The 72,089-nt window shown below is 40.9% G+C and overlaps 2 protein-coding genes across 5 annotated transcripts in view; one reads left to right on the top strand and one right to left on the bottom strand.

Annotated features, from left to right (window-relative positions):
- Positions 1-13,137: 13,137 nt before the first annotated feature.
- Positions 13,138-49,331, bottom strand: SH3BGRL2 (SH3 domain binding glutamate rich protein like 2). The gene is made up of 4 exons (XM_056486924.1): positions 49,052-49,331; positions 29,405-29,590; positions 18,481-18,561; positions 13,138-17,370 (listed from the first exon to the last, which is right to left on the bottom strand). Exons 1-4 carry the CDS (start codon positions 49,094-49,096, stop codon positions 17,356-17,358), a joined length of 327 nt encoding a protein of 108 aa, XP_056342899.1. The 5' UTR covers positions 49,097-49,331; the 3' UTR covers positions 13,138-17,355.
- Positions 49,332-71,368: 22,037 nt separating this feature from the next.
- Positions 71,369-72,089, top strand: part of LCA5 (lebercilin LCA5) — a 17,542-nt gene continuing 16,821 nt past the window's right edge. Inside the window, exons 1-3 of one of the 4 annotated variants that reach the window (XM_056486921.1) lie at positions 71,373-71,469; positions 71,754-71,831; positions 71,933-72,054. The gene's annotated coding sequence lies outside the window, so the exon portion shown is untranslated. Of the gene's footprint in view, positions 71,670-71,753; positions 71,832-71,932; positions 72,055-72,089 lie in introns of all 4 variants that reach the window. The other 3 variants (XM_056486922.1, XM_056486920.1, XM_056486923.1) reach the window with 3 other exon arrangements.

Genomic DNA, 72,089 nt, shown 5'->3' with positions numbered 1-72,089 from the left:
CATCTCTGGAAGGTGATGAAAAAAAGCCAGTGTCCTTAATACCTTCTTTGCCTTTATCTTTTCCAGTAAAACCAGACCTTAGAAATACCTGGGATTGGATGTGGCTTCCTCCTTGAAGGGAAAAGGAACTATAAAAAGCCTAATATTACACCAAGAAAATGGTCACCATTAATGTTCTTGTCTGAAGTAGAGATAAATATTTAAATTGAGGAAACAAAATATTGTATAATGAATTTTTTTAAAGATAACTTGAACAAGTATGAAAATGCATCGTATCACACTGAATTTTCAAGATAGAGACAAAGTTCTACTCCACTCTACCCAGTCAGTCCCTTAGAATTACACTCAGAGATGCATATTTATTTATTTATTTATTATTATAATTACTATTTTTTAAAATCTAAATGTAATATAGCATACAGAAAACTTTGTGCTTTAGGTAATTTCAATGAGCATCATGGAAAAGAAATCCCTGGCCTTTACCTGAATTTAGTGTTATTAGCTCTGCTGAAAAATGGACTCTTGATTTTTCATGAAACTATTTCTCATCCTTTGTCAAGTTTGTCAAACTCTCCCAATTACAGTAGATTACCATCACTATCACACCCATATTCCTTCTGAATGCTCATGCAGACAAGGCAACCACACATCTGTGATGCAGTAACAATAATCCTGAGCACTGCCTTTGCAGTCTGAGACCCTTTGTGTGGACTGAGATGACCCCCTGGGCAAGGTCAGCAGAACCTCAGCCCCTTGCTTCCCAACCAGCTTAGCCAGTAAGCAGATTATGGATGCACTTGGAGAGTTTCTGAGTGCTTAACCCAATGAGAACCTTTCTGTGTTTTGCACTCCCAGGCCCTTGAAGTTGTGCAAGGCTGCAGAGGCTGTTCCTTTCTTGATATGACAGTGCTTGGTGCTGAAATACTATCTGACAGAACAGCTGGTTAATAGGGAACAGTCCAGCATTGTTTGTGCATAAACCAGCTCATAAATGATGAGCACTGCTCTGTCACTTTCTAAATCCATACATGTTTCATCATCATTCATTGTAAAGAGGAAAAGCCAAGTTAACAATGTATGGGTCAGCAAATGTTTCACCTTACCTGCCCCTGCATTAAGAAACTCCTATTGAATGTAAAGATGTTTTTTCACAGACAAAAACAATGTTCAAAGCCTCATGCAATACCTATTTTCTTTATTTTTAGAGTAGGCAATATTAATTTTTATTATATTTATTTTTTGGATGGGTGATAACACTGTGATTTTTTCCATTGGATGACTGCAGTTTCATCTACCTGTTTATGAGGCTGACAGATGAAATGCAGAACTCTAACAGATTGACAGATCACACCTGGGTAATTTCCAAGGTGTTCCAGCTCTGCCACTCCTCCCTGTGCCCTCCCACTCCATGTGCCACTGTAGTACACTTCCACCCTGCTCTAACCTCCCACACAAACCCTTTGGACTGATGGGAAGTCCAGTGGATCATCCAAGGTGTTTCCTTCAGCAACCTGGTGGGTTTCAGGTGTGCCCACCCACCTGCCTGTGGGTGTCCATGCTCCTGCCAGTGAATATCCCACCTCCTGATGTTCACAGAACAATTTATTGCCACCTTCTCCCTTTTTTCACCCCCATTTCTTCTCTTCTTTTCACCACCCCTGCCTACCTTTCTCCACCCAGTCTCCTCCCAAACAAACCACCTGGTTATCCCTGTTTTGCTGCATTTATTTCTAAGTGACTGACACCACTACATGTGCAATCTCAGCATTAAAAGTCATTAATGATATGGTTTCCTAGGCACAGCTGCCCTTACAAGGCTCAATTTCCCAAAAGGTCTTGAATTCCCCTTGAATTACCTGGTTTATACTCGTTTCAGCTGGTTTATCTTGTATGCTTTCTGAGACACTGTTTCACCTATGTCTTCATTCCCCTATTCAGTTTCAAGTAACTCAAGCACTGTCTTGTCCCATATAAAGCTACTCCTGTTACATGTTTTTCTCACCCTATTTTTGAGGGGGTTAACAGCACATCCTGATCTCCCTTCCCAGTCACAAGTCATTAGCCTGAACATGTGCTTGGGACACCATCCTGCTTCATGCAAAGGCCCCATCCCAGCTCCATCCTTATCCTCTGCCCCCCAAAAGGCTTCCCTGGTGTTGGAGGGACAGCCAGCCTGAGCACACCACCAGTCTGGGCACCACAGCAGGGGCAGGAAGATACAACCTCCTATTGACTGGAGCCTGCACAAAATCTCTCTGGGGCTCAGGTCTGCCTGGATCTGTCACTGCTGGAGGTGGGTTTATCTATGTCAAGGTTTGTGCTAGAACAGATGTGCATGCTGCTCCTTTGTTTCAGGGAGGAAACAAATTTTCTGGGTGATACAGCTTTGATGAGAATTGGACCTGGGCTTATCTAAAAAGAGGAGGAAGAAAACCAAAGCATTTTGCCACTTTACTTGACACTTGATGAGGAAAATGCAATTTTCCTTTCTAAGTATCTGGGAAAAGTATTTTCTATTGGCAGATATTTTGCTCAGAGGTGATAAATAATTTATTGTAATAATTTTAGTAGGAATACAAGTTTTGGGAAACCTCTCTTATCCCTGCAGCTGGTTAGCTCCCCTCTCAGGCACTGGCTGCAAATTCAAGACAAGTAATCTTGTGAACACAAAAATAGGGTGTTATAACCAGGACACCTGATGAAAAGGTAAAGGAAAACACAGAAGAAATCTGAACTTCCTTTGGAACAGAACAATTGAAAACAAGGTTGATGTTTTACTACAAAAGTACAGATGAACAGGACTTTATTTTTATTCCTATAATTTTAAAAACATTTTATGAAGACAGCTGGCCAGTGTGAAAGGAGTCACTTGCTCCATTGATTGATCTTCCTTCTCAACACCTAAACTAGATGAAATGCCAGTTAAGCAGAAAAGCCTGAGTAAGCATTTTCCATGTAAGAGAGTTTTTTATTATCTGCTATCAATAAATACCTGATTATGTTCTTACCTGATATCAGTAAAGATCTCATTATATTCTTTTCTGATCTCTACTTCATTTTTAAAGGTTATCATTGCTCATGTCAGTGACATTTCTGCTAAGTTCTGTGCCACTCCTGCTCCTTCCTTTGCTCCACAGTTGCATTCCCTGTAATCTTATCTAAAAGATCCTTCTGTGTTGTTTCTAGTTCAGCAATCTACTGTGATAACAAACCATAGACAATGGTATATTTATAGAGGTAGTTGAAAGAAGGAGATTAATTAAAGGCCATTTTGAAAGGAAGATGGTCCCATTGCTTTAAAAAAAAGATATCAAGACCATGCAGCTGTAACTGCTTTGGAAGATTTACTTCTGCTTTTAAAGCAGATGTCTCTGTTGTGATTTAATTATGAATAAACTGGAAGAGCTGGATGCTATGGGAAATCTGCTGCAAAAGCAGATGTCAGCCAAACTGTTTTAGTTCATACAAAGCACTTGTAAACTCCAGAGGGTTATGGCCTCTTTTAGTTAAACCACAGAGCCTGAAACACATAGTGCTTATTGTTTATTTAATGCAATTTGCAAAAACCAGCTTATTAGGGAATGTCGAGATTGTCCCATTCTCTGACTTTTCTTGTCCTTCCCTGAAGAGCAATTCAAGGATGTTCTGCTCTTTTTTGATATGTAAAATCAGGCACAATCAGGTAATTTTCAGTCAAAAGAAATATAATGCAAACCTACAGGTTTGGAGAAAATCTTTAGCACAGCTGAGACCTTCAAAGTTCTTGTAAGACCAAATTGCTTCATCTGGCCTTTCATTTTACTCTGAAATGAGGTTTTTTTTCACTAAAAGATGGAACTTCTCAAATTACTCTAAGCAGACTTTTTCTAATTTCCCTCCATCCCCAGAATCTTTCCTCACAGTGACAACAGCAAAGTTTTGGGCAATTGTAGTAGAACAAGCAGGAAGAAAGTGTGTCCCTGGAGGTTTGGGGGTGTGACACTGGTGAACTGGAGAGGGTTATGGGATAAAATATAGAGATCTCTTATCTTTTCCACAGAAGACAGGATTGGGGTCCAGGATTAGATAGCCAAATTCTAACAGCCTTCCATAGATGTCAATTTGTAGTAATGAGAACTTTGATGCCTTGTTCACATAAGAACATTCATTTACTTATCTTAAATTGAGCTAAGCTACATACCACCATCAGTATGTTTTCTAAACTGAAGAAAAGGCTGAAGGATGAATTTTGTTTTTGGACTGCAATTAATGTCCACAGAATGATGATGCATTTATCCAGTGGTAACAGCAGCTGATGAGCTGAGGGCATCTATAGAGTTGTTGTGATCATGATGGAATCCTTAACACTGAAGGGTTGTAACCAATATTTAAACAATTGAGAACAATTAAAATAATATTAAATAATATTAAAATTCTATTTAAATAACATTTTAATAATATTTAAATAAGGTTTAAACCAATTTATAACTGTTTATGTCTTGTGGCCATAGCTTGCTTTAACAGAGCTTGTGCTTAAGGTGGTTTGGGTTGTGAGAAGGCACATTGCTGTTTCCAAGATGTACCTGTCCATCTCTTGGTCCTTCTGCCCCACAGCCAAGGAAGCATGCAGGAGTTCCATTGATGGCAAGCTTCTGCTTCCTGCAAGTGCATCTTTGAATCCAGCAATGAGGAGGGTTAACTCTACTCCAGGAATTTTGGTGAATTTGTGTCATTCTACAGAATTTCAGTCTGGCTGCTGAGCAATGGGTGTAGGAGAAGCAATAGGGGCCTGTCCAGTTGCAGCCTAATTTTCTGACTTCACAGCAGCAGCACTGAAATTCTCTGAGGGACTTTTCCCATTTCTGTGTGCCTGTGTAAGGAGATGCACTTCACTCTGCCTCTCCCCCAGCAGTGCAGAGCTCCTGTCAGCCTCAGCAAAACAGCTTCTTCCCTGGAGAAGCCACTCCTAGGCAAGCACTCCTGTGAAGCAGTAAGGCAATTGGCTTAAAATTGCACTTTTTTACTTGAAAAATGTATGTGGTTAATATTTTGCTCTGCATATAATTATTAATCTGTATTTCAGCTTTTCTTTAATCTATTTCTAGGCAAAGTAGGGATGAAAACAGGACTTTATATAACCCTGATGAAAGCATCTGTCATGTAACAGGGAAGAAATAAGTACAAGAGACTTGTTAATAAAACAGTGAAACTATCTGGAGACAGCATTACAAGGAGGGAGCTTAGAGCTCTAATTAAACCATCTGCTTTTAAAATTGATTTCCTTTAGCAACCAGCTTGAATGCTGGGGCATCCTGTGTGGCACTGAGCCTCCAGACCTGCCCCAATCAGCCTGCCCTGGCCATGGAGGCAGTGTCCTCCCCTCCAGAGTCTCACATTGCAAAACAGCCCCCAGAGCCATCATTCTCATGCAGGAGTGCTCCAGAGAGGTGGCTGCTGTCCCAGGGAGTGGTGTTACCTAAGCTAGGGCCATCTCTACCTCATCCATACACCTCCTCCACTAGGGTCTCTGTTGAAACCCCACTGCTTAGGGGAACAGGGAGGAGGAATAAAGTAACCTTTCTCCATCCACTGAAGAAATTTCCTTGGTTTAAGTATAGTGACTAGTGACTGGTTTATAACATGGAACAATAAATACTTGGAAGTTTTGATCCAGGGCATAGCTGGAACAAATTTCCAATTTTAAAGCTTTGTGAAGAAGTCAGTCCCCATGCTATTCAGCTCTACTGAAGCACCATCAGGTGTCCACTGCCCAATTTATTTTCCACACCATAATATGCTTTCACTGCAGATGAGCAGGTTTTACTAGTTTCTTGTTGTTGTGTTTGTGTGCTTTTCCTGACATGGTGTGCAGGAGAAGCAGAAATGCAATTTCTATCACCACAGGCATGAGGACCATGCTCACTGCTGACTTATTTTTACTGAAGATCTTTCATCAATCTAATAAAATAAAATAAGTACCTGCAAATGTCAACCACTGGGACCCAAGGCTTGCAAAAGCAAATGTGCAGGAGCCTCCCCAGCAGGAAAGCAGGCAACAATGGGGGTGGCTGACCAGAGCCAATGCACAGAGCTGCTGGGAAGCAGTGGCACAGGTTACACATACTGCCTTACCTGCCCTCACTCCACTCAGCCTTGTAAATCCAGAAAGCAAAGCTGAAAGCATGGGAAAAGCTAATTAAATGCAGCACTCAATTAAAATCCCTCTAAAATTTTTTATTACTTTGTGCAAAACAGTTTACTCATCCTTTTACTATTCTTCTCAGTTTCTTTATGAGGACAGACTGTTCAGGGGAGCTGAAAATCCAAGGTGCAGCATAATCTGTGAGCCTGGGAAATTGACCCTTTATTTGCCAGTTTGATGTGGTCTAAACAGAGTGCTGAGGTGCTGCCTGCATGCTCAGCTACCCTGAGAGGAATCATAGAGCCATAGAATATTGGGTTGGAAGGGACCCCATGGATAATCTGGTTCAACCTTTCTTGACAAAAGCATGGTCTGGGCAAGATGGTCCAGGACACTGTCCAGCCAAATCTTTAAACAGTCTAATGCTGAGCAATCCACCATTACCCTGGGGAGATTATTCCAATGGCTGATTGTTCTCACTGTGAAAAATTTTCCTCATGTCTCTGGTCAGAATCTCCCCAGAAGTAACTTTTACTCCTAACCCTTACTGGAGCATGGTAATAGTGTGTCCCTTTTCCCCATGTAGAGTCTTTCTAGTCCTTAAATTATCTTTGTGGCTCTTCTCTGGACCTTCTCCAGCCTGTCCACATCTTTTTGCCTGGTGGGGGACCAAAACTGAACACAGCATTCCAAGTGTGGCCTCACAAATGGGATAATGATTCATTTATCATTGCTGATGCTGCCCTTGTTGATGCAGAAGCAGCTCCTTGGCTTGAAGTGATTACTGACCACCTCTGGGGGCAAAAGAATCAAGCCTAGCCCAAAGAGCAGCAAACAGTTAAAAATAATCCCTCTAAAGCTTCCTGGAAATGGTAGGAATTGCTGTTTGAGTTGAGCCTTTTCTGTTGTTTTCTACATCTGCAAAAGCTTGGTGTTGGCAGAAAGACACAGAGAAGGTGGTCAGTCTGCAATAACTTTTACTTTCTTCCTCTTCAGCTGTGCCAAAAAGAGGAACCTACTGTGAAAATGTGTCTCTGAAATTAAAGCTGATTTATCAGGAGCACCCTACTTATTTGCTTCCATTTTAACAGCTGCCTTATCTTGCATTAACAGAGACTTGAACAACATGTTCTTTATAGGCAGGCATAAAGTGCTTATAATGGAAATGTATGAGAACAGGATCACACAATGCTCCTGGATGCTCCTCCAAGCAGATGCATCCCATCCAACCTCCAGCCAGAGCCCAGTGGGGCAGGATGTGGTAGGGCTTGTACCCCACAGCCCCCCTAGAGAAAGTGCAGTCAGCACAGGGGGCCAAGCAGGTGCCCATGGACCCTGGCATTAGTGACAGAGGGCTCTGCCAACCCCTGACCCCCTCCCCTGCCTTCACAGCCACAGTGGGTGATGGCTCTGATGAAACTATTCTTGCTGTGACTTGGTTTGGTCAGTCTCAAATTTTGTGTTTGCTGGGGAGAGGAAGAAGGTGGCTCCCACAGAAGACAGCTGGTGCCTCACAGACAACAAAAAATGTCATGTCAGTGTTCAAACTGGGTAAAATGCATAAAGGTGGCCCAAGTATGGAAAGCCAGGGAGTTTCCCTGCCAGCTGCAAGGATCTCTGTGCCTGTGAGTGGTGCTGGGACAGGGAAGGCTCACCAGGCTCGGGGTTTGGTTAGCTCATGTGTCACGATGTACAGACTGTCTGTGCTGTCCTCTAGATGTCAGTGACAGCACATCCCAGCTCCCTGCTTCCATCCACACCCTGCCATGGCCAGGCCAGGCTCTTCCCTCCTTGCCTTTCCCTGGCTTCATTGTCACTGATACACGACTGACACTTTCTGGCAAAGAAAGTCCTCCTCCAAAGCGAGCCAAGATGCAAATGCATGACTTCCATTTTTTGAAAAGGCTGGTTTCCATTTTTCCCATGGGTTCCTGCTCCTTGGTGACACAGTGTCTCACTATGCACTGATGGACCATCTGTGATAACGTGGCTGTGCTGTCCCAAACCAGGTGATCCCTGATGGAGATGGGGAGCACCACACCTGGGTGTGCTGATGGTGTTACAGCAGGACCTTCCAGCAACAGATATCTAAGGAGGTGCAGGAGAAAAAGAAAGCTATCAACAACTTCCTGTGCCAATTTATATGAAGTGAACTTACTATTAATGGAACTGCTGGTAAAATTTTCCATCAAAAATGAGAAAAATGAAAAATGAGGTGATTGAAAGTGCACATTAAAAAAAAAAAAAAAAAAGTACCTGCTCTCTTTGGGGCTTCTATCTTTCAAGAAAAATGCAAAAAAATAATTACTGCATTGGCTTGTTTTTCCATCTCTTTATTCTAAACGGAAAGTGATGTTTTTCTAAACATCCCTAATGTAAATATCTTCAATCAGCACCATGTGAAGGCCATATTCACTAGAGACCTCATTCTCTAGCTTTTTTTTTTCAGCCCTCCACCTCCCTTTTTATTCCCCAGGATGTGAAAAAGGTCTTCAGAAAGGCACAACAATTACATACTTTGCTTTTATTGATCCCCTATAGTGCTAAGTCTCTAAGAGCATCTTTTACAAGCACTGCTGTTGATTGTTTGAAGATATTGCTAAGATACTGTAATGTAGTTGGGTGGGATAGAGGAATATAAGAAAACCTGAAATGTTTTTCTAGTTTCAACTATTACCATCTCTGAAGACAGTTTAATATAAATTTTAGGTCATACCCACCCTGAGCAGGTCTTCATGGTAAAGAAAGTCCTGTAAAGTTATAGTGATCAAAACTCTCTCCAGTCTGTAGGTGGGAAAAGCTGCTGAAGCAGCCACCATTCCATGCTTCATTCTCCATGGTTTTAGGACATATGCAACAGTGTTTTTCTTATTATTGTCATTATTAAACATAAGAGCATATGTCCCATTGGGGTTTGGAGAGCATGAACTCCACAGCACCATCTTGATGTATGCACTCTGGGGGCTTTTGGCTGCCACAGCGAGAGGTGTTTTCTGGTGAGTGGTACATTGCAGTGGCAACTGATTACCCTGGGAAGAGGATCATTAGGATGTTTGTTACATTTCCCCTTATAAGATAGCCCAAACCTTCTCATTCATTTTCATAACCTCTCCACTGGTGACACAAGGCAGGGAGGCTGATGTGAAGCTGGGGGAGCTGGCAAAGAGAAGGCACAATGGGACAGAGACTGCATTTAAAAGTACAAAAAGGTGTAAAGCAAGGAGAGAAGACTGAAAATTACTCTGATAAAAGTGCTGGAAGTCTTGGTAGGATGGTACAACAAGGGGTGGGGGATTCAGTTGTAGGAGCCTGCTGAGAGATGCAGGAAGAGGTTGGAAAAAACACAAGGTGATTTTGTTGGGGCAAATGCAGTGGATTAGGAAATCCAGACAGCAGCACTGTGCTGGGGGTGAATGAGAAGCAGCAGCAAGAACTGCCAGAGAAGGGGAAAGGGGGAGAGCCTGAGCCCTGTGCAGGAACAGCAGGCAGGATTCAGCTGCTGAAAGGAAGGATTGTGTTGGGGAAAAGTGGCCATTGCCCTTGTCTTGCTCACCACAGCCCACAAACAGAGCCATGACCACAACAGATCTCAGGTCCCTCACATACAGAATCTTATGCTGAAATTGCTGCTGTCTGCCAAGGATAGTCATGATCCTTGTTAGAATTAGTAGGGAATTGGGATCTACCTTTACAAACATTTTTTTTAATATGTATGTCTATCTATTAAACTGAAATAAAATCTTAAAAGTTTTAAAAGATGGCTGGCTACCCATGGTCTTTTCCAGATCTGTATTTCACTCTTGCAGCTGCTGTAAGTTCAAGGAGCGCGTCCCCAGCTATTGATTTTTCTGACACCTTTGAATTAACTGAAGGTTAAAGTCTGTCAAGAGAATGTTTAATTCATGTATTTAGCAAGCACAGTTCTTTCATCTGCCCACACAATATGCCAGGAAATATGCTGAATTGGAGCAATAGCTCAATCAGGGCTAAAATGAGAAACTGTTAAACAGTAACACTTCTGCCAAGACACTGAGAGCAAGTATCAGGATCATCTCTAATTAGGAATTCTGCTAGCTGAAGTAATTAAAGAGCTCACTCTGGACTTGCTTCATGAAGTTACTCCATGCTATTGACTAGTGGGAATGTCCTCATTCTGGGGATCTCAATTGGCCCTGGATGTCAGTGGTACCATCAGGAGAACTGGACTTTGCACTGGCTCATTCTACCTGACACTTCTACCTGACAAAAGCACAGCTAAGACAGAAGAAATCAAATCATATGACAGGTAATTCCTACAAGGGAGATTTATTCAAAGGAAAGGACAACCAGGATGATGAAAACGAGCTGGCCATGAATAAGTTCAGCTGGAATTTGGAAGAATGTTTCTTTTTTGCTGTAAGAGAAGTAGGATTTTGAGACAACCTTCCAACTAGTACAGAAGAGCAAAAACAAAACCACAGGAAATAATATCAGCCCAGACCCAATGTTGTGCTTTCAGCTGGAGTTGTATAGTTTTGTGAAATAGACTGTGTGGCAACAGAAGCAGCAGAGGACTTGTCTCTGTAACCCAAGAATCTCCTCTAGGCTGATTAATGCAGACCATGAAATTTCTTGCATTGAAATGCCATCTCCTCTGCAGGTTTCAGTGGATTTGATGGATACTCACACTTTTCTCAAAGCAAGAATGTTCCAAAAGACATGAAATGGCCACTTAGGGCTTAAGTATTATAGTCCAGCTGGAGCAGCAGTGATGCTACAGCAATTTACCTTAATGACTTAAGAGCATATTTCACAGCAACGCTGTGAAATAGCTCTTCTAACCTAAAAGTCCTTTCATGGCTTAAACTCAAATTTATGCCACTCACAGAATACATTTTAAAGAAAAAAAAAAAAAAAGTATATTCACCAAAACTGGGGAAAAAAACAGAGGATTTGAAGCTATGAAAACCCAGAGATTAAAATGTGCTGAAGGAAAATTATACCAAGAGTGCTGATGATTATAGAAGTCTCATAGCAGGAAGACCATTACCTTGGGGGTCAGCAGTGACAGCCATTAAACAGACATTACCAGGTGTAGTGTGGTAGGGCAGTAGCAGGATGGCCAGGCTCTGCAGCACCAGTGGGACCAGTGCTTGTGGGATCACACCTTCTCAGCAAGCAGCATCCCTGTCTTTTGGAGCTGGCACATGGCTGTGCCACTGCTCCAAGCAGGTGATATCACCAAAGGACTCTACAGCAGACAGCCATCAGGAAATAGCTGAAAAAGGACAATACAGGTGTGTGGGCAAAGGCAGATGAAGAAGAGAAGTTGGAGCCCTGTCCAGGTACAGCTTTAATTAGAAAATCCACAATTAAATTATAAATGTGCTGCTCATATCATGTTCAAGAGTGATTCAGCTTTCTTAATTCTCACACCTGGAAGGCTGACCTCTTCACACCCACATTCTTCCAGCCTCCCTCCATTAAGCATACAAAACTGTGAAATTCAGAGAATCTAAAGAAGAAAGAAGGGAAGAGCTGTTAGCCTTAACATCAGGCTTCATGGGATGGATTTTGCAAATGAAGGCTCTAGCTGACTTTTTCTTTAGCGTGATAATTCCTTAAATCTGTAACTTTCTGTTTCCCAAATTTTCCAGGGGATTGAATCACAAGCAATGGTCACCTTTAAGGAAATCATATAGGGTAGCTTGCATCCAAACTGTTTGCTTGTGCTGCACCATGCAGCCTGAGAAGGCTACTTCAGATGAGACCGTCAAGGCACCTTCAGGGACAGCTTGGTTGAAGTCTAGGGAACAAACTAGGCAAGTCCTTCTGGCACCTTAAAAGCAAATCAAGCAAATGTGACCTTGTCACAGCCCAGACTGGCTGCCCTGGGGTAGGAATGAGATGCAGACAGACTGGCACACACATGCTTGAATGTGTACAGAGTGATGACTTTCTAGCACTGATGCTGCCCTGGCCCAGGGAGCAGATGCAGAGCTGGGATGCAGGGAAGGATGACAGCCAGTGGCAAGGCATGCCACACCAGGTGACCTTTGCCTGCTCTCTGCTCTCAGCATGGTCTCCAGCAGCCAGGAAGGACGAATGGCAATGCCACTGGTTTTCACACAGAGTGCAGGCTGTGATGCTACACGAGCAAAGTGACACAGAACATCACTTCCTCTGCAAATCAAGAAGATCCATGCAGGAAAATCTGTCCACTTCTACCCACCATGACATAAGAGCTGAGCTACTACAGCTCCTCTCACTTCACAGCAGAGCTACTGATCCTACAGCAGCTGAGGATCCCACTGCAGGCATTTCAGGCTTGCCTATTCCATCTGTACCTCCTTTATGCATCCTGCCTAAAGCACACGGCACAGAACCTTGCTCCAGGGTGCAGCAAAAGTCACAAATGGAGTTTTTATGGTAGCAAGCACAATAGACAGTGGGCCACTTTTAGACAGGAATGATAAGGTATTAAAAACTATTTACTAGACTGAGAATCAAGGGAAGACTCTAATTATGCAACCTATACCTTTGGTTAGCCACTTAACTGGTAAAATGCATTTAACTACCTTCTGTGGATTGGCCAAGTGGATAGGCAAACAAGGAACTCACATTCCTTTCAGATGTAAAAAGCAGTGAAGGTTTTAGCCCTAGGAACAAAACTTAAGTGTGAAAACTTCCTGTCCCCAATGACCAAGCCACCCTAGAGGATCTGCCCTTTATTTCCAGGTAACACAAGTAAAAAAAATGTAAGACAATACATCATCCTTTTTTCTTTCTTTTCTTTACTACAATTTACCTGGGGAGACCCCAAATGAGCAGGTATTCTGGACACACTGCAAATCCCATGCAGCTACTAGGGTTCAAAGCCAATTAACATCTTACAGAATCAGGCTCACCCATCCCAGGTGAAAAATTCTGCAGTGCTTCTACCTGCAGAAGCTGCCCAAATCAAAGCACCAGAGCAAGCCACAGTAAAAATAAACTATTTTTCATTGTTTCTTTTAGCACATACAACACAGTACAAATTTACTTTTTGAATTGTAGTTTTTATTAGATGAACACAGTTTAATACATAACATGTACACAACCTAGGATGCAACATGCTCCCTCCCCTACCGAGTTACAGAACACTGAGGCCGTGAAGGGGAACACCAGCTCTGCATTTGGGACCCCACAGGGATGTTACAGATGGCTGGGAGTGGAAGCTTTGCACACAGAGAGGTCTACACAGGACAGGGTGACACACATGAGGAAGAGGTAAAGATCAGGAAGAAGGGAGTAAGCTGGATCTGCCCTGGCTGAATGACTGCTCTCAAGAAGCTGTTCTCTGTTTTCTCTCCCAAATTCCTTAGGGAGCAGGAGGGTGAAGCATAGGCCATGATGCAGCTGTGGAAAGCAGTGGTCTGTGGTGTCACACGTGGCACTGCCAGCCAAGGGTCCCTGAGAGAACCACTCAGGGTGCCAGAGCAAGCTGTGGGCCATTCTGCACTGGGTCTGCACTCGGGCTCTCTGTGATGGGTGAACATATGGGGCTCCAGCCTCCTCCCACTGTACACACCCAGGTGCAGGGAAATCAGTGAATAAGCTGCTGGAAACTAATGAGATCTGGCATTTTCCTGCTGATCACCCCACTCCTGCACTCCTGTGAAGGGCCACAAGGCAATTTCAGGGTCCTGCTTCTGAACCATGGTATTGTCTGTATAGGACATCTCAAATAAATGGCCTGATGGTGGAAAAGGACAGGGAGGGACAACCGAGAAATCCACTGAGAGTTGGCAGCTACTCTTCATTTCAGTGATAGCACTTGGGCTGCTCAACATTAGAATCAGACACTATTTTAAAGAAAGTGTAAACATGAATTTATGGGCTTTACTCCAGATTCACTTCCCTTGGAAGATTTGATTCAAGACAGTCAACAAAAAGGAAAAGAAAATTAAAAAACAAAGTTACCTAGGAAAAATCAAGAAATCAGAAGACTCATCAAAAATTGTTTCAATCTTACAAAGCATGTGCCTTTTGACTCAGGCCTCAAAATAAATTTACTGTATTATTAAAAAAATAGCAATATACAAACTATGCCTTTCTCAGTTCAAAGTTTAAGCACATCTAAGAAGACCCCACAGAAACAGTCCTCTTTCTGGCAAGGCACTATCCAGTAGTGTGTGGCACAAACAAAAACACCTCTATCAAACCACTGATACAGTGAATGTGCACGTCAGCCCACACAGCAACTTTAGCTAGGTACAAAGATTCAGTTTCATTCACACTGCTCTCCATTTTAAAAAGTGGGGTAGTTGTAAGTATTAGCCAGAAATTGGGATCATTTGGTTCTAAAGCATAACTTTATACGCCAAAATTTTAAACAGAGTTAAGAATTTCCTATTTCTTTCAATAAATGTCTCCAGTTTCCCCAGATCTTTTCAGTTCACTCATAGATACATTTCATCACTACAAAACTGATTAAAAAAATTCCAGATCATCTTGTGTAACAAACTAGAAGTCTACTTGCTTTAATTACAAAAATAAGGCTGTTGTACAACAGACAAAATTCACATCCAAACATATATACCTTTTTTTTTAAACTAGCTATTTATAATTCAAAAGCACACATTCTACGGGACTTACACTGCCAATCCATGCAAGCAAGCAGGATATCTTTGGAGCTAGTGTTGTCCTCCATAAACTGACTGTGCCTACACATGTGCTCTGAAATAAGCCAGGTTTACTTAACAGCTGAAACAAGGCTAACACTCACTAAACGAGAGCCTTCTACTCTACAGTTATCAAAATTCAAAAGGAGATCTGTGAAACTAATTTCACCCCTGGAGAAATCAGTGTGGTAGGATTACTCATGTGTATATGCTTACACACTTAGGTAAATTTTTTAAACCTGGGACTTCAGGCAGTTCTCAAAGTTTACGACGTATCAAGTACATGATAAATCCAGGATGGCTTCTCTGTAATCAGCTGCACAATTACTTACATTTATATCTCTATTCATTTACAAAGTTAAATATTTAACTTATTTTTAGGAATAGGTATATTGAATGTGGTGAAGTTAACAATGTACAGCTCCACCTCATGTTATATTCCCTTCCTGCAATGAGGTTCAAGTCTCATGAATGTATGGGATTGGTTACAAGAATGTCACAGTACCTTAATATAAGCAACATAACTCTTAAAAATGCACGTACATACATCAATGCCTGTTCAGGATTCCTCTGGAGAAGGTGCTCTGGCAAAGGTTTTGACCAGTATATACAATCATTGACTTCAAATCTGTGTGTGCTCTTACTCCATCTAGCTCTTTAGCAGAGCTGAGCAGCCAGGTTTGTTCAGTCTGGTAAGAAGAAGGCTAAGAGGTGACCAAATGGTAGCCTACAACTATCTTGAGGGCCATTAAAAAAAGAATGGTGCCAATCTCTTCTTGTGAGTGCCACAAAAACACAGCAAAGGTAGCAGTCTCAAATTAAAGCCTAGGAGTCAAAGCTGGACTTTAAAAGCTAAAGTTTTCACTAGGAAAGCACTGCAGCAATGTCACAGGTTACCTTGAGAGTTATGAGATCTTCACCTCTGGATATTCTTAATGCTCTGCCAGACTAGCCCATATCTGATCCAGGCTAGTGTGGTTCTTTGGCCTGATTTTCACAGTGCTGGACCAGAAGCCCTTCAGTTGTCCTTTCCAGCTGACATTTCTGGTATGCCACAATTACTGATATCAACAGAACATGTGATTTGTTCCACAGTGTAGCTGTTGTTGTGAAAGTGTTGCTTTCTGACACTTTTTACAAGTCTGGCTTCCTTCAAACCACACAGCCTGAGAGATGCTGTGATTGCAGAGTAGCTTTTCTATATAGTAATTGTCTTTCATTTACCCAATGACATAAACATGTCCAGCCTGATGGCACTACCTTGCCAGTATGAAATCACTTGAGTAAAAACTACACTACAGCATATCTGTTATTTCTATAGCCAGACTTCATTCATAATGCATGATGCAATTTTACTTCTGTCTAGAATGCATTTTGTAATGGTTTTTGGCAAGTCATGGGCCTAAGTTCTGCTATATGCATCAGTGAAGTCCCACTGGAAAGATCTTCACTTCCTTTACTCGGCTCCTGTTCCAGCCTGAGCTGAGCAACCTCTCTGGCCTCATTTGGCAAAGCACACACTCAGCTTTCTCACTGCCTTTGAGGCACCTCCACATGACCACGTTGGGGATATAACCAGGACGACAGCAAGGCAAGTTAGGCATGCTCTTGGGCCATGGTGGAGTGGTTAACCATCATGGGACTGAAACCTGGCTCTCAAAGTATCCCCCTGACTCTCACGTGGCTTGTGGTGGAGCTGGGTGTTACTGAAGGTAAACTGAAGTTTTGGCAAAATTACATTTTAAGACAGTCCAACTATAGAGCTCCAACCCTGGGTGTTAAGACTTTCTCAGTTAAGAGAGAACTTCATATTATCATTAGCTGTGAGACCCCCCTTTAGCTCTTCTGAACTCCCCAGTATTTCCACCGAGTGTTTTACTGAACACTTCACCTGCACATGGAAACATGTCAAAATATTTCACTTTGGCACCTCCTTCATGATAGGAACTTGTTTTAAACAGTCAGTTGCAGTGTGCATCATTAGACAAATCAAGTCTTCATTAACAAGATTAGCAGCCCATGTCTCTTAAAATAACCATGATCTAGAATAAACATCACAATAAATAAATGTAGAGTAAAAATATGGCAGCTATTGGCTTAGACTGAGATCTCAAGATTGATGCTTTTTACTTTCTGGATCATAGCCAGCACAAATATCATAATAACCACCAGCATTTTAACTATCATGATGAGCTAATTTGAACTACAGTAGTGGGAAGAATTAAAAAAGGTAAGGAATATGACAACATAAGTAAACTCATGAATGATACAAGCCCTACACTTCCTCTCCTTATTCTCAATCACATGTGCCTGTTAGAGTATCAGGGCCAGTTGCAAAAGCATTCCAAAGACAAAAGTGAAACATCAACAGTGAGCATTTTTACAACAGAAGATGAGTAGCCCAGCTTTAATCCTATTTCCTATGCGTGTTATTAGCCCCACATTATTGGAGAGCACCATCTCATGGCAAGCAGACTACCACTAGTGACACATGTTTGCTCTATCACAGTTATCCATTAGGGAAGCTGTTATGTGCTGAAGAATAGAGTCACTCATTCAGGAATGTGCTTGTTGATACTTCACATGGGCCTTCTAGGGCTCTGACTCCTATTAAAAAGAGAAAAAATAAAGAGAGTTATTAATTATTATTAACATAATATTAATGTTATGAATAAATTCTCATCTCCCATGCCCATGACCTTTGCATATAAGGTGACCTAACCCTGGACCCTTAGGAGCTGAGGATGCATCTCTGAAGAACCACCAGACTGAAGCAGGAAGTTTATGGAGACACAGCTCCAGGCCTCCAACACTATTTTCTAGGATCAGAGCTGCATAGAAGCTGCTATTTCAGATTGTGCCAGAACAACATCTTTCTCCTAGGACAAATTCTTCAAGCTACAAAGTGAGGCAGGCTGCCAAAATAACCTGCTTCTGTGGTTCTCAGCTGAGGCTCCTTCCTACTCCTGTCCCTCAAGGGTCCAGAAATAAATGAATTCCTGGCAGAAAAAGAACTCTATAGATACCCATGAGCTGCCACCCAGGCCTGAAACAGTACTAGTACCAAATATATCTATATCTACAGTACCCAAGGAAATAAAAATCCTCCCCTCTGTCTGATGTACTGCTAAAAGGTGCACCACACAGTCTGTTTGAACAAGTATCCAGACTTACAGCAATAAAATTTCCTCCATTATACTGCCCTCAACAGAAAGATGCTACCTGGCTTTGTGTTTTAACCTGTAAATATGTGTTTGCTAAAACTGAGTTCAAAAAACTTAATATAAGTTCTGACAGTTCCAGCATTTCAGCATTAAAAAAAAAAATAAATAAATTAATGCCTAATGAATAAATGCTGAACCATTATGCTAGACTTCAGAAAGTCCAGTGATTAGGATCCTAGTTCTGCCTCCTGTTATAATTAAGCCAGTTGCTTACAATTTAGATTGATAATGTGAAGGAAAATGTAATCTTTAAACTTAATTTATCTGCTGTCCCAAATTTCTCCCACGTATATGCTTGTTTTTATTTAAAATGCTTTATTTTTCCTTACAACCATTTTGATTACTTCATTAGCATTAAGGTGATACGAACAAGGTATGGATCATGGCATGGATGCATCCAAACACACAGGGTTCCACCCTGCACAGGGGTTAAAAAAAATTCAAATCTCAACATCTCAATAATTCCATGAAAAGTCTGCAATACTACACTGACCTTTGATGCCAAAGTAGGTTTCAGTCCAAGAAAGGAGAATACAGTGTTGCTCTCCTTTGATTCAAAAAAGCCATCATAATCCTAAAGAATGAAAAGAAAAAAAGATGAGATAACATTTGTATTCATGTTTTCCTGATTGATATTACCACACCTTGTATTAGACTGAAGAGTTACATGTAATAAGGCTCAGAAAAATATTGATACTTACCCCTATTCTCCTACCCAAAACTAAAACCTAAACTGCAATGATATCACAAACTACAATAGCAAGGAAAAACCATAAATTCTCTAGCTTCAACATCTCTCACTACTTTGACAGGCAAGTATAGGCATGTAGTATCATCAAAAGAAATTACAGTGGGTATATTCTAAAGGTATTTAAGTGCAGAATTTCTCCTAAAACCTTTATGGTACACTAAATGAAGATGCTTTATCAGCATTTCAGTAACGATATACTGCTATGTCAGTGTGAACTGGGATACTTTGCAGTTGTATAATTATTTAAATAGCCTCAGCCTCCCCAAAAACACAACCACAGCAGCACAAGGGCAGTTTCTCAGCCTGACCCCCTATTCTAAAAGCACCTGTGAAAGACACCAAGAAGCCAACAGGAGTGTATAATGGTCCTCAGGCCACATGTATATTAGCTGACATAAACAGAAAGAGTAAACCTTTTTGTTGTTTTCTTCTAAAAACATGGCATAAGCTAACTTAGGAATTAACAAAAATTTACAATTAATTGCCAGAAAGTAAATCCAAGTAAAACAGGCAAATCAACTAAGCCATGGTGTAAGCTGAAAGATTACTGAAAGGATTCCCAGCAGTGCCATGGATTAAAAAGGGACAATGTAATCACTGAATACCTAGAGAAGTAATAAGTAATACTGAAGTTCTGCAGAAGGATGTTTGATTAAGCCCTTGACCTCTAAGAATGAGACTTCAAAAGCTGCATGGACACTATTAAACCTTAAAAAGCTCTGTTCTGACTCTTCTAAAGCACATGAAAACCCATGAGGGACACAGGCTATATAAGATACACATGAGAAGACAGCTTGTGTTCTACCTGAGAAATAACCTTCATTTGCTCCACAGTGAGTCACACTGTCCCTGGAGCTGAAGGTAGGGCAGCAGTGGATGAGTACAGCCCACAGTGAGAAGAACCCTTTCTTTAACATCAGGACAGGTCTAAATTGCCTGAAGATGCCCCTTACAGCCCTATAACTACCAGGAGCCAACCTGCAGGCAGCTGCTGTGGCAGACACCTTTCTGGGTCCCTGCCAGGCATACCCTCCCTCCCAAGCACCATGGGCAGTTTTCACCAACCCCCAGACACTGCTTTGTCTCAACAGTTTGTCCAAGGAAGGTTCTGTGTTTGTTTGGGTGAGCCATCATCTCTCAGCACTGTTTTCAAATTCTGGCATTCTCCTGAAGATTCTTAATCCCAGTACTTCAATTAGCTCTATAAGTATCACTAAGACCATGGTTTTTTCAACCTTTGTCAATAAACTGGTAAGAAAAGAAAGCAAGGAAGGACTAAGAGACTAAAAATAATGTCATAAGAAAAAAAGGCTGCACTCCTGGCTCTCACAATGATTGACACTCAGCCAATCCACCAACACCTGTGAACATCTGTTTAACCTAACCTCTGTAAAGTAACTTAATACTTAATAATAAAAAGCTCTCTTCAGCTACTAGTTATCATTTTACTTTCATAATTATCAAGCCCTGACTTAGTCCACATTTTTACTGACTAACAAACCTGAATTTATTTACTGAAAAAAACTGTGAAGGTTAAAGGGTGAGCTAAACTAAGTCTATGTTTGAAAAAGTACAAAACCCAGTGGATTGATTAATTTTAAAAGGACCTGAATATTTAAGAACCACAAGAGATTATCCACCAGAAGCAATCTCCCTGATGTTTTGAAATATCTGCATTGCAAAACATATTTAAATCCTATTGACACTTACTTTCATGGGTGGTGGGAGAGAAAAAGCATCATGCTTTTAGATAAAGTCGATTTTAAATAAGAAAAATTTCCTAGTGATGTCCGCAATTACAATCTATGATCTCAAAATATTCAAACGTGAAACAAAAAAAATGTTACAAAAATGCATAATAGTTCTGTAAAAATTTTAAGAAATCATTTTAGCAGAGTAGTTTCTTAAGAGATTATTGAGAAGTATGATCTCAGTGACTCAATGGCTGTGTCATGAGTGGTAGGAGTTCAAAGTGGGCATCCCTGGCTTTTCCTGCAGCACAAGTGAGATAAAAGATTCTCCAAAAACACCCTGCCTTTGATCTTACCATTAGAAGGAGAAGTAGTCTGTGCTGAATTGGGTCACATGTAAAGACATTAAATCCATGAAAATTCTTATCTCAATAAAGAACATCACACTGCTATCAGCAGTAGATACAGCACAAGCTCAGTGAAAATGAGAATTTCATATACAGACAGGAGCCCAACTCACTGGTGACCCAATGGGATCCATGTGGAAAAACTCTATGGGACATTCTTTTGGCAAGGCATTGGTTCCCTCTTTCTGCACCAGCAGCAAGTTACTACAAGCCTCTTGTCACTTGTCACTGTCCCAGGCAGCTCCACCCAGGGAGCTCTGTGGCTTTGCTGGGATCTGTGGAGCTGTGCTGTCCTGCCCTGTGCACAGAAGTGGCTCCCACTGTCAATGGGAGGCACTCAGAGGGCAGCTGCTTACCTAAAAATATATTAGTATGGCAAACTGCTACCCACTGCCCCACTTCAAAAGGCAGCTACATGTAAAAATAAATTTTTACTTAGCATTTTAAGTTATGAAACCTGGTGCTTTACAGATCTGCTAATCACACTTCATTAATGTATAGAATTCTGGCAACATTAGTAGCTGATTAAAACTGACTCAAAATTAAAACTAGTAGGACATGAAGACAGTGGACATGAATCATCAGCAGTGCAGAGATGCTCAATCCCTTTGGAGAAGTTGAAAAGCCAAAAATACAGATGATGAATCCCATGACTGTGGAAGAAAGACAGATGCCATTTAGGAGGGAAAAATATATCTCAGGATGGTTTAGAGGGGGATAAAGAAGGTAAGTAAAAAGTTATTTCAAGGCAGAAAGAGCTTTTTAACAGGGTAACAACTAGCTGACTGCTTCAGGCATGGTTCCTCACCATTGAAGTTGGTGGCAGGTCCATCACCCACCATGTAACCTGAGCAGGACACAACCTCTCTGCTTTAACACCACAATTACAGCATTCAGTATGCCCAGTGAGCTGCTAGGGAGTGGATCAGCTGACCTAATAAGCTCTTGCTTTGTTGAAAATAAACTGAAGCCACTATAGGTGAGCTACTTGCCTGTAGAAAGTAGCAACTTTAAACTGGGATAGAGAGACAAGCTGTGGCTGCAAAAGTCTTCAGGACCAAAGTTACCCCAGAGGGTAACTGGGAAGAAGGCTGTGAAGCTCACTGTGGTGGCAGGATGCTTGGTACTAGATGTGTTAGTGGACACAGGGAATGCATTTCCAGAGCATACTGAAGATGCTAAAGGTTTCCAGAAGGTTCAAGTTCATAAAGAAAAAATGTAGTAAGAATTACTACATATGTTAAAGTGACATTTATTTCAGAAAAATATCTAGAGACAAGGAAAATACTAAACCATTTTATATCTTGACTTGTTTGGGATCTTTCCCAGGCTTATAGCCACTAGGCTTAATGGACCTTCAGTCTCACAAATACAAGGCCATTCATCCTAATCTTAAGGTGTATCATACACTAAGTTTTAAAATTATCATAGAATCAGAGAATGACTTGGGCTAGAGGAGACCTCAAAGATAATCTAGTTCCAACCCCCAATAATCAGGAAAGCCATGTGATGTGGTCCATTAAGTATGAAGGTAAAGAGAAAAAAAAGAAACCAAAACACCAAACAACACAAGCCTCCAAGCCTCACAATTCCAAAGCTTTTTTTTAAAAATTTGAATCTTTGCATCTTATCATGGAAATAAAAGGTGCTGTGGCTGCTTTGCACGTCTTTAAAACCAGATTAATCAAAGACAGGAGAACTTTGTTAATGTCTACATTATGCAGTAAACCCAAAGACCATCCACTGCCCAAAAGCTACAGAAAACTACCATCAGCTTAGTCTTTGAGACATTGGACAATTCAGGAAATCTGACCCAAATGTTCTTGGTTCTTCTGGCCTTCATGTGGGTTTTATGCCAATTTACTTCAGTAAGAAAATCATTGCTGCTTGGGAATTCTCTCCTCTTTAGAAAACCCACTTCCAGGGTTGGTTCTTCTCTCAAAAGCAATGGCCAAGTTCACAAAACTCAAGCTGGCTGCAGCATTAGCTGTGTCCCAGCTGTGATGATCACTAGACCTTAAGTGTGATGTATTCCTGGTGCTGGGAAACCAGATCACTGCAGTGATGTGATTACAGACACTGCCATAATTAATTTGGCTCAGGAGTTTGTTAAGCAGGTATACTCAGGATTGTTTAAATAAACACTGTCACTGCTGAGAGAAACTATTTACTGCACACCAAAGTTAAAACTGGCAGTACTGCAGATCAGCATAAATAATTGTTTATGACTATGGAACTATTTACTGGCTTCAAGGAACATAACAGAACTGTGAAGGCATTGGGTCAAAGTAAAACATAAACACAAAGTAGATTTCAATTAGCACTTTTACCTTCACTACTGCACTGAGATTAGGAGAATATTACATCTAATAACTTTCAAAGACAGCAACTGTGAATAAAATTCTTTCCAGTAAGTTTCTTTAAACAAGCAAGTTGGTTTTGTTGCTGTTTGCTTTTAGTTGGCAACAAGAGTGAGCTCGTTAAACATCTCAGACAAATCTTTATTGCTTACCACACCAAGAAGCAGAAAAACAAGAAATCCACCCAAATGCAGCTTGCATAGGTTTTCCTAAAGATTTTTGAAGTGCCTGGACAACACCACTGGCATGCTTTTCAAATTTACTTGTCTTTGCCAGTATTTTTAATATAAGATTATGATCTCTCTGTTCTTATAAAAGGGGCAGAATAATTGGTCCTTCAAGTAATAATGAAGAACTCATAATTTAAACACATTGAAGCAGCACTTTGCTACTGAGTTAATACTGTATGCCATTGAGAATGAGCTGTTAACATCCTCCCTGAAAAGGGCAGTTCAGTTCTCCAGAACAGATGACATTCATTTACTGATCTGATTAGGATTACAATGGAAAACTCTTACACAGCAAAGCTCTCCTTGGAGAATGTGTGTGCATGTGTAAGCCTCTTCTAATATTAAATAAATATACAAATGAAAGAAGATCTTGTCTCTACAACACAGAACAAGCTAAACATGACAGTTTTCATTACCTAACCTTTTGATAAGATCTCTGCACAGGATTTTTAAAGAGCTTATAGAATTGACTCTACAAAGCAACTTGCTACTCCTCTAGTAAAGGCCAGATGTTTATTTTGGTAATCTGTTTAGCTGTAGCCTTCCAGAAACAAAGGCTTTAATAAAACAGAGCAGATGTCAGCCACAGCTCTATTGTTTGCACAGTACAGGACATACTCAGCCTGATGTGATGTTTGCCATTATGCAGCAATGGTGCCAGGGCACACAGACATCAGCTATCTAAGAACTGATACCCCTCACCTCCAAAGCAGGCAGTCCAAGTGCAGCAGGACTTCCCTCAGACAAGCACTGAAGACCTCAAACCTAGTGCCTAGTGCCCACCTGGGGAAGGGATTGTTCAGGGGAGTCAGTGGCAGAATCTGCAAGTCCTATGGATGGTAAGAGCTGTCATCTCCACCTTTTGTGCACCTTCCAGCTCACTGTGTCATTTTACAAATTGTTTGGGTAAGAGAATTATCAAATCAGGCCACAGCAGGAATTTGAGAAAGGAAGAGATAGAAATATCATCTATGCCTATCATCTTAATGTGAAGAGATGGTTTACAAAATACCTTCTACTCCACTTTGAAACAGCTATTAATGAAGTTTTACTTAGTCCAAATAAAAACTGGTGCTGAACAGGATTGTATTCTCTCCACTACAGGGTAAACAGCAGCACTATAATACATTACTGAAATGAGTCCTGACTTCTCTGAGGAAGATAAAATTCTTGGATTATTCTGTTTTTACTTAGTTGCTGAGCTTCTAGTTTTTAAGCCTTGACACTGGGCAAGCTGGCTACTCTACACCTTGCCTCTGGTACCACATTTCCCTAGATAAAGTACATATTACTCAGAACTAAAGCTCTTTTCCTCAGAACACAGAAGGCAATGGAGAAGTGGATGGCAAAAGCATAGGCACAGCCTGAAAGTTATGACTAGCCCTTCTGAATGATCTGAACAGAATCCTCCCAACTCCTTGCTTAAGACAAGGCCTTATTCAGAAGATAAACTTTAGTGCATGTCACTGGCCTCAAGTCCCATTCAGCCAAGAGTTTGTGGATGCCTGTGAGCCAAAAAACTCTTCCAATATAACTGCAAAACATAATTAAGAACAATTTCACACACAGAGCTTAAATTTGCCATATAGGAAACTCTACTTCTGATGGCAAAAATAATTAGTCAAGGAAGTTTTAGCATCATTAATCATTAACAATTGTTACATGATATCTGAGCAATTCACATTAACTTTTATCTGGCAAAATTATCCCTCTTCTAAAAGCAGACCTGGACCAAAAAAATGCTAAGTGAACCAGACACCTGCAAGGGTGCAGAGAATCAAATGTAGACTTGCTGGATACCAAATTAGCCTCCTCCAGCTCTTAAAGTGAATACACTACAGCAGGCATGCTAAGATGAATTCTGCCACATTGTTTGAGAATCTAGAGACAGAGACTGAGCTCTCTGTACCTGAAGGTACAAGAATAATGACAAACTCTCCAATGACAGGCCAAGGCAGAAAATCTGACGTGGCCTTTAGCTAGTTTTGTTAAATCCTCTCCTTTCTTTTATCAGTGAGCAGTTACTTATTTGTAATGTGACACCTACAAAAAAGGAAAAGAAACATGTATGCATCTTTTCACAATCTTAAAAAAACCTGGAAGAGAATGATACATAACAGAAAGAAATCAGGGCTACAATAATTGTCTGTGCACTGAATACTTCCCAACACTGCACCTCTTTCAGCAGCCTATTTAATTTCTTTCTTGTCTATATGCCTCTGCTGTTTTGTTGGAATTGACACCTATAAATTACATTTCAGGGAAGGACAATAAATATTACATATCTCTGTCTCTACCGGTGTCCACTAGGCACTCTATCAGGACTTACCACAACACTAAACTACATGAACAGTTTCAAAGAAGAAAAAGAAAAAAAAAAAAAAAAAAAAAAAAGAGTCAGCCTACCATGTAAATATTTTCCCTTTGGCTCAAATTCCCACCTAGAGACAGATTTCCTTTTAATTTTGGTTCGCCTACATTTCAGGCAATCTCCCTTCAGTGGCAGATTTCTGCATATAAAACTATCATTGCTCAAAGAGCTAACTTGCAGCATCACAAGACTGCAGTTTCACTGGGAAGTGGGGATTTCCAGTCTTCTGAAAGATCCAGGAATTACTTCTAGTCTAAGAAGAGCTGTGTGCTAAGCAGTGCAGAATTCAAGAAGAGGCAGGTGTAAGGCACAGGCCTCATTTCAGACTCAGTTTTCATGCATTTCTGGCTTTCTGCTAAAATATCTGGGCTGCTGCAGGGCACTGCTGCCTGGGTAGAGAACCTAGTAAAGGGATGTCATGTAGATACTCACATTCCTGAGAGCCATGTCACTGAAGAACATGGCAACAAGGAACAGGCAGACCAGGCTGCCAGAACTGCAATGGCTGCAGTGCACCTGGATTGGAAATGTAGGGCAAGCTGACCACAGCTCAGTGGGTGTGACACATCAGGACACCTAGGAGGGGATGCAAGGTAGGGACAGGCTCATGATCAAGGGGTGGACCTGACCCCTGAAGTCACTGAACATTAATGTGAAACATCCATGAATGTGAAACACATACCACAATCAGGCAAGCCAGGTGGGTAAAGCCCCTCTGCTGTGGAGAACAGTGGCTGGGAAAAATGGGATTATTTTCTTGGGGGAACATAATCCACAATTTGAGCTGCACTTCATAGCTGTAGGTAAAAGTACTATAGCAGGAACCACTAATTCTAACTGAAGATGAGCTCTGTAAGGAACTGGGCAAGACAAAACTGATTCCAGTGCCCAACAACACAACACAACCTACCAGATCCTATTAACTCCAATTAACCCCACTTAACTATTCTTTATGCAAAGTGCATGAGTTTTCTCCAGAAACATGCACTAGACACTAACATCTCACTCTTACATAGCACTAACTAGAGCAAGATAACTATACTAATTTCAGATTTACTCTACTGCAAATTTGAAAAGCAGGATCATGTGTCTGATTTGTCTGAAAGGTAGACATTCTCACATACAATTTTATGGCAATGTCACTAAGATGAAACAAAAGACTGTAAAGTCATGAAAATATGTAAATTATCTTATTGTTGGTGCTGTAACACAGCACTTGATTATCAGTAAAATCATTTGTGTTCTCATGTGCTTACAGCTCTTATCTTGTTCACAGGAAATAAAAATTGTTCTTGCCAAGTACTTTATTTCAAAATCTCTCAGCATAAAATGGTGAGTGCATCTCAGAAGACTGAGAAAAGGAAAAGATAGATTAGTGATTGTATCTGCAATTGCTTCAACTCAGAAAAACCACAAGGTCTTGCTCACACTTCAAAACATGAAGTTTGTCTCTTGGTACCAGAAGAATGCCCCCCCCTCTGTGGTACAAGACAGTTCATGAACCAGTAAACCTTGTACCTTTTTGTACCTTTCTCCCCTCCCACATGAGCTGGCAGATGTTCAAATGGTTGACACAAATTCATTTTGGATGCTTACTGAAACCATTAAAGACAAACTTCCTCCAGTCTGCAGTTACATCCTGAAAAGTGATTATTTCAAATGGTGATATCCTAGCCAGGAAAATCTAGTTTAGATAAACCCCTTGTGCACATTGCTGAGGCTTTTTAGTAAGGAGAAAACAGCAAGAAAAAATATCCCAAAACTATTAATGCTAATACTAACACAGAAAAACCAGTATAGCTACAAACATAACATTGACTCATGGACATTATATGCTTGTGAACTCCTACTGAAATAATACAACCAAAACAAAAAGTGTAGCTATTTATTTTGCTTTGCACTGTCTAGCCCTCATACCTTTAGAGGAACAGCAATGGATCTGACCAGTTTGTATCACAAAGAAGTGTGAATTGTCAGCAACAATGTGTAAGTCAGAATAAGTACACAGAAAGTCTCCTGATTCTGCAGAAATGCAGAAAAACAGACAGAGTTTTTTAATAGAGAAAACTGAATTTAAAATTGCCTGGACACAAATCAGAAATTATAAGCTACATATTTCACTAACTCAACTAACAGAAAACTCAGTATTTTTTCAGTTCAAGTTACTTTAAGTAGAGATTATGCTTTAGTTATTTATGTCAAGATAAACACATGAAAACACTTACTGTGGAAATGACAGAGAAGCAATATGTGAAAGGTTTGCTGACTTTTATCTAATTGCAATATTTTACCCCCCTTTCCAGCACTGACCTCCTTTGCCTTCTGCATAATGTTTCATCTCCACTCTATTACCTAAGAACTTTGTTAACTAATGCAGCAGGTTAACTCTTGAATGTTGGAGATCCTGCACACACTTTCTGCTTCATCTGAGAAGATATAGTTTCTTTCAAAGCATGTTTGTTTTTTAAAGATGTTCATGCAGACAGTGAAGTCTAGTAATAGGATTGAGTCTGCTCAACCAAAATGGCTATCAGATCAGCAGACAGATTAATGAGATCATCTCACATGTTGCATGACATCTTCTGCCTTGCTAATTCCAAACAGCAACTTCCAAGACCAGATTAAAACACTCTATAAAGGCAATCTGAGAGGGTAAGAAACAACAGTTTAAAATGTTGTATTTCCCATGCAAATTAGATTCACACATAACAATGTAAAGGTTATTTGTGAGGGGCTGATCCAGAAGTGAGGGTAATAATCCCTTCCACGTCCCAGATACATTTCTTTGACTGACTTACCTTACCTGGAAGTAAGAAGATAAGAGCTATACTGCTGAGGTAAACAAGTAAGGCCAATACAAAGCACGTGGGAAGGATGTTAAATACTTTGCTTCGAGAAACCAGTTAGCTGCTGCATCATACCCAATCTCTTTGTTGCAGAGGATCCTAAATCCCTTTTTATATGCTTCCTGCATTAAGCCAACAATTGCATTGCAGTCAACAGGTTCTCATCAGATCTGAGCAGCACAGTTGAATCTGGCAGGGACTAAGTCAGAACCACTTTGGATGTACATATAAAAGGCTACTGCTTCAGCTTGCACTGGTGGATGGAGAAGCTTACACCAACATAACAGCCCACCCATCAAACTGTGGTCAGATTTACAGCAAACAGTGTTAATTTATCCTAAACACTCTGATTGCATACAGACATTCTGCACATAAATGAAATTTACACCTGACTGCAGCAGAGGAGCTTAATTACAATAACAATAAAACTCAATCTAGCCAGTGTTCTCATTTACAGAGCCAAAGACAGATTTCCTACTGAATTTTTGTGCTTGGACTAGAAGTTACAGTGGTTTCACCAGGCATTTTACCATCAACCATGTTTGTACACAAAGCTTCTGACATTTCTGATTTTTACATTCCTGGAGGGAATGCCCTAGGATTTACAGAAGAATGACCTGAATTTTCCCTCTATGATCACTACCTGATCCTATTGCCTCACTAATTCAGATTCTACTAGAGAAAGCTCAACACAAGTCCATGTTTAAGTGGCCAGCTGAGTGTACTAACACACTGTCCACTGAGAACCATAACCTACTTACCCCACAGTACCGATCATCACTGAATATCTGTGGAGGCAGAGGATTGCCTTGTGCAGGCTGCCTATCCTCTGGAATATTTTTATACATCCATTGTCTCTTCTCCTCTGACATGGTGATATCCACTTCTTCAAACTCTATGCGATTGGCTTCTAGAAACCTCACCACATCCTGTTGCCTCTTCTTTATCTAGAAGGAAGAAGGAAAATTAAAAAACCTAGAGTCAGAGCAAGTCCTCCATACCACAGACATGCTTACAAATCTGAGAACATTCCTCCTCTCCCATCCCACTCTCATAGGATGGGAAGTCACAAACTCAGAAAGAAAAAGGAGAAAACATTTTTTTCAGTTTTAAGTTCATAAAAGTTAAGCACTGCTGTCTCTTAAGGTTATACTTCTTCACCTCACTTGTATAAGGCTATCTGTTTAATTCAGCTTTGGTAATTTGAGCCATTACCCTCTAAAGATATTTTTAAAAAGCAAACTGAAGTAGAAGCTAAAAGAGGCAGTCAGTTTTCAAAGACATTAGGGGCTACATTTTTAAAGTATACAGGTACCTAAGAATACAAGGGAAATAACCTGGCAAGTCCCAGAAGAATTCACTCCTAGAAGTGTTCATTGAGATGAACATGTCAGTACATCTGAAAAAAAGCCCACCCCAGCTACACACATTTTTGTTTTTCTGGACACCTACACATTTTTCTAAATGCAGCTTCCTGAGCAAGGCTTGTTGAATATTTAGCTAAGAGTGTCTGTCAGCACATAATACACATGCCTGAAAGTAAGCATGATGTCATCTTCTGAAAAAGAAATTTTTGGAAAAAAAAAAAAAAAAAGCATGAGGTTTGCATTAAATGAATGGGGTTTCTGCTCCTCAAAGAGATTGTCATCTTTATACAAAGAGGCAGAACGCTGGCAGTTTTTATCTCACTGTAAAGATTGGTTGGACTCAATGATCTTAGAGGTCATTTCCAAGCTTAACAATTCTATGATACTAAGATCAGCCCTTAAGAGCTAGCTGGGCTTCAAGAAGATACACTCAGGTAAAGATAACCTCTGCCTCAAATAGGACTTTTTATCAAGACAGCAACTTTTGAAATGAAAGTCTGTGTACATTTTGCATCAACCTAATGAAATTAATACTTTCAGAAAGGAACTATAAATTATGTGCCATATTTTTTACAGCTATCATCATAGTGTTATTTGAAAAAAAATTCAGCTTTAATAATTTCACAGTATTCCTGGAGTGTCATATCCATGCAGTTGCTGGCTGGCATAAAGCCCAGGTGGATGCCTGTGGGTGTCATATGACCTAGATACTATTTGGAAATCAGAGGATTTTAAAAATGCATGTGCTGGTTGCTCCTGTCACACAGCTGAGTCTATCTATCTAAATGCATCACAAAAATACATAATTTTGGGAGCAATACTGATGGAATTCTTATTTCCTTGAAATAAGACAGCCATCCCAAGAAACTACAAATACAAAGCTTTGAAATTTGTGTCACAGTGTCCTATTCTTTTTCCTTTATTTGCAAACACTGGTACAGTTTTTCAGGCATATGTGAAAGAATCACATTTTCATAGAGAAGGCAGCCCCTAAACTTGCATGCAAGTAATGCATTATCAACAACAGCAAAATTACTGCATCATAATCATCATCACTGGCAGTACCAAAAGCAACATGCCTTGTACTACACTCCTAAAAATTCAAAGTATAGAAGTGAAAGACAAGAACATTTTCCTCTGTCTTTCAACAAGAAGCTGCAAAAGAACACAAAAGAGACAGAGAGATTCTTAACACAAATATTAAATATGTGGTTAAACAGAAAAGAGATGTCTAAAATTATATGTGGGAGAGGTCATTTCCTTATAGTGAAATGCTACCAAAACTCACATGAAATCCCTCCTGCACTGGTCAGGGCAATCAGCAAACTCCAGACTGGCTGGGCCAGCCCTCTGGCCCCAAGGCCAATTGGCATCCTTGGGCCAAAGCTATTACACCTGCAGCCTCTGAAAGCTGCTGCTTGCAAACTGCACACAGGAAATAATCCCTGGCATGCTGCAACATCTAAATCATGGCTCATGCTTGTGAGACTCTCAGTTAGCCTTGGCCAAAGCTGACAATGCCAGCAACTATTCTTCAAATAGTCCAGAGTACCAGAGCACTCCATTCTCAGGGCCAGGACATGCATCAGTACAGGTGTATACAGGTGGACCCTGGATTTTCACCTGCTGTCTCCCAGCAGCCTGTAAACTGAGCAACTTAGATTTAGTCAGATCTGTATTATTTTACAGTTCACACCATTAGAATTCACTAGCACAAATTTCCTAATGCCTCATTTTATTTTTATAAAACTAATTAAGATGTTGAAGTGAAGTAAATTGGGGTATTGGGGTTTTTTTAGCCATAAGCCTTACAATTCTCCACACAACATCTGCATGAGTTATCAGCTGTGGATGTACCAGCTGCATAAACCTAAACAAAACAGCCTGAAAATTTCAAGCCAAAAAACTAGCATTTTCTCCTCCCAATTTATTTGATTCAGGCTTATAAACTGAAACAAGAGCATTAGTTGTATTTAAAATCCTATTAAATCACGCCTTGTTGTTTAGGATGGATGCTCAGAGCATCTGCCACAACAGAAGCCAGCTGATGATTCCCCAAGAAAACCACAGGACCTTTGTGTGTGTCCACAACTGGATCTGTGCCGCAGAAGTGCGTCAGCCTCACAATCCTGCCTGCAGCTCTCATCTGTGCTCACCCAGAGCCCCAAAGCTCCCAGCATTTGGACACAGGAAACACAGAGCAAAGGCACAAAGAGCAGTGCCAGTCCTTCCTTCCTCACTTGCCTGTCCTGTCAAGAGCCCAGTGAGAAAAACACATCCTCACTTGACAAACTACAGAGGTGGATAATATTCTTTGTACAGTATCCTGCTGCTACCAAGATTTCTTGAGTCTGGTGCAACTGAAAGGAACCTGAGAAAAATAATCCCATTGTCAGAGGTACCATGCTCAGGAAAACTTGGTTTGTGGCTATTCATACACCACTTTGGGAGAGTGTTTGTAGTCTTACACAACAGTCTGCTTCAGCATCAAAATATTCAGGATTGAATAACTTTCAGCACAACAGAAGACACTGTAAAATACACCTTCAAAACATATATCCATTGTGAAGTTTCAGAGAAAAGTCTTTATGCAATATGATCCTAATCTATCTTTAAATGCAGTGAGAAAACTTGATGGAGTTTATGGTCTGCTATTATAGTCCAACATATTTTTAGCACAGTAATTCTTTTCTGAACATCATTTATCTGGGTTTGGTTTTATTGTTAATCTATATTTCTATTCACAAAACTAAAACAGGAAAAAATCCCCAGAGACAACTCAATTTTATCCTTGTATTCAGAGCTGGTATCTTTATTAGGATTAAAAAGCAGCAAAAATAGGATGTTCATTGTGATACATGAATCTGCTAAAATGAGCTAATCACTTAATCAGTAACCAGTTTATAAAGGAAGTCTACTGTAGCTAAAGTATTCTGTCTTTCTGTCCTAGTTTTCATTTCTTTATACTGATCTGCAACAGATAACAGCAGGATACATTTTCAGACTGCTTTGGAAAAACATTTCAAAGACATACTCAGGCCAGTCCAGGTGGGACCACTGGGATTATCTGTTCTGACTTTCACCCTGAATTAATTCCCCTTAGGAGTAAAGAGTTTCTTCAGACTTCTTTCCCCCTCTAAACTCCTCTCCTGAAATGATAATAACAGAGATAGGCTTTGCAAATTGTTCCCCCAATTAATTGACTGCCTTTGAAATATTTGCTTGCTTTTGTTCAGAATCCACCTCACTGCAGCCACCTCACTTTTCATGTCTTTGCCCAGACTAAAAGCTGTCCTGATCTAAAATTTCTGTTCCCCACACAACTAATATCAGATCTCCCAGCTAAGCAAAACAGTGATCTCTGGTAGCAAGAGAAATCATATTGCTCATTTAGTAGCAGAATGAGAAAATGAGGATGTTACCATTATAAATTATGTCCAGGTTGGAGCAAAAGTTTAGAAAAATCAGATTACATCCTCTATCCAAAGTTCTCTGGAAGCTTCTCATCACTTCCAACAAGAGACAGTTTCCTTATTTTTTGCCCTGTCTATGCTTCCTGAACCTGTTTTCAGAAATTCTCCTGTCCTAGAAAGGCTTCCCTACCGACAGCTGCTGAACCAGGGGAGCATAGCATGTGGTCTCTTCATTAATAAAGGTCAGCTGCATTTCATCATTTTATACTATTTTAACCAAGATATTCAGTACCTTGCAAAAATCTTAGTAGTCCAGGATTTACCTAACTTAGCATAAACAAATATTACTTTTACTCTACTATATGCAAGATGACTCAAGTAACAATATTAATAGGAACTGTGCCATGACTAAAGAGAACTTGTCTGCCTTTTTTCATTAGCCCAGTTAATACAAATGGGACAAAGAAGATACATTCTCAGTTTTAAATTCCTTCACAGTGTCAACAGCAGGAATGTTGCTGAGTGTCTGGTACTCACAAAGTGGATGTGGAAAGTTGGTCTTCTGCTGTAGACTATACTCCCCACCTTCAGGAGATAAAGCACTCCCTGGGTTTCTGTCCTCCTGCCTGCAAGTGGAGGGAATGACAGCAGCTACCACTCCATGCACTGGCTGGTGACTGAGATATGCAGCACTGCCTGTTTTACAGTCTCACCCTCTTAGAATTGAAGGAACTGAAAGGCTAGCCTGAACTGTCCACTCATTCCAGATCCCAAGAACAAACAGCCATCTTTCTAACACAAAATCCCACCCCGAAAAATATTCTGACCACACATGGTGAGAACAAAGCCTTAAGAGGGTATCTTCTAAGCTGGTTTGTCAGACCACAAGCACATTTTAGAAGCCTGACATTTTAAAAAAAAAAAAAAATTGAATGTCTAAGGTCACCTCAAATACTTGCTTCACAGCCTGGCACATCCGTGCCTCTAAAGGTGGACATGGTCCTGCTAATTTTCTTCCTTCTTTTTCAATTTGGTTAGTCTTTCCACACACCTGCCCTCATTCCAGAACTGCATCAGCCACATTATCCATCGACTGACTCAGCCAAAAACTGAATGCATTGCATTTGGCAGGGGCACCTTTATGGTGCAGTTTGATGATAAAACTCAGCAGATCTCACTGCTGGCTGTCACTGAGATGACACAATGTTCCTCCCTCCTGCCAAGCAGCTCCTGCAGCTTTCCTCATACAAACATAATGCAGGAACCAGGGGAACAAGTGAAGGAGCATCAATAATGTCAGCACCACAATCTCATCAGTTTATACCAGTAACAAAATTGCATCCTAAGAAAATGGCTCAGCAGTGGCTAAAGCATGACCAGCTACAGGTATTTGAAATATGAACTGCATAAGCAGCATTTGTGTTACATAAACACAAGCTCAACTCACTCCCACGACTGAAAATATTATATGTGAGCCTCTGCCTTCACAAGTGATGCAAATATAACCAAAAGGACAGTTGCAGTGTAAAATTCAGATGTAGTATAGCTACTGCAGAGGATTACCTATCTTCACTTCTCACATAGATGTGGCTTAACATATACTCACAGATAATAAGGAGTATAAGGAATAATGCTCTAACAAACAGATACAAGCCCTAAAAATATTAAAGGAACAGAATTCTAAACTGTGTTAACACATTCTCTTCATATGTTTCCACCATGTTTCTGCTCTCATAAAGAAGCAATAAAAAACTATCCCACACACTCACAAGCTTGAAATGCAAATCCTCATAGTTACAGTTGAGACCTGTAGTAACAAAGATTTTCTGCCAAATTTCTCTCTTCTTTGCCTGACTTTGGAAAGGAGAGCATAACTGACCTCTGGCAATTTTTATTGCAGTGAAATGGCAGCACTGCGACAGAACTTTACAAAGGTTCATATGATTAATTCATTGTTCTTGGCACAGGAAAATACAACTCAGCTATGTACATATGAAAAAAGGATGAGAAGCTGTGATGAAGAGAAGGTTAATAGAGAACAAAATTTTAAAATAAAAATAAACAAAAATCAGCATTGCATAACTAGTTCTGAAAGTAAAGTGAGTGGCTCTCCAGCGTAGCAAATATCACATTGCATCTGACAGAAGGAAAATGCTGTTTTCTCATAAAAAGTCTCCAAATAGCTAAAAGCACCTGCATGCTTCATCCTCAAAAAAATAAATGCTTCAACATCCTAAAAACTAACCACAGAACTTTTCAACCAGAAGAGAATCAGAACAGTGTGTGAACAGTGGCCACTGCAGCCAGCACTGCCCTGGTCTCCTGCTAGCAGCAACCTTCTGCTTTGCACACAGAGACATAATTAAGGACACACAATATGAAACCTATTAAACTGGGAGGGCAATCTGTTCAGCTTTATCCAAAATCAGTCTGCAGGTCTCTGGGAGCTGCTGAGATACTGCTTAGCCAAGGACTCTGCACACCTTTGCCTCTCTGCAATGTTTGTATGGTAACTTCGAAAAGAATCCAGTATTTGAGAAATGCAATTAAAATTTGAGACAGATTTGGTTTTAAGAGATTATTAATCACAAGCAGTCAGAAAAAGAAAACATTTTCTATAAAGCTACAAAGACAGATAAACTGCTCCATGCCCAATGCCTGCTAGCCTCATATTTTCCTAGCCAGATGTTGCATTCTGATAAATGCATTTAAATCTATTTCTGTGTGTGCACATACATCTATCACAAGGTGAGGGGAAAAGTTTAGCATTTAAGGCAGTTTGTCTGAAATCATAGCTCTCTATGCAAGTAACAGAGTAAAATTCTGAAACACAAAGGAGTCTTTTAGCAAGTATAAATACAACTATCACCGCTAAAAATAAGATATGGTGGGAGTTTGCTCATGGGTTTACTAGGTACTGTTTCAATAAGCACAAAAGGAAAAGGAGAGACAAAAATGGAAGAAACAGAAAAAGGGGAAAGACCAAGAAAAGAAAAAGACAACGTTCTACAAAAAAATCACCTAGAGACAGTGCCACACAGGGGTGCTTTTGAGATGTGTGCTGCTGAAAAAGCCTATGAAGCACTACTTGAGTCTACATCTTTTGAATTATTCTGTATTTTGGGAAATAAGACCTGCCACTGATGTACACAAACAAAGTAAGTGATTCTATAATTTTCTTCTTGCAGTAGGAACAATGTGTTCTTACAGTGCTGAAAATCCATTTACACAGGAGTCTCTGATGGACTGTAGGAAAACAGATGCTATGAACCCCAAATTTTGGCTCACTGCTTCCTCATCAAAAGAATAAGAATGCCATTGTTGCTGGATCTACCTTTCAATTAAAGGTGTGATTTTTTTCTATTGCATCAATGCAAAACTAAAAAACTACAGCATTTCTGTAGAAATAAAAAATGGCTAAAACAAAGTGAACCTTGAAGACAGCTCAGCAGGAATTGTACCAGAGCCTGGAAGTCTTACTGAGGGTACAGGCAGCTCCAGATTTGTGAGACAGACCAGAGCCAAAGGACTCCATGCAGACTGAGTAACAGAGCCAGAAGATTCCCTGCCCAGCCTGGCAAGCAGCAGGTGACTGCCAGATTAAAGGTCAGGATGCAAATCTGGTTGTTCTAGTAGGGGAGTTTGCAAAGCCTGCTGCCAGTTTAGATTATAACCTACAGGAAGAATCTGTGGAATTGATCTATCCTGAAAACATTTCTATTTGACAAAATGTATGCTTCAAATGGTATTTTTGCTATTGATACAGGATCTTTCAGAGTTATAGGTATTTTCTTGTGAGGACACTGTGGGAAAGCGTGTTGGTTCTTCAATGGCTCTTCACCTCTAACTAAAACAGGGGGCAGATTACCAGAGCTTGCTCATAAATTCATCTGATTTTAAAAAAATTATTAGAATTATGTGTTAGGACTTTTTTTTTTCCCCTTTTAAATGAAGTTGAGCATCTTAGTGGGTAGCACAAGAGACAGGAGAAACTTTGACCAGCTTGGAAGATGTCATGGATTTGTAAAATATATCCTCAGCTATCAAGAACTTCTCCTGATGGAACCATCCTGCAGGGTTAGACTATTGCTTCAAAACGTTAACAATTCAAATCTTAGCTGGCAGCTAACTTCTTTCAATAGATAGATGCTTTTGTTTGCAATTTACCATATGTTTCAGTAGTTCAAGAGAGTAGTTAAAAAGGAAGTGTTATTTTCATGCATTTTTCCAGCAGAAACCTTTCAAAGATGCCAGAGAATAATTTAAATCTCCTGTTTGGCATTCTGCATTTAACTCCTACTCGTACATTCCCTTTTGTCAAAGTGGCATATTTATAGCAAGCATTTTGCATCACAAAATAAACCCTTTCAACAAGCAACATCTATCTTCCTTTTCAAAACACATACACATAAATACAAGTATGATAACTGCAACTCTTATTATTTCAACTACTTTTCAGTACCTACTAACTAAATGCAAGTTGTTCTCTGATCTCCATGCTATATTACATTCATTCATATTTATTTCTTCTGATTTCTCCAAGTTATTTGATTCTGAGGAATATCCTTTGCTCCCCAGCAAAGTTCCAGTTCAGCAAGGTAGATGAGAACTGTCAAGTTTAAACTATTGGAAACTCAGTCCTGCATAGATGAACAGAAAGTTGATCTTTCAGTCTCACAGTCGTGCAAAGTAAGCAGAGTGGGGGATTGTTTGCATATGGGAGTCCAAAAGTGCTACAGCTAAAAATCTGCAGGGATTTAGAGATGTTGCTTTGTTGTGTGCATCAACTTGTTTAGTAGAGTTATGATTTTGGGAAGTAAAACATGATTAATACATTTTGTTTCTTTATTTTCCTAAAACATTAAATATTTGGTAATTAATTAAAGTTCACTAAAATAGCACCAAAGAGAGCAGCTTGATAAGCAGGTTTTGGAAAGTGAGCAAATGCTCTAATGCTCAGCAGTGTGCCCTGGCAGCCAAGAGAGCAGCCCACACCCTTGGGCTCAGCAAGCACAGCATCACCAGGTGATCCAGAGGGGTGATTATCCCACTGCATTCAGCCTCCAGCACCCTGAGCAGCTCTGGGCCCCACAGTTTAGGAAGAAGGTCCTTGAATGCATCCAGAGGAGGTGACAAGGCTGCTGGTGGGTCTGGAAGGAATGTCCTGTGAGGAGCACCTGAGGGCCCTGGGCTTGTCAGGTCTGGAGAAAGGGAGGCTGAGGGGTGACTTCACAACTCCCTACAGTTTGCTGAGGAGGATAAGTGGAATGCGAGGTGCTGATCTCTTCTCCCTGCTATCCAGCAATGGGATGTGTAATAGCTTTGTCAGGGGAGGTTCAGATTTGTCATGAGGAAACCTTTCTTCACAGGCAGTCAAACACTGGAACAGGCTTCCTAGCTTGTCATTGTTTAGGACACATTTAGACAATGCCATTAATACATGCTTTAATTAATGTCTGGTAAGCCCTGATGTGGTCAAGCAGTTGGATTAATGATGGTTGTAAACTGCTTCCAACTGAAATATTCCATTCTACTCTAAATTCTGTGAAGAAAAATGGAAGTTTAAAAAACACAGAATCCCCCTAACAAGAGATCCCACACATTTCCTATTATGTAACATGTTTACCACCTGAATTTTTAAGATGAAAACACAGAATTTACTTTTGTTGTGATGAGGTGAGTCAGCAGAACACAAAGTGTTTGAACTAGTTCTCTGTTTTTATCAGTTACATTGTTTTGTCACAATGAATAAAGCATTCCCAGCTGTATTTTCTGTATTTATTGCAAATGAGATATAAAAGAAAATTTTCAGCACTAAAAAAAAATAGGTCATGTTTCTTCCTTCTCATTAGCTTTAAGCAGCACAACCCAGTGGCACAGTAATACTTACATATCAGAATGGAAAAAACCACCTAGCAGTCCAGGAGATGTAACAAGCAATTAGCCTTGTTTCATCTGGGTGGGGTCTTAGCTCTGTTAGCTCAAGATACAAGTTGTTCTGGCCATCTCCTGCCATAACTATGAGCTGCACCCTCTGTATTTTGTCACTCAGGGCCCATAGCCCAGGTACACCCAACTGTGGCTCCAGCTGTTTCTGAAACAAGAGCCAGTGGATGCAGAATGTGGATCCTAAAATGCCAAGTGCAGCAGTCTCCTGACAGCAAGGCAGAGGCTTTAAGGCACATTAAGGCAAGCTTGAGGACTGCAGTACTGTCAGCCCAGCAGTGGCATGCTGGCTTTAATGCAGAATCCTGTTCCTACATAAACACAAGGCCACAGCCACATTATTCCCACACAGATACTAATCCTCCTCCATGAATCTGGGGTAATGATAAGACCCCTTGACCACTTGGAAAAAACATCTTGCCTTTCCTTAAGGAGGACTATGCTAGCATTTATTTGTTCTCTCACCTTAAAAGAGCAGAGATACTATGATTCCAACATGCTTTCAAACACAAGTTTGTGAAATAAAGTTGTCAATGCTATTTTCTCCTGACAGTTACTATCCACACAGCCCAGATGTGTCATTCTGCCAGCCACAGATACACACACCCTGACAATGCACTTTAAAATAACAGCAGTAACAGCAGTGCAAGTCATTCAGAATTCATTGTGCTAAGTTTTTGCAGATATTTATGGGTTTTCTCAGCACTACATGAAACTGCAACAGAAAAATGCACTTATGGCTTGAGACAAATGTCATATTTCAGATAAAATTGGACTATATTACTGCAACATTTTCTCATGTTTTTGTAAGGCTAGGAGGATGGATTTTCTAAACCAGGGCTGAGTGCCACTGCTATTATTCAGATCAGTAACAAAATTATCTTCGAATCAACTGAGCAGAACAAGGTTTCTAACCTTATTAATAAATGTCAACATTATTTCTCTTTCAACAAATACAAATATATCTTGTGTAGCTTGTGTGTTTTTGAAGCTCTGTATCTGTAAATTCTCTTTCCTTTTATGCTTCTGCAGACCCATTTCTTAGCCACAAGGTGCATCCCCAAACACAGCAGCCATCTATTATCCCATAAACTGCAGACACTTCTATAAAGTCAACAGGAGTCATCTCCACATAGCCAGAGGTATTGCTGTATACCAAGCTGCATAAACCCAGTGACTTTTGACTTCCCTGGGCCTGATGCTGGGAACCTTTACTAGAAAACAGACCTTGCTGCAGGTAAGCCAGTTTGACTGAGCAGGAACAGACTGCTTGCACATCAGGGCCTTCATAGCAGCTGTCTTCTTTGATCAAAGACTAGTTTTGTATCTCTTTTCTAACTAATTTTAGCCTTCTGGCTGGTTCCTACTGAAGAATGTGATGCTATCTACATCCTTCAAATGCCACTCCTGTCTCTGTTTCTACATAAACCTATCAGATCACTCAATTAGAGATTTTTCAGAAAGACTATCTGACCTTAGGAGATATAGATGCAGATCAAAGGTTTAATGCATACTTGAACTGCATTTCTTTAGACTGGACAGGGATGATAATTTCACTAACCCTGCAGCAATTTAATGACAGTTGCTGATGCTTTATTGTTCATCAGATCAAAGGAAGCCTTCTTTCAAATGAAAGGACACAAAAATTCACTTGATTTTCTCTGGAAAAAACAGATTAAGAAACCAGTCTTTAATTTATTTGTAATGTTACTATTCAATTGCTCCAAATAATCACTCACAAAGGTTTTAATAGCACTGACAATACCAAATATCATCCTCTGCAGTATATGAAAATGCCAGGAAACAGAACCAACTTGTAAAAGTTTTAATAGAATTTCCAGTGTTAAATTCTGCTGAATATTTTTCTGAGGCACTTTCTCTTGCTCAAGTGGGTCCTATCCAGTGAATTCAGAGGACCTGTGCTACATGGACTGGTAATAAGAATCAAAACAGGCTGTATCTCCCAACATATGAAGGTAAACAATATTCTGCCCCTCTGCAACAGCATAAAAATCCAAAAGCCAATGGGAAAGCATGTTAGCCCCAACAACAGCTGCTGACATATCTTGAGCATCCTAAAGGCACTAGGACTTTATTTCTCTTCTGGGAATGCTAAAATCAGTGGCTTATTTTTACTGAGGGATAATTAGCATCTATTGGTGATTAAAAGGTTTAAGTATGCATACATGAACATATATATATGTATATATATACATATATATATGTGTGTGTGTATATATATATGTGTATGTGTGTGTATATATATATGTATATATATCTCCATATCCACATATATATATCTAGATATTTGTATCTCTCTATATAAATGCGTGTATGCAAAAGTACATATCTACATATGCATATTCAAATAAAATGCAAGTTGAGACATATGCAAACATCACTCCCAGGGATTAACTTCTGCAAGTTTATTCCTTGCAGTAAAATGAAAAACACTTTGTATTTTCCCATTTTGTCTTAGTATGATGGGTATTAGTTATCCAGGGATAGAATAGGAAACCAACAATAACAAATCCTGGAACTGTGAAGACAAGGTCTTTCCTACCCAAGGCAGATGGGCAGCAACAGAAGGGCATACTGTCACTGATGATTCACTTGACTCCCTGAACAACCTGGATCTCCTAAGAACTTCTCTTCAGAAATCAGCTAGCTAGACAGCTATCCCCTCTTCTTTGTACCAAATTAAATTACAGTGAAGTACAATATTAAATTTAGACTAAATAAGCTTGTTTACCAATGCAAATCAAATTGATTTTCCCTTCCCACACTAATGAGACAGAAATAACTTGGTTTTATATCATATAAAAATAACTAGGTTCCTCATCACTGCAGCTCTTATGACCACAAAAGGAGGATACCCACATTCTTTAGACTCAGCCCCTTCAGAATGGTGATAAATACCTTGCAGTAAAGTAGCACACCTGAGTGGAAGGACTGCCACAGCTTTGAACAGAAGAATTAAAAGATTTTACCCAAAATACTTCAAAGATGGAGGTCTACAGTCCACATAAGACAAGAAAGGAAGTTTTGTGTCTGTGCTCTCTTGCATCAAGACAAACTATGTTAAATTAATTACCTGTACAACATTTGTGTATCAGTCACTGCTTCTGCTCAGTCATCAACAACTTTTGAGTCATTTCTTGAAAGGTCACCCTTTGCTCATCTACATCAGACACACTGAAATCTGATGTTTTCAGAAATAACAGGCAACAGTGACTTAGGTCTCTGAATTGAGTCATCTGCCCATCCAATGGGTGCCAACTAAACAGCATACCAATCCCAGGAAAGAAGATTATGGAAACAACCTCTTGGCTACTGAGGAATTCAGGAGCTCTTCTGAGCTTTGGCAGCTATCTGCAGACCATTTTCACTGACAGTGACAGGTAAGAAACACCATCACCGCGTCCACATTGAGTCTCACCTCACCAAGGAAGAGATTTACCAACTTAAGGGACTTGCAAAATGTTAACTATCTTCTAAACTATTAAACAAACTTCTAAAAACCTACTAAAAATTAAGCTGTTAAAAAACACTGACATACAAGAATGTGACCATGGTTTTTTGGATATAGCAGATTTCAACTAGGAATAGATTCCACAGAGTAGCGTGTTTCTGTGTTCATTACTCTTCTTAGCAAGCTTCCACACTGTAAGGAAAACAAAGATTGCAGCATTTCCTTTTGGACAGGTGCCCTAAGGAGGCCAACACTTGAGGCTGCAGGTGAGGAAGCTGTTCCCCTTAGAGTACTTGCTAATAAAGAGATACATTCTAAGTTACCAGCCCAGTGACAATCTTCTATCTTCAAGTTGCACTCAGATTGATAAACATAAAAGTGATACTGATATTGTATAATGAAGAACTTTCTTAAATGCTTTTTTGTCCACAACTCCCAATTTCTGAACATTCCTAAGAAAATTGTACTAATAAATTGAATGCAAGTTAGCTAATACTTCAATATTCTTTTTCACTTATTATAATCAAATTAATTTATATGCAACATCCAGCCATCACTGGATGACCACTGAATCACCATGACCAGAGTTAGGAGAAAGCATTTCTAGACTTTAACAATATGGGTGGAAGATTAAGGAGAACAGGTCACCATCAGTGAAACATGTCCATTTGGGACTTGCATGTTAATACTGCTGTACCCTATAGAAAAACAAAGGGGGAAAGTCTTCATAACCTCAGGAAGAACAATACCTCCTTTGAAGTTCTATTACAGCTAACTGTAATCAAAGGTCAGTAACCAACCTTCTGCACATGACACTGTGCAGTCCAAAGCATGCTCTTTAAAGTAGCATTATTTCTGACATGATCTATCTGCCAAGAAGAAATGTAAATATTTGAAAAGCACTAGAGCATACAAGAATGGTGCAACAGTTAGGGACTAAATACCAAACACAAATTTGCCTGTATCCTTGTGACTAGGGTTCACATTCAGCTCCCTCCTGAACACATTCCTTATGCAATCTGAACTGCTGTTGACAGGCTCACAGTTCTCTCCATCACAAGGCAGGAGAATGGAACTAGAGCTTTATTTATTTGGAATAAAGACCTGAAACCTAGATGCACAGACAGCGAGTCCTTAAGGTGAAAACCAGCCAAAGCCTTCAACATTGACCTCCCTGCCTCACAAAACTCAGTCATGAGTGAGGCTCTCAGGATCTCTCTGCCACAACCCTGCAAAATAGGACTGACAGAAGTCAGCAAAGATGAATGAGTCACCTGACGTGATAGTAAGAAACTTGAGGAAGAATGAACTAATTTTTTCATCAAAGGGACTAGATCCAGAAAGTCCCCAGACCTCTCCTATGCACCTAATACAATTGCTAATGTCCAAGATGTTATGGATGTAATGTCCACCACCTTGAACAGGTGAAGTGACACAGTATGATGCTCATGTGGGACTCAAAAATCAGGCTTTGAGGATCCAATCCAACAAATGTATCCTCAGCAGGCTGGCAGATGTAGACAGCACTTAAAATACTGCTACTTCCCATGTACATATTGCAGGATCACTTCCAACTGCAGAGATTATTGTCTCATTTCTAAAAAGCTAGCTTACCTGCTGCTCTGATCTGATTTTATGAAATTCAAATATTAAAAGAATCAATATAATATTTACAATTTACAAAGCTTTTTTCTTTTTTTTTTTTTAGTTGAACTTGCATAAATCACATACAACAAGTTGTACATCCGTCCAAATGACCACCATAACTAATGCTGTTTTCTCAAAAGGCACTTGTATCATTCAACCAAATCACTTTAGTTTTCACTGTCGTGTTTCTGGGGTGCAGAGAGACAAACAAAAAAAAAGTTAAGACGGTGAATATTCTAGAAGTGGCATATTCCAAGTTAACTTATTCCACAACTCCAACAAGAAGCACAATCCTTCTGAGAAGAGCCATGAAAAATGTTGAATTACAATGACTTTTTACGAACAAGGGTGGAGTTGAAATTCATCATCCATCAGAAACCAGCTTAGCATTAAGAATGCTAGCACTGTATTTATCTACATTACATTACCCAACAACAAGAGAACCAAACAAACACGACTATAATTATTCTGACATTCCAACGTTTTATAATGTGATTTAAAGTCATTCCAGGAAACAAAAAATCCAACTCATTTGACCTCCATAATACGCTTAATCAAAAGGAGAGCCTTAGTCTCATAAAACCAATATTTGCAATAGAACAATTTAACTACAACTGCACCTATCTTATCAAGCTTCCTAGTAAAATATCCATAATCCTCTTCAGTTGCAAGAGTCAAAGTCCAAGTTTTGGACATTTAAAACAGTCTATTCTTTCAGGCTGTTGCTGTTCCTCCCCAAACTCTCCTGTCCTCCCAAACATGTTCTCCTGAAAAACGTAGCTGAGTAGCATTTATCTTTGTGCACTAAAAGGAATTCATTTCAATGACCTGTTTTTCTCATCTTGTGAGCATTCAAAGATTTCAATGGGAAAGTTTTCCACATATCTCACGAGTCAGAGTAGATTGTGCCTGATATACCATTATTTTCCTAATTCCCCTATATTATCTGTTCAGCTCAACAGATGAAGCTTCATTAAATTAATACCACAAAGAAGAAAGTACAAGAGGCAGATGTTTAAAGGTTCTCCATTATTTAACAGCTCTTCAATTATATTCCCCTTACCTGATCTTCAGCCTTCTAGCTGCAAGACTGAAGTCTTCTCTGGTTTGGCATTTCTAGATAACTCTAAGAATTCCAAACTTAAAGTTACTTAGCTCATACTACCACCTTCCTGACAAAAATAAAGCTGCTTTAAAACACTGAAAATCATTTAACTATGAGTCCATACGTAGTACAGTAGCACAAGTGTAAATTTTTATTGATAGACTGGACAAAGTGAAACAGATAAAATGACAGTCACTTTGGTGACTTGGTGAAAAGCATGGGCATAAAGTGTTTCCTGAAAGCAGTAAGCATTGCTGAGAGAGAAAAGTAAAGGCTACTTTTAAAGTAACCTTTCTCTTAGGCACAAAAGAACATTGATTTTCCTTATCAGGGAGGAGTAGCAAAGCCTGCCTCCCCAGCCCCACAAAGAAGTGCTCGGAATTTGAGACACAGCTTACCAACACAAGCAGAAATTCAGGTCAGAAAGAGCAGGAGACAGTAAGGCTTGTCGAAACATGCCTGTCTGCCTATTCAGAGGCTTCGCATTGCAATTCAATTGAATCTGCCTAATGCATGCTTGAAACAACACGAGGTGATTTAGAAATGTACCCACACGCACAATGCCACCCTCCTCCCTTCCCACAAGGTCTCAGAAACTCCTCTACAGCGTCCCCGCAGGCTAAACCCACTGTCCAGCTTCCCTGAACACTGAAGACCAATGTTTCCACTCAAGCAACAACTACAGTTTGGGATCCAAGAGTTATTTTAGGCTCATGAAGCATTTATAATCACAAGTTTTATTAAACAAACAAAAAGCAGTTACAACAATTAACCTCTTGGGAGTCTAAGAACTTTCAGATGTTTGGAAGATGCTGCAGGGAGAACTCCAAAACCAAATGAAGGGAAAATTCACATTATTCTTGGCTCTTTCTCATTCACTTCAATTACTTCCTTTTCTCATTCTTTGGAATGACCCTCAAAATATTTTATGCACTAGACTCTTAGAATTACATGTGACAATTATATATTTTTATCTTTTTTAGCACAAAACAAATTACACCAAGTATTGAGATTAAGAAATACTTTAGTAGTTATATTTATGCAAACTAAAGCCTTTTCTGAGTATACAATCAGTGTATTTCTCAGAAATGTTTCAGCCAAATGCCTATCATTTGACCTGGGTATTCTGAAGACTTCAAAAGGAGTCATACACAAGGAGTTTAGCTCATTATATTTGCCAAAACAAAAGCTTACTCTAGAGACTACCTGGACTTTCTATTTTAAAATAAAGAGTAATTTAACCGAGTATGTCTAGAGAGATTGGAAAAATAATTATGTCACAATGACACTGCTTTTTTGTCAGTCAGTATTACATATAGAAGTTTCTGGTCAATTACAGCAGATCAGATACTACTCTGAGAAACATCCATTCCTACAACCAGCTAGCCTACAATTAAGTCACTTAAGTTGACTTACAGGTGGAAATTAAACCATGGATACTGATACCATTTTTAGCAGAAGGTGGAGTAGAATCTATGTGGGGTACTCATTTTTCTTGATGGGGAAATAATTCTGTCTTGTGAATTGCACAGGATCCCAAAAAATAGCTGATGTAGTGTTGAAAGCTGGAGAAATTGACAATTGCATGACTCAAACACTTCTTCTTTCTTTTCACTAATGTTTAGTTCTAGAAGGATGATAACAAGTTTAAAACTCCCCTTAAAACTGTTTAGAGACATGAAATACAGTAACCACCTTCTTCTCCAGATGCAGATTCCCACATAACTAGCTAATAATAGTGTTCTCTTCATCATTTTCCTCCATCCTTAGCCTGGATCTAAGGACACCCCCTGCAAAGCCTACAGAAAAAAGAAAAGCCTCCATGATGCAACACTGAGAACAGCAGGAACCTAGCCCATGATTAAAGTTCTTAAATTCTGGAAAAAAACTGTCAGAAAAGCAATGTCACAGCTCTGGCCCTTTATAACAGTACCCTCAATCACCGAATCATCTGTTCTGCTCTGGTTAGGCAGCACTCAAATGTACTGCTGATTAAAAAGTTAAAAGTTGACTATCACCAGCAAACTGTTACCCATAGTCTGCCATCTTCTTCTTGTCCAACCCAGAAAAAAAACAGTCAGCAAGAGAACTGATGTGCAATTTAAATTGCTTGTCAAACTCAGCTTTGGTTTGCTGGGTTAATAAGATAGTTATGAGGATTATATTGCTCTGCTAACTGCCTATGTACTTTGCAGGGGAAGGAGAGAGCTGAATCTAAAACTCCTATCAGTAACCTCCTTGCAGACTGGAGATGGGGGAGAGTGAATTATGTGTCCCTTTTCTACTCCCCAACAAAAATGAAATACAGAACTATGTATGTTGTTCAGCCCACGGGGCATGAAACAGAAACTAAAACCAGCAACGTTACACTACAATAGCGTGAACCAACTGCCCATGCAGGGAAGATGTTTCTCTTATGGATGCTTGATGGATATGGATTTCAGAGTTCTGTAGATGCTGTGTTTACTCAGTTGGCTACTGAAATGGATAATTAGTTTATATTAGCTGTAATGCAGCCACTAAGCATTTTGAACACTTCATGCCAGAACAGAACACATACCTGTCATCATGTTACTGAACTGAAAACTAGATCCACACAGTAAAAGGCTGAAGGAACTGAATACACAATAAACCTTCAGACAGGAATGTGCTATGTCCTTCTGCAACACAGAAAGTGCTTCTGCCTTCACTGCTGATGCATAAAGAATATCAATTATATCTGAATCATTTTGATGTTTCTTATTAAAGAACGGATTCAGTAGGACGTTCACGCCCAGATTTCCTTAACAGAAAGCTGTCACTTTGTATGAAAATATGGAAATTCATAGGTCACACACATAATTAATTTAACAAGAGTAAATGATGTACAAGCTTCAATTAAAGAGAGAATGCAGTGATGCCCTTCAAAAGCAAGTCTGAGAAGAGCTGTACCTGTTCCAGAGTATTTCGTGATGCAGAGAGGTGCCGGTGGCCCGAAGCCTGTCCCCAGGCTCTCCCTGTGTTTGTCCGTGCACCTGCCGTGGGCGCAGGCACCGAGGCACCGCGCCCGCCGGGCTCCGCTCCCCGGGATGGTCCCCCCTGCTCCGCGCCGCTGACCGCCTCCCAGCGCGGGAAGTTTAACCCCACCGAACGACCTCGAAGACCCTTTAAACACACCCAAGATTTGTCCCCTACAAAGGTGTCGGGGTGCTCGTTTTGCCAAAGGCAATTTACGAACTAGTTAAGCATCGGCAGCCCTGCGGAGGAGAGTTGTCTTCTCCGCCCCCACGGCTCACGCAACCGCGGCAAACTGAGCCCCGCGTCCCAGGGCAGCCCACGGAGGGACTCGGTGCGGGGACAAGGCTCGGAGCCGAGGGCAGGCTGGGCAGCGCGGGGAGGACGAGCTGCCAGCCCCGGCAATCGCCGGCCCCGCCGGCTGAGCCCTGCCCGCCGCGGCCGCGCCGCTCGCCCCCACTCACCGCCACCGAGCCCGAGGAGGAGGCGACGAAGACGCGGATCACCATCTTCACCTCATGAGCCGCGGCACAGGAGCGGGCGGGACGGGGCAGCGAGGCTGCGAGGAGCCGCTCCCCCGCACGGGACGGGGCCGGGGCCGCCCAGCTCCAGCTCCAGCTCCACCCCGAGCGTGGCCACCGCCCGCAGCAGCACCCCCTGCCCTGCCCGGGCCGGCGAGCGCAGCCCCTCTCGGGCGAGCCGGGTCCGGCTCCCGGCTGCAGGAGGCAGGATAGCGGCGGGAGGCGGGGGTGTGGGCGGCGCGCAGGGCCCGACGGGCGCTGTAGTCCTGTGAGGGGGGACAGCCGCGCACGGAGCCGGGAGGGAGCTGGGAAGGAGCCGGGAGGGAGCTGGGAAGGAGCCCGCCAGCAGCCCGCCAGCCACGGCTGCCGGCAGAGCGGGGAATGCGGCAGCCTGCCCGCCCCGGCTGCCGCCCCTGGGACAGGCTGAGAGGCGCTTGTGCCGCCCTCCAGGTGCGCTGCCCGCAGGTCGGGTTGGACACGCCAGAATTTGCTCCTCGCTCCGGCTCCGGCTGCTCCTGGTCCTCCTACCCCGTGCGGAGCCGCCAGATGTGACCCGCTGGGTCCGGGTCTGGCCCCTTGGTCGCGGCTTACTGCGGCTAAGGGGTGGAAAATGAGCTGTTCTGGACAGGCATTCCTGTCAAGGCAGGCAACAGGAGCAACGCGGGAGAGGCAGGCAGGACACTGGGTGAGAGGGCTCGTAAGCTATATGTCCCAAAGGAGTTAAACAGCGCTGCACGTTTCCACTCCCTGGTATGAATGTACGGTTCCCAATACCGTCCGCTGTGGAACAGATGTTATTAATCATCAGGATAAGCAGATAACCCCAAATAACCCTTCATCAGTCAGCTCATCTGCAAGTGACCAAAGGGAACTCGGTCCTCATCAGCTTTTGGGTCTGTGAGGATGCAGCCTGCCTTGAAATAAAGTCAAGAACCGCACAGCTGACAACCTTATACATGCTATTACAGTCGTAACCCTCATCCTCTTACTTCCCTGCCTGCAGCCAGGTGGTTGCTTATTCCCTCACTGAATTTCCTTCACACCGCTTCACCCCAATGATGAAGTGTGCTGTGTCATCCTCCTTCACACCTTTGCATTGCCACTGCCCTCGGTGAATTTCCACTGTTCAGACTAAGCACCTTGACTTGCTGCTAAATACATCCTTTAAGCTTGTTGTACATTTTAGCATTGATTATTTACTTTGAAATCCTGAATTTCTTGAGGAAGGTACCTAGGAAGATCTATAAAACTCTCAGTGCTCTCTTAGAGCTTGATTTATCTTGTGGGAGTCGTTGGAAAGCTTTCTACTGATTTCACTGTCCTCTGGACTGGAGCTTAATATTAGGAATATAAAATCTGAAAATGGGAATTCAATTACCAGTCTTGCAGAGATGGATGCATTACTTTGCTTTCATGAGAGAGCTTGTTGAAAGAAAAAAAAAGAGTAAGCTTTATTGGAGTGCACTTGGGTACAAAGGTTAAGATTTTCTGGCTTCAGTGCTCCCGTCTTCACTTGAGCATAACTTTTCCTATGGGAACCACAAACTGGTGAACGACAAGTGTTTATTGTTTAATTGCTGCTGAATGACCAGGGAAAGCAGCAAAGGGGAAAAACATTTCTATGTTGGTTTGTAAGTCAACACCAAGCAACTTGTTAAAATTCTGTGATAGGTGAGTAATTATAGGAATTTGCTGGAAAATTCCCATTACCTTACCCAGTGAATTTCCTTCACGCTGCAGGATTATTTCTGACAACAAATTTTCCTGTATTTCTCAATGTTTTCTTTAAAGATGGAGGTGCTTACTCCCTACTTACTTCTCTATTTACTCACTACTAGAAAATATTTGGTTTAATATTCTGTTTTGGCCATACTCTCCTTTTATGAAACAAATAAAATCAGGTCATCTCACTGCAGCTGGTTGTACATGATTCACTCACAGCACTAATATATAGCTTTAAACTATAATATAACTTTTTTCTTGCTAATATATTTCATAAGTACTGCAAAGCAGAAAAAAGATAGCAAGACTGATTCTGAAGGGTGCTGGACATCTTTATCTCTCACTAAATAGAAGAAGATTATGCTCCTACATCTCAGAGACAGCCTTGACACATAACCAATAACCCAAAGAAAGCATGTGGCCATGGCATTATATAGAAAAAGCATGAGCTGCAAATAAGAAAATTGAGAATTCTAATGAGTCTGTAAAAACTGTAACTAAGGTATTTTTTAAGATTTTTTCCTCTTTCTATAGGAATCCTCTATTTTGTTAGCTTCAAAAGCCACAGATATAGTCTCCTTTTCCATGTAGAAAACGGACAACTTTCATTTCAGTTCACTTGAAGGTGCTTATAAGCTGCATAAATTCTCAAAAGCTATGGGGAAAAAATTACAGACAAGACACTGCACATTTTTCTTTTTTATTGTTTTTGAATCTCCCTTTTGTTCCTGTAGCCCTTGGGTTGGTAGGTTCCTGCAGTTTGGACTTCAAAACAGTCTTGAGCAGCTAAACTCATGGTCAGAGTTGATAGACTCAAATTGAGCTAAAGTACCAAAGCTCATGAAGATCTTCCCTCTATCACACTTGGCACAGCTTTAGCCAAAGCTTCAGCATCTTTATTCCACACATATTTAAAGAAACCATCAAACAGTAGAGGGCTTGCTGCCCACATTCAACTCGATAACAAATGCAGCAATTTAATTAAAGCATCCTTTCAGTCTCTCTTTGGAACTGATTTGGAAAAATCTCAGCCTGTATTTCAATGAATTTTCTTGTAATTCTCAATTTTTAAAGTATATTTATAATATTTTGGACTAAAAATCTTGCACCTAGGACTTTTTAGTATCTTTGATGCAACATGGGAGTTGAAAATCCAGACAGCTTTCTCATGTCTTTCTTTTGCCAGTCTTTTCATACACATAATGAAGCTAGTTTGTTGTGGAGGTAATCCAGAAAATCATGAAAAATAAACATTACAACTGAGAAACTGAAGATTTTAAAGCTTGTAGAGCAGCATCTTATTTTATGTGCCTCCTAAGCAGAAAATTGTTCCTCTGTGGAGTGTAAAACCTATTGGACACCACCCTGTGATGTTTTGCATTTTCAAGTGGTGTACAGGTTAAGACTGGACATCACCCTTTGTCCTGCAGCTGCTGCTGGTAAATGTCCTGAGGCCACTCCTTTGACTCCATTTCTATTGTACCGTTCTGGACACTTGAAGAAAAAATGGTACAAACTTTTAGTTAAGTAGAAGAAATGTAATAAATTAAAAACATTGCTAAAATGATTTATGAGCAGTTTCCCTTGTTTACAGGAGGTATGGAAAGACTGGAGTAGACAATGTGAATTTATGGGGGGCAGGGGTAGTTTCTCAAGATTTCGTGGTAAGAATGATTCATTGTTATGCCAGATCTTCCTGGAAGATTAAACAGAACTTTACTGCTGCTAAGGTAACAAAGTACACACAAACCCATGGCTCATGAGTGTGTGGAAACAGAAGTATAAAAGTACAACTTTGAACAAAGAACTCTAGTTATGATAAAATATGATTGTATATTCAGATGCAACCGGCATAGGATAAAAATACAGGAGAAAGAGAATATTATGTTCAGGGCTGAAAAAAATGTTATGGTGGCTTTATTTTCAAAATTTTAATATTTCAAAATTTCAATATTTGAAACAAGAAGTTTGTCAGAGGCATTTTAAAAGTTTTCTGGTGTGTAGGTTCTTGGTACCAATCAATTATTTCTCTGAGTTGTGTGAAACACTGCTGAGAAACACTGAAGTGTCATAGGCTCTGCAACAGTCCACATACTTTAAGTTTCTAAAGAGGTCTTTATCACTTTTTTAAAATTCCAAGCATCAAAACATGTTGAAAATTACAGATTGAGAATGCCATTAAAAGCTGTGGCAGTTCAGATCAATCTTTTTTGGTAGAAATGTGACTGCCATGGTAGGGAGCAGAAAATTAAGTTAAAGAGTGGAGAAGTCACAGTGCTCCAGCTTCCATAGGGCTACAGAGAATCATTAGCAGCTGTTGCACTGCAGAACACCAGAGAAAGATAACTTAAAGTCTCTGAACCATACAAAATGGCCAAGATAATGTAATGTAAGTGCAGGACTGTTTCACTTGTTGAGTAATGGCACTCAGTGTGGTGGCTGATAGCAGACACAGCTTGAAAGCACATGAGATAATGCTGATGGAACCCAACTCTCTGCATACATCCTGGAAGCCACTGTATTTTTAAGGTAGCATTTTATTCACAGAAGGAACCTCCAGGGCACATTTTCTCTGTTGAGCTTAAAAGCCTGCAGCTGTGGGCTGTGCATACTCCTATGAATCCTCCTCTACATGCACAGGTCAAGCAGCTCCTATTCAAGATCACTCTATCCTTTGCAAAAAATTTTTGGATGTTTTATTTATCATTGATGTTTCTCAATAACAAACTCAGATTCATCCAAGACTCTGTTCTTTCCAGAACCTCCAGTGTGGCCAGAGGTTTACATTCAGAGCTTTTCTCAGTTTTCCCCACAGTCAGGTTTTAGAGATAAAGCTCTTTCTCTTTTGACTTTAATTACTCTGAAGCTATGACAAAGCCCATGTGTTAAGAAGGCTTTTGGGAAGAGACAGAGCTGGAAGAATTTTGAGAAAGTTTTGATTCTTGCATTTACAAATTTGTGGCATGTTGAGTAGAGCAGAGAGGTACAGCTGTTCTTCATTTCAGAATTATTTCTGTACCACCTCTTTATAACTGACAGAAGAAAATAAACACAAACAAAAAAAAATCCAGAGATCTTAAATAAACCTTCCTTCATGCCATTTAAATCTAAATGTACTTAGATAATTACAAAGCTGTATGAGTCAATTCTTCTGAGAATGGACTGAGAATGTATGAGTCCATTCTGCTGCTCTTTAGTTAAAACATGACTGATTTTAGTGTCTGTGGCTGCTTTGATTCCTCCATGAATTCCTAATACTAAGGATCTTTGAAAAGAAAAACATTTTCCTGTGAAATTCCACAACTGATATAGGAGAGTCATCTGACATGCTCAGTCAACTGAACCTGGAGATTAAAACATTTTTCATGTTCTGTATAAATCAGTCACCATTCCTTAAACTTCCAGCTACCTTGTGTAAGAGGTTCCAGAGTTCATTTTCTACTTGTGTCTTTAACAATCCGCTGTTACTGAAGGTGCTGGCTCTGACTGAGGAGCAGGAATTCAAGCAGGTTCCAGTCAGTGTCAAGCCTTCTACCGTGTCTACACTTTCAGCACAAGATACTGCAAGCAAATCAGGTCAAACATCAGTCCAGTAGGTTTGCATGCATATTTCTGCTGATTTGAACAACCTTTAGTAATCTACATTACTGCAGAGTGATGAGGGGTGAAAGCCCCCACAAATCCCATTTCCCCATCTGCAGTTCCAATGAAACCTCAATTAGCAAGCACTCAAGATGTGAAGTGCACTCAAAGAGCAGCCATGGAGCCTGACATTCCTGCCAGCCCTTTCCGGGAGGAACCTTCTGCCAAGCCCTTGGAAAAACAATCTGCCACCGCATTCATTTTGGCTTTTTTTTTCAGCTGTTTTCCCATATCTGTTCAGTTCCACTCTGACAAGGCACTTTAGAAGACTAATTTCTTCCAGGATGCAAAAGTGGGTTGGCAATAATGTTTACATATGCAAGGACAAAAAGAGAGCAATCTTGCAGAGAATAAGGAGCAGTTGAGTACTTGGATTTTGGCAATTTTCCTAAAGTGTATGCACTAAATGAACTAAGAATAGTTATTATTTTTATAGTATTTAGGAGTTTTTTAGATATTTTACAGAACAGAGATGTGGGGAACCATCTCAAACGTGGAAAGCCGATGTAAATTTGAGGATAAGGATTATGTGTGCTCTGCATTTCAAACGTGGGTTCAAGCCCACAAATGGAGGCTACTCTCCCACTGAGGGGACACAAGACTGTACTCAGTCACAAGTTTGAGACAGTCTTTAGGAAACACCAGAACAAAATCTTTGGCCCACATTTATTCCTCATCTTAGAGGCCAAAGGTGTCCCCACGTACAGCATGGGTGGCCCAGTGGCCTGCTGGCCCCTACCCTGTCTCAGGTGTAACCCATCTCTGCAGACAGAGCCCTTCCCCACAGACAGGAGGCACAAGCAGCATGAATTTAACTCCACAGAAGCAGTGCAGACAACTGTAGCCAGCCTGCTGGCATTCTTCTGGACCAGGGGAGTGATGCCCTGACACTGGGCATTGTTGGCTTCTTGGGCAGGGGCCAAGGAGGATGAAAGAGTGGGGAAATCACATGGGTCCCATTTCCCAAAGTGGAGAGGGGATGACCCAATCTGGAGAGGGGACTAGCTAGTGGGATCTGAAGCTGATACAGGGAGAAGGCAGAAAAGGAGAGTGGCAGCAGTAATTAAGCCTGTGCTGCAGACAGGCTGTATTGACCTACATGGAAGTGATTGCAATGTCATAGGCTTTTGAACCAAGATGACCCTCTAGTGCCTGGACAGAAGCTATAGAGATGTGGATTCAGAGCAGGAGCACACAGAATGGAAACAAAGTTCCTGGCCTGGCAATACACTGAACAAGGGAACATGTAGGAGGCAATGTAAGCCAAACAAAAAGCCAAATAAATGAGAAACCATAGAGTGTGTCAGGTGATGGGTAGAGAAATCATTCATATCCTTCTATGCATCACCTTACAAGTCTCAACCCAAACTGTTTTGAACTAAACACGGACCTGCCTGTCAAAGTAGATATACATTTTATATTCTTTGTTAGTGTAACCCTGCAAAATTTGCTAGTATTAGTTTATTCCTTTCAGATTTGTAGAATAAAGTTTTTTACATTTTGCATTTCCATGTCCTGTGTTCTGCACAATATTCTCCCTGATCAGATCTTTGGTGCAGCTGCTACTCTGCCTCAGAACTTCCTCAGATTTATTTTCCCCTGCTATAAAGGTACTGGGGAAGTAGAAGTTGGAAAGTAGTATTTTCCACAGAGGGCTAATTAACCTGCAACTGTTGTTCAGTTGTAAAATGTAAAGTGGTGAAGATGCTAAGAGGAATTTTTAGCACTTGACAAAAGTCAGCTACAAAACTCAGTACTGTTACCCCTGGCCACACTTGATCTTACTGTCTCTTCTTTGCAGGAGAGGAATTACATTCTTTGCATCCATGTTTTTCCACTGGGAGAACTGCTGGTTGACACAATAAGTATGCATGACTTTTGTCAGTGAAGGCTTGGCTTAGGCCAGCTTCCAGACTAGTCAGAGCATGAGTTGGATGGTAAGAACAATTTATTTATTTGGGCTTTTTTAGTTAACTAGGAAAGGATGATGAAAGACTCACAACTGCCTTCATAGGAAATCTGTAAAGCAAGCATGGCTTGATCAAAAGGAGAAGCTATGAGAGATTAGCAAAATTAATCTTGCTGCAAGAAATATTATTTTGTCAAATCATCAAAGTCATCTTCTCAAGAAATATACTTTCTATTTCACTAAGCAACAGACAAGCAGCCAGCAGGGTCCAGTGTGCTGCTCTGCTAATGGCAGGGGTAAGCATGTCAAAGCTGCCATTGATTTTTTCTAAATGCAGCTAGACTGAACTAAAATTACTTTCAGAATAGCATATATAAAATAATGAAGGTATGGCCAAGTAGCTCTGCTGCTAAACCTATTTTGACCTGTCTCAGTCATAACCTATTTTAGTCATTGTCAGCATAGGCTCCTCTTAGATAACTCCTGAAAAAAAAGCTACAGTATTTTAAAAACCTTACTTGTCTAAATTTCCTTATTTGTATACAGGAAGTTGTTTTTGACCACAATTTGTCCAAAATGGACAAATATGATATAATAGGTCTATCAGACCTTAAGTGAATGAATGTTTGTGATGTCTACTTTCAACATGTAAGCCCCCTCCACCCCCCAACCAGTCCTATTTAAAAAAACAGGAGATAATTTTGACTCAATGCTAACTTCTTAATGATGATAACTAAAGTTTAGGAAAGTCGGAGGAATATTAAACTCAACACAGTCGTGTCATAATTGGATGCAATATTTTTCAATGGAATCTAAATGATAGGACATACAACAGACCTATTCTCACAGTTTTTGGACTACATAATAAGCTGCACTGGAGGCCAGTGTGAGGGGTACCTCCTCACATCATCAGTGGTTCAAAGACTAGCAAGGCTTCAGCAAAGACCTCATGGGAGACTTGACAGAAGGGAAAAATATTGTTTCATATACCCACAGAGCCAGTTCAAATCTTTCATTTCAAATCCCCATTGAATCACTAAAGCCTGCAGCTGCAATCCTTATTCCCATTGAGCAGACCTCACACACAAGTAGCACTCAGTGAAATAAATGGGACTATCTGTGTGAAAGACAGATAATCCACAAGATAGGTGACAGAATCAGGCTGGGAGACAACTGTGAATCATCATGAAAGCAAGAGAAAACTTCTTTTTAGAATATGACTGGCAAGGGGCTTACAATCCTATTGCATGACCCAGTGGTGAGACACTAGCCTAGAGAAATCTGGCTTAGTTCTGATTTTAGCAGCAGCAGTCAGAAAATCAGAGAATCATATGCATCTTGCATATCTTATTGAAAGCAACTTCTGAGAGACAGCCTCTTTTGCAATATTTCTTTTAGGATCTTTCAATTTTGTCACTTTCTGCAATGTAGCCATTAAGCATGACAAGCAGTAAATAAATGTTAAATATGATCTTCATACCTACAGACATCTCCACTTACTCAGATTCAGCTTTATCTGTGGTATCTTCATGCTGTCTCCATGTTGCTGCACTTCCAAGGCTGGGTTGCAACACCTCTTGGTCTGGAATTGCATCTGCATGAGAATGATTTTTATGGGACTAAGATATAATGAAGATCATTATATCTTATATTATATGGCTGAAGATACAGTTTCTCTCACAGGCTGGAATTCATGTATTAAGAATAAACCCTTTAAGTATTCAGAGAAAATTTCTCATGAGACTGATCAAAAACAGTGCTGTGAGCTTCCCCAGGAACTAAAGGCTATTTATATTTCTTGGTACAAGTTACACTAACAAATAAAACCAAGTAAACTGGGTTATATTTCTCCTATGTCTGGAACTTGCTGAATTCCAACAGAGATAGGAACTTTTGTCAGTGAAGCAAATATTTTTTGTCTGTCACATGGAAATTCATGTCTTGCTTTAATATGGGAAATTAAAGATGTTTCTAAATGGGTTTAGTGCCATAGACCTGGCTCTTTCACAGAAGCATCTCTCTTATCTACAGTGTATTAGTATGGACTTACTAAATTCAAGTTACATCTGTCTACATAATATATTTTATGATATTTATATCCTTCAGAAATTCAGGAGACCAGAGGAGGAAAAAACAACCACAAAAAAATCAACCAACCCTGCATGCAGTCTTAATCTCAGCTCCCCACTCTCTGTTCCCTTCTTTGACCTTGGAATTTTTGTGGTATTGATTTGTAGCATTTCCTAAAATACTAGCTCTTTTCTAAAGGTTGTGCTGTCCCTTTGCTATTTTCTTGAAAGAAAAAAAAGTTTGTTTTAGTAACAATGAATGATTTATAGCTCCTGCAGATCATTCAGGGACACCATTCATAGTTAATGATTAAAATGCAGTAATAAAACATGAAATGTTTGAAAGCCAACAGCGGTGTCTCAGAAGGTAGATCTTTGACAGAAATTGCTGACAGGATTAGAAAATCTCCCTCTATAAATATATATCCAAACATAATAATTTTGCTCTTTATTTTTTTCTCCTTTTGCCTTCTTTTTCTTGCAGGCATCTTTTGTATGTGTAGTTTCAGGTCAATATTCTAGTAAGATGGTAGTTTGTCCATAATTAAATTTAGTATTTTTCTCTCTTCATTTAAATTTTTGCTCATTTTTTGCCTGCAGTGATTATTTGCATGGAAAGAAATTGTCTTCAAAGTCTATATTTAGCCTGATATATCGGATTAGAAATGTAAGCCAATCATCCAATGAGGTTAATTTTAAATCCTGTGGAAATTGTACCACTCTATTCCATTTTCTCAGCACTGGCACCCATCTTGTGTGAGGTCATATGACCTTTAGCTTCAATGTTAAATGTAATTTCCCACCAAAAGGAGTACTTGCAATACCCTTAAGAGAGCAGTTTTAGAATTTATAAGGAAAAGAAGCCTGAGCAGGAGCCTTTTTTTTAAGCTGATGAACTGAGGACTGTGATTGTGTTTTAAAATATGCAACGAATGAACAGAAATGTCAAGATAAAAAATCAGAAACCTGTGCTCATTCTGCTTTTCCTACCACAAGCAGTATTCACCAATTCTTAGTTCAGGGTCACCCACCAATATTCGTAGACCTACATTTTAGCCAGTGCTGTATTTATTATATTTAGTCAACATTAATATCAGTTAATACTATTTTTAAGTTCTACATCTGCCTTAACTGCTGCTTTCCAGCTCAGTTTGTCCCCATTCTGCCCCTCAAAAAAACCAAACATTTTGGATTTTTTTTTTTTTAATAATACTGCAGTTTTCTTGGCAGTGATTGTCTGGGGATGACTATCACATTCATCATCTCCATCAAATCTATTTATATCTATTGGTTAAAATCCAGCTTGTGATCACTGAGCTGCAGATGGAGCTCCCTGAACAGCCAAGGAGTCCATGCATCCGTGCCAGGAACACTTGGAGTCACTGTGGAGAAGGGGCTGAGAGGATCTGTCATTACAGTCTTTATCCCATCAACCTCAGAGAGGTGGCAAAAAAAAGGCAAAGACTGCTACATTATCTATGTATTAGTGTCAGGACTTTCAGCTGGCTTCAGGATTCTTTTTCAAGATGACATGAATTTTACAAGTAATTAAAGACAATATAGGGAGTAGATGTGATGTCAAACTTCCAATGAACTATTAACAAAGTATTAAGTAGATGTACTTTTAAAGTATGGAAAATGCAGGGTAGGAGTTCTTTTTAAATCATATTTTTTCCAGCAGAGCTTGGTAAATGAGATCAAGGCAATTCTAACCTATAAACTTCTGGATGATCTGCAACACGGATATTTTTGTTTTCTAGGGCATGGGCTGGCTTGAATATTTCATTCCTCAAAGTGCATGAACAGAAACTGAAGAAAGGGTTTTAGAAAAGAAGGAAAACAGAATATTCCCTTTCAAGGCCATGAGCTGTGGAGGAGGGTGCCATCCCTGTGCAGAGCTGCACTGGTTTCAAAGGGGCTGCACTCCAGGTGGACATCAGGGTGTCTCCTCATGGAGCTGCAGAATTAGGCTAAACCAAACATATTTAATATGATCTCAGAGAGCTAAGCTGCTTATCACTGTGTGACAGATAATACATTATACAGCTGAGTGGCTAATAGATTAAACAGAGAAAGGCTGATGGCAGGGCATTTTCACTTCCTTTGGCTTACATTCTCCACCTAGGAACAACACTGTGAACTTGGAAGGTGTAGGAAGGATTCTCTGCTTCCTCAGTTTCTCCAGAAAACCTGCTTAAAAATATGTGTAAAGTAAGTACTGCCTTCTGTATGTGAAAAACTGAGCAATCCTTAAGTTTCCAGTCATCATGTTTCATAAATCTTGATATCAATGGATCTTACATAGGAATAAGGAATTAGTAATTAACCAAATGTATTATTACAAATGTTTAGAACTCTTCAGTTCTGAAGTTTCAGTTTCAAAAAGAGGTTTCAACCTACAAAAGTACAAAGGGAATATCTCTGCTAATGAAAAGATGTCTGTATTTAGTTGTACTTGTGTGTACAAGCCACTGATGATCCCTGTCCGGAACACAGCCTGAGAAGGATCAGGATTTCACATTTGGTCACTATTGTCATAAATCAGATGAACAGAATGAATGAGCTAACAGCACTTACATGAAAATAAGGAGGTGTTTTTATTTTCTGAATTTATATTTTAGGAAACTGTGTTTATTTACTCAAACTATTTCAGAACTGTAAGTCTGTCTCCTTCCCTGTGAAAATGTGACCACAGCCAGTGCCATGGCATTCATGGTTCAGCTAGCACTCTCCACAATGATCCTTGTGCATGCTTTGGAGGCAGCACAGGCCAGGGCACATTCCTGGCTTGCAAACAGCAACGCAATTTCAAAATCGCTGCATTACAGACTAACACAGTTTGAAGGGACTTCTGGAGGCATCAGTCAGACAAGCTGCTCAAAGTAGGGGTAACTATGTAGGGTTGCCTGGGGCTGCATCCAGTTAAGGTCTTAATATCTCCAAAGCTGAAGACTCCAAAACTTTTCCCGGCATTCTTCTTCAGTGTTTGACCACCCTTGTGGTGAACAATTTTTTCCTATCATCTGGTCAGAATCCCCCATGTTGCAATGTGCATTCAGCTGCCTCTCTTCCTTCCACTGGACACCTCGGGAAGAGTGTGGATAAATCTTCCCCACACCCTCCCAGCAGGTAACAGCAGACAGCACTAAGTTCTCTCTGGAGCATCTCTTCTGCAGGCTGAGCAAACCCAGCAGCCTCAGCCTCCCCTTGAATACCCTGTGATCCAGCTTCTCCATGGCTTGGCAGTCCTTTAATGTTTAATTTAAATGTTTTTCTTGTACTGGAGATCCCAAGGCACATTCCTGAGTCCTGTTCACCACTAGGATCCCAGAGATTTTTCTGGAGAACTGCATCCTGGCCCATACTTGCCGCATGGGTTACTGTGTCCCCAAGGGTGACATGGGGGCTAGGGCGGTCCCCAGGCTTTTCCACAGCCACGGTGCTGCCTATGCATGGGCCGAGGTCCCCTCTGCAGGGCAGTGCCCCTGGCACAAGACACGCAGCTGAAAGCAGCTGCCATAGCAAGGGCTGGCGTGGCTGCACGCCCTCCACAGCACTGGGGAGAGCTCCCCCGGCCCCCAGAGGCATTCTTGTCCGCACAGGCACGGAACGAGCCCCCAGCCCAAGAGCCAAACCTCAGGAGTGGGAATATTTCCCCAAAGCCCCAACAAACTCCACCGCTTGGCCAGCTCAGTAATAAAGACATTAAACAATACTGGCTCCAGCTTCCATCCTTGAGGGACGCTCTAGTTACTAAGAAGCCTTTGTGAAAAAAGGCAATTGGATGAAAGGAAGAAGGACGAATTAAAAGGCGGGACGACGCTTTTTCCAGCCCTTCTACCGCCTTTCAGGGCCGGTTTTATTCGCAGCCTCTGCCGGTGCTGAAGCCCCATCTAGAGCATCGCTGCGCTATTGCGGCCGCCGCCCGCCGGACCGGGCACCCGCAGCTCCGGGGCGGGGAGCAGGGCGAGAGACAAAACCTTCCGTGGCCTGCAAGGATGTGGAGAAGGGCTAAAAAACCGAAGACTAAATGGCCTGCTCGGCAATCCCGTGTTTCTGCTGTCAGGGCCCGCGGTAATTTGAATTTCAGACCTTGTCTAGAAAAAGTTGATGTTGAACCAGCCTTTTCAGGCAATAAACATAATCACTTGGGTAACCACAGGCAGCTTTAGCTAGCACGTGTCATCAAGCAAACGAATAGAAATGCTGATAAGGGATACTAATGAAGGAATTAACGGATTATGGGTTTATTAACGTCAGTCGACACAATTTCCCAGGAACCCAGATTGTCAAACAAATTTGATACTGTTTTAATGAGATTAAGCATTAGACTGATAATGAAGATTGTAGCTGCAACAGTGTCTTTGCCAAATATTTGACATAATCTTGCATTTAAAAACAACTATAAACAAAATCAATGTAGTATATTGCATGTTAATTTTTAAAACTGATTAAAAATACACTATAGCTGAATTGTTTTCATTTCAAGGGATTGCAGCTTTTTCAAACTTATGGAAGAATCATAATTTTTTCAATACATTTATCAATGTCCTTGATAAGAACTGCATCACCGTACATAAAATTTGCAATATGACACAGAAATTGCTGCTACTGTGAAAAAACAATAAAGCTAAAAGTTCTATTATACAGACTGACTGATCAATTCTTGAGATTTTAAAAAATTGTCCAGTTTTGTTAATTCAGATGTGATCACAGGTGCAAGCTCATGCACCTAAAAACCAAAACTAGAACTGAGAGGATTGAGTCCTCAAATACAATAGAGCATGCCAAAAGAAGCTCATAAGAAGTAAAGAATTAACAGCAGTTGACTGTTGATGCCACACTAAATCAAATCATACATAATCACACTAAATCAAAACATACATACATGAGATATGCAAACATGAGAATTTAAGTGACACAGTGTCTTTATAGGACCAGTGTCATCAGCTCCAGCATTCCTTGTCCATACCATGTATTCCAGTACTGCAAAATCACAGAATGTCTGAGGTCCCAGGGACCTCTTGATATTGTCTGAGCCAATACCCACCTGCTCGAGCAGGGTCAGCTAGGGTAGGTTGTTCAGGACTGTGTCCAATCACATTTTGGAGCATCTCCAAGGATGAAGAATCCTCAGCCTTCCTAAGCAAACTTCTTGCCTTTGATCACCTGCACAGTAATAAGTCTGTTCTTATGTTTAAATGCAATTTTCTGTATTTCTAAGTGTGTCCATTGCTTCTTGTCCTGCCACTGGGCATTGCTGAGAAGCACCTGATTCCTTTGCCTTTACTCCCCTCATCAGGTATTTACAGCCTCTCATACATCAGATGCCTCAATCCCTTCATGGTCCTTCACTGGGCCCACTCCACTACATCCATGCCTCACTTCTACTGGGGTGTCCAGAACCGGTCCCAGCACTCCCAAAGTGTGCCACCAGTGCTAAACAGAGGGAAGGGTCCCCTTCCTCACCAGTTGACAGCACTTCCCCTCACAGCCCCAGGTGGCATTTGGTGCAAGAGTGCACTGCTGGCTTGTGTTAATGTTCATATATCACACACATTGTATCCCAGCACAATCTTACTTACATCTTATGTTCAACCAATCTGTATCTAATTATCTCCCTGGCACAGGTACCCCGCTTTCCTTGTCAAGGTCGATGCTGCTCCAGATTGGCAGTGACCTTGGAGCTGGGATCCAGCCTTTTTAGTTTTTCAACACCTTCTCGAAAGTGTGGACCACCTGGACACCACAACTGCCTATCTTATTCTGGCTGACAGGTTTCAGAGATATAATGCCACTTTTCTCTCCAAACTGTTATCTCCTGACAGTATCCAGGGAATGAACTGGACTAAATCTCCAGTGATCAATGCTTCTGGTTGGTTTTTTATTACTTTAACCACATGATGACCAGAAAATGATAAGGCAAGTGAGACTAAAACCCATTTCATTCACTTTGCTTGAATGGACACATCTCCTTTTTCACTGATGATATGAGCTGTCAGAGGACTAGGCCCTCAAATCCAGCAATATTTTCTGTAAACATCCCTACTGCAGTCCTTCAACCTGTCTGAGCAGACCCAGGATTCTTCTCTGACTATATGAAACATCCCTCCCCTGCAGTCTGGGTTAGTTCAGTCACTGTCCTTGCTTTTCTTACAACTACAGAATCCCATTAGTTACTAGAAGAGGATTGACAGTTTTGGTTATAAAACAGAAAGGGGAAAAAAAATCCAGAAAGCAGTCTTCATCAATCTAAGCATCCTTGAAGCACAGTATGGAACAGTATGGAGGCACAAAATCAGCAGTATCATATTCTAGCATTTGGGAAGGGGGAGCAGGGGGAGTTAAACTACATCAAATCCTGAGAAGACAAAAAGGATGTTCATAGAATCATAGAATATCCTGATGTTGGAAGGGACTCACAAGGATGACTGAAGCCAGTGTTATTTAATACCAATAAGGAGAATTCCAGTAAGCTGATGAACACATTTCAAGAATTTATGCACTACAAGCTGTAAAGGCAACAAATGCATCCTACATAGGATTTTGACAAAGCAAGGATATGAAGTCAAAAACGCTGTCACCAAGCTGCTGTCCTAATCAGTGGTGCCCAAAGTGCCCAAGACACATGTTTGACTCAGAGGCATCTATGCTTCCACAGCAATGGGCAGCTCTGGACATATATCATGGATAATTTCAGTCTGCCTACACAAACAAGTTTGACTTGGGGCACATCCAAAAATCCAAGAACCCAAGTTTCAATTCTCTCCTATGAATGGGTTCAAATCCCTACCTCCTACTTGTCCAAAATCTGTGATAAACAAGACTGTGGGCTGAGATGTTGGCACTTCTTCCTCATAAGAAGCATTCAATTTAAAGAAAAACAAATAGAATTTTATTACATGATAAGGTGTCTAGAAGTGGTGTGAGTTGTTCAGATCTTTTTCTGGGTTAAACACTACTAATCAAGATATGTCTATGTTCTAAGTATAGATTTATTTTTTTTAAGGGGACAATTTTTCTATGTAACTGAAGGAATAAAACTGTTTTCAAAGCAGTTCACATTGAACACTGGGCCAAATTTATTTTGATAAAACATCCATTCTTTTTGCTGATATCAAAGATGCATTTGACCTCATTCCTCTACAACATAATGTATATCACAAAACTACAGAGACAGAAGAAAATTCATTTTCTATCCTAGCAATAAAAATTAATTTTAAAGCCAAAAGAGATGGATATTCAGAAGCAACATACATTGCTTATGTTTAAAGAATTTTTCAAAATAACTTGGTCACTGCATTTTTTTTTTTTTTGGTCAAAGACTAATATACATATTGTGAATATGAAATTGCAGATTATGAAAATGCAGCGGAAACAAGTCCACAGATGTCACGTTTGTCCTTCAAAATGTGGTTTTCTGGAAAAATGTTACTAAAACTTTCCAAGGTTTAGCATTTAAGATAAAACTGCCAAGTCCTGAATAATATGGGTGAAATTTTCTTCCCAGTAGCACGTCTCCTGGAGAAAGATGTCCTTAACTGAAATGTCTCCTTTAAATAATATTTTTTTCCTAATCAAACATTCAATACTTGTTTGCTCAGCATCGTCGCCACCTTCCCAGGCTTTACTGGGCTTTTCTGTAATTAAAATTGCTTATAAAACACTTGTTGCTAGACCATTGGCAATAATTACTTTGTTTTAATTTGTGTCCCTGCTAAAACACACCTATATGAGCAGTCCACATTATAGTAATGGAGCACCTTATTTTATTATGTGCAAGTGTTAACATTGTCATCCCATTGCAAATTGTATTCCTGTGATTCACTTTATGTTATTCATTTGTATTTCTCTGTGAGCTCAAAATCCAACCAAGTATACTAACACAAAGAATTTCTGATAAATTTGTAAAACCTCTGAAATCAACCAGTGCTGTGAAGTACACATAAATGTTTCTTTCATTGCATTATATCTGTCCTTTAATATTTCAGTATTTCACAGCTTTGGAAGTTTGTATTGTTAAAAACAAATCCCCATGAACAATGCCCAACGTGCTTCTTTTATACATCCTCAAGTTCAGCTGAGTTCACAGAACCCTTTTCTCTGGTGCCTGTCAGAGACACAAAAGGGGTGTCAGGAGAGCCAAAGCAGCTCCAAAACACCACGGTCAGAGAATGCTCAAGAAAATCCTCTTGAGGGGGTTGAAAGCAGACACAGTATAAGAAGTGACACCAAAAGACATTCTTTCAAAGAGTTATAACACTAAGTTGTCAAAGGTGAGCTGTTGCTTCTCAGCCTATGAGTCAGGAGCACTTGTGAAAAGAAACAGTGGAGAGGTTTTGGGTCACTTCAGAGCCCAGGACATGGGAGGCAAGCTCTGAAAGTGATCTTGGGCTTTTGATTTCTCAGGGTAGGTGAACATGCAGTAAGAAAAACAGCTGGCTCCAACAAAACCACAGCTTATTTTGACACATGCATTAAAAATTACAAGGAGACCATGAATATTTATAATGTCAAAACAGACTGACATTTATTTGCATTACAATTTGAAATATTTTGATTATATGATTGCAGATAGTTGAGAGCAAAGGGAAGTATGTGCTCATACACAATGTATGTTGTATTCAGGACAATATTCCACCATATATTAAGGAAAAAACCTTCAACTGGACTCTACCTACATCCATATTCATGCTCTAATACAGAGATCTGAGTTACTTCACAGGCCACCTTCATAGGAGACAGAGGGAATAAATTATGGGTGGACTTAGTGATCTTAAAGGTCTTTTCCAAGCTAAATTATTCTATTATTCTATTTTATAAGTATCTCCCTTACTACTGGACACTAAACAAGCACTCCTGACTACCCAGATCTGCTTTAAGCCAAAACCTCTATAGTACAAACCCCTCAATTCGGAACAAAGATGTTTTTGTAAGTGTGTATGTGAAGTACTACCTTCAGTGTACATGCAGGGAGATGTACATAAAGGTTTATGCATGTACCAGGCAGTATCATATGGCCTATTCTGAGGGAAAACATCAGAAAATGTGAAGGCTGAAGGAGCCAAAAGGGCTCTTCTTTGGTTCTTCATACCTTGTCTGACAGTTTTAACCAGACTTTGATCTTTTGCAGAAACTGAATGTCTGTCTAAGTCTGAATCTCATGGTGAATTTCCACATCATGTACTCTGGTTAAAGCAAGCAGCACATCACTTAGGCACCCTCATTTGTATGACCATGGGTTCTTTAAGTCCCCACTTCCTACAGAAATTGTGGTATTGAAAACAATAATAGAAAGATATTCCCTTTTCAAATTTGAATGTCATCTTTGTTCTGTCAATTCGGGGAATCTGTTTTATCCATCACATTAGGTGCAGTAACAGTTCCCACTCAGTTTGCCACAGATATTTCTATGATGCAGTGAAAATCAATAGCATTTTTCCTATACATCAGGGGTTTCCCATCAATATTTATGTACAACAATTAAATGAGAACAGGTTGCACTCATCTGAATAAGCCTGGTGGTTTTATCCCTTTTGGAACCTCTGGAAGTAGCAAACTGTACATTATGTCCTCATTTAGCATTTGAAAAGTTTCACACCCCCCCCCCCCCCTTTCTAGAGCATCCCTCCCCTCAGTTAAGCTCCAAGGCTAGGGCTGTTCCTTCTGAGCCTTCTACAGCTCTTGAATTAAACACTGTTTAAATGACCTTCCCAACCAAGCAAGCAGTTAAGACATCAGACTTGCTTTACACAAACTGAAGAAAACTGCAAAACTTTATTTATTGCTCAGGTGATTCATCTATTTGTTCTGTCCAAGGGAATGTGCAATACAGCACCATCAATTATCTGCTGTGTATCAACTGTTAGGTTGTTAGGACAATATCTAAAATACATAATTTGTAGATTTTAGACTAATAAATTTCTATCAATTCCTATGCCAACATTTCACAATATCTGAATTTATTCCAGCTCAGCAGCTGATTCAAATCTGTAGGTATTATTCTGGATGAAGCATTTGAGAGAGAAATCTGATGACATTTACTGTGAACAAGAGGACTGTTTCATTATGACTCAATACCTGGATTACACATACCCACTGCCTAAATTCAATACCTGTGTTACCCATATTCAGTAACTAATGTTTCGTTAGTCATTAACCAGGCCTCAAATGGTTAGCTATGGCAATTAGTCTATGAATTAGCAACACAAAAAAAGGTCTCTCCCACGTATTTTAATGCTTTCTCATGTTTGTTTGTTTTTTAATTGCTTTTTCTGCTTACAGTTTTCCTAGCTACGGTGGGCATGGAGATGGATTATGAATCCCTTTCATCCTATTTACAGCAGCAACAGCATCTCAGATTCTAGTTTGGCTTGCTGCCAGATACAAGCAATATATTTCCTCCAGTTGCAAGCAATAAAATTATTCCATCTTTGTCATTCCCTGGATCTTTTTGAAGGACATCAATGATTCTCTGCCAGCATTGCTGTGATGAATTATATGCTTTCGCTGTTTAGCACAAGGGCGAGCTACACAAAGCCACAGAGGATGAATTTTAAAGAGATCCACATGAGTTTTTATTGTTTATTGAAACCAATTTCATAATAGCAATGCAAGTACAGCAAAAATATTAAGTGCAATTACGGAAAATTAGGAAAATTCACAGACTAGTTGCTGGGGTTTTTTGCATGCTTCATGCCTGTTTTCTTGGATATTAGGATCAAAAAATGAAAAACTCCATTCAGGTTGGGAGACTCCATGTCAGGTTATACTGCACAGCTACTTCTGTGCTTCTGAAATACCAGTATACATCTCCTCTCCTTTTACAGAGTTTATGCTGACATGTTTCTGATTGCATTCTAGCCTACTCATTAAATTACATTTTCCAGTAAATTAATTAAACATATTCAGAGTTCTTGTGCACAATACACATAATTTTTGAGAATCTCTCAAGTCTTTTATAATCACATTTGGGGTTTTTTTTTCTTTTTCTTCCTAAAATTTATAGTCAGGGAGGAAGGGATGGCAATATTTTAATTTGAAGTGCATTAGAATTGTATTTTCCTCATATATTTCCTTATTTTTATTGTGAAGTGATGGGTTGTGCCCGAAAATATTTCCTTGGTAAACAAAACCAAAACTTTGTCCTGTTTCCTCCATTTTTATTATTTTCATTTAATGGGCACTGAGCATTAATTTTGAACATTCAGTATTGTGGAGACACAGTTCTGCCAAGGGCAAAGAATGCCCTCTCAAGAATGTCCATTTATGCTTTCCCATACAGGCAGGTTATAATCTTCATCGGAAATGTTCTACTTTATCCTGCTCCACCCAAATTCTTGTGCCACTTTCATCACTGTGCTATCATAACATACTCCATCAGCAAGTGAAGCAAGCAAGATCACCTGTTTCCTTTTCCCTTCCTCTCTCTTTGTTAATAAAGATTAACATTAGAAGAAAAAAAATAGCAGTAACTTGGAGTGATAAAAGCCAAGGTTTAGAAACCCTCTTGCTTCTTTGTGACATAAACCACAAGAGCCTCATTTACATTAGGACTACCTTTGAATTCAAGCCTTTTTGCCAGCTTTAGGCAATACTTTCATCCTTTTGTCAGTCCAATCCATCCTTGCTCCCTGCTTTTGCTCTCATCCCTGACCCGTCATTATCCCCAGGTGCCACCCTGGCCCAAAGCCTTATGTTCAAACTGGAAATGCCAGAACATGTCCAAGGCTCCCCAAAGGCTTCCTTGGTCCTACTGCCCAGAGGGGTTGTGAGGTGATACGATGGATCCCAGCACTGGGCAGGCTGCTCTGCTACCTTTATGCTCCTGGGCAGCTCTCTGAACAGAATCACAGAAATAATTAGGGTGGAAAAGACATCTGAGATCGTCAAGTCCCTCCTGTAACCGAGCATCACCATGTCAATTAGACCATGGCACTGAGTGCCACATCCAGTCCTTCCTTAAACATTCCAGGGATGGTGACTCCACCACCTCCCTGGGCAGTCCATACCAATGTCTAATATTCCTTTCTGTGAAGAAATGCCTCCTATGTCCGACCTAAACCTCCCCTGGAGCAGCTTGAAGGAAGCTATGTCCTCTTGTCCTGTCATTAACTGCCTGGAAGAAAAGGCTGACCCCCACCTGGCTACAACCTCTTTTCAGGGACTTGGAGAGAGCCAAAAAGCTTCCCCTGAGACACCTTTTCTCCAGGCTAAACACCTTCAGCTCCCTCAGCTGCTCCTCACAGTACTTGTGCTGCAGTCCCTTCACCAGCTCCATTTTATGGACTCGCTCCAGCCCCTCAGTGTCTCTCTTGTAGTGCGGGGCCCAGAACCGGACACAGCACTCAAGGTGTGGCCCCAGCAGTGCTGAGCAGAGGGGCACAATCACCGCCCTGCTCCTGCTGGCTGCACCATTGCTGACACAGGCCAGGATGTCTTTTGCCTTCTTGGGCCACCTGGGCACTGCTGGCTCATGCTGCTGTCAAACCAGCACCCCCGGTGCTTTTCCATGGGCTGCTTTCCTTCGATGCCACACACACGCCCAACAGCACCAAGACGGTGAGGGGAGGGCAGGGCAGCGCAGGCGGGAAAGGACAGGGCAGGGTAGGGTTCCGGAGCCTGCCGGAGGACAGGGTTCAGAAGCCTGCCGGAGGACAGGGCAGGGCAGGGCAGGGCAGGGTTCCGTGGCCTGCCGGTATAGGGGCACACACACCTCGGGCCGCAGCCCGGCGGAGCTCACCCGGCCCGCAGCGCCCCCTGCAGGCGCCACAGGGCTCAGCCCCTCCGCATCCCCCCAGCAGCGCCTCAGCCAATCAGCAGCCGGGGCTCAGGCTCCCGCCAATGGGAAGAGCCTGCCGCCGAGCTGGCAGGGCGGGTAGCCAATGGCTGACGAGGAGAGCCCGCCCCCGCCCCACCGCCCGTTGCCGGGCAGCCGCTGTCAATGGCCGCCGCGCGGCCCCTTTAAGCGTAACGCGGCAACCGCCGGCGCGTCCTCCGGGCGGGCCGAGGGCCGGCAGGTACCGCCGGGACGGGCCGGGGACACCGCGGACATCGCGGGGCGCAGGGAGCGGCACGGTGGGAGGGCAAGACCGCCGCGGGGCCGTGCTCTCCTGGGGGCTGTGGAGGCTGGGAACGGGCCCGGGCCTAGGCCTGGGGTTGGCCTCCGAGAGGTCTGGGGCCGCCGGTGTTCGCTTCCTTTGCTCCGTAGCCAATTAGTGTATGTAGCTTTCGGTGATTGCATTTAAAACGTGCCATCGCGAAGTGCCGCTGGAAAATAACATTGGATGTGTTCTTTGAGAAGGTCTCCGCCGAGCGAAGGAGAGCTGCCTGTTTGCTGCGGGAAGCGGAGGGTTGCTCTGGGCTGGCCGGGCTGAGCCGGGTGAGTCCGCACGCACCGGGGTGTGGGTGCGGTTCGAGCGGCAGCGCGGGCCCCCGTGACGCTGGCTGATTTAGAAACGCAATCTCTTCTCCCGGTTGTAGGACTGGCCTGCATGTGCTCTGCTTGAAGTGCCATTTCCTCATTCCTAACCTGGGACTTAGAGCAGATTCTTCGTTTTGAGATCTGGCACAAGTAACTTTGTGGTTTACTGGGACAGAGTCAGGTAAATGCAACATTGGCTCTTAAAACCATACAGCG

This window comes from Oenanthe melanoleuca, chromosome 3 (assembly GCF_029582105.1).
Source record: "Oenanthe melanoleuca isolate GR-GAL-2019-014 chromosome 3, OMel1.0, whole genome shotgun sequence".
In the NCBI taxonomy this organism is placed as follows: domain Eukaryota; kingdom Metazoa; phylum Chordata; class Aves; order Passeriformes; family Muscicapidae; genus Oenanthe; species Oenanthe melanoleuca.
Note: the sequence above shows the minus strand (reverse complement) of the source record. Positions and strands in the feature narration are given on the sequence as shown.

Coding starts and splice junctions, on each gene's coding strand:
- SH3BGRL2 (XM_056486924.1), bottom strand. CDS start 49,096: ATGGTGATCCGCGTCTTCGTCGCCTCCTCCTCGGGCTCGGTGGCG. Junction 29,591..49,051: donor CCTCCTCGGGCTCGGTGGCG/GTGAGTGGGGGC, acceptor TCTTCCTTCTAG/ATAAAGAAGAGGCAACAGGA. Junction 18,562..29,404: donor GTGATGATCGGTACTGTGGG/GTAAGTAGGTTA, acceptor TTCATTCTTTAG/GATTATGATGGCTTTTTTGA.